The following is a 71,271-nucleotide window of genomic DNA, read 5'->3' as shown; positions in this document are numbered from 1 at the left end:
TTTCAGCTCAGGTCATGATCTCACGGTGTTGAGATCAAGCTCTGTGTTGGGCTCTGTGCTTAGCATACACTCTGCTTAAGACTCTCTCTCCCTCTGCACCTCTCCATCACGCGGTATCTCTCTCTGTCAAATAAAATAAATCAATGTGAAAAAAAAAAGATGTGGCAGGAGGGGGAGTTAGAGATACTTGTTATGCATGTGAAAGTGTTTGGTAAAACTGATATCTGAGATAATTTACTATTCTACTGAGACTGCACCTAGGATGGATGGGGAAAAGGCACTTAGAGTTTGTCGTTGGTTAGTACCTCACTTAACAGGTTGTCATCAGGAAAGCACTAGTCTGTTTGCAAGCAGGGATTAAGGGTTTAAGAAACAGTGTCTGGACCACACAGAGGAGATGATTAGACCAAATAAAGTCACAAGGCTGTGAAGTCGTCTCAGTTAAACAGAGGTAAGCTATTCCTGTGGCAAGATCAGGTTAAGGACACTGCCTCTTTAATAAGTCTCTTGCTACAGATGACTTCACAGTAGCTGATATTAATTTGACAGAGATTTGCATTGGGTCAAAGAAGTAAAAACCTAACAGAATTAAGAATCATGGCTAGGACACTTTGAATGTGGTTACTAGCACATGTAACCAATGGGAAATAAATAGATCAAAAATCTTTTTTTTTTTTAAAGATTTTATTTATTTATTTGACAGACAGAGATCACAAGTAGGCAGAGAGGCAGGCAGAGAGAGAGGAAGCAGGCTCCATGCTGAGCAGAGAGCCCGATGTGGGGCTCGATCCCAGGACCCTGAGATCCTGACCTGAGCCAAAGGCAGAGGCTTTAACCCATTGAGCCACCCAGGCGCCCCAGTCAAAAATCTTTTTGAAGGAAGAAATTAAATTCCAAAGGAAACCACCAATATGGCCTTAAAAAACCTTTAAAACAATACTTGGATTCCCAAGCTTCCATGAGCAATGAGTGGGCTGTGAAAGACTGGAACCCCCCAAATGGGGAATCCTCTCATCAACCACTTCAGGTGAGGCCACAGGAGATAATGGATGGGGGCAGAGCAGGGGGTGTGGAATATAATGGGTTGTTCCTTCCAAAAAGAAAATCCAGGGTCCCATGAAGTGACCTCCTTTGCCAAGTCTGGGGATCCCAGCAGCTTCCATCATTGTTATGCACCAGGAAATGCCAGTGTTTCCTAATCTTCATTACAATTACCCTATATATATTGGATGTGTGCAGGGTTGGAGGATGTAACCCAATTCCTGCCCAAGTCTTTGGACCAAGAGAAATTCCATCAGATTTGACAGAAATGACTGCATATCACCTAGAGCATGTGAATGTAGCAGAGTACAGAAGCTGGATAGGGCTTTGCTTTAACTCCTTAACTGCCAGCTCGGTACCCAGATCTGTTCTCTCTTCTTTATAAGCACAGAAAGAAGACTGTATTTTCTAGTCTTCCTTGTTGAAAGGTGCGACCACTAAATTCTCTCCAGTGTAATGTGAGTAGATATTATGTGCGCTAGTTTCTGGCCTGGCACGTAAAGACGTTCCCTGTATTGTCTTCTGTGTACTTTCCTTTTTAACTGGCTGACTGCAGATATGAATGAAGGCTCTAGAGAAAGTGTTCAAACCTGGGGTCCATGGACTTGAAGTTCAGGGGATTCTATAAACTTGAATGGGAAAAGTAAATCTTTAATTTTCCCTAATCTTGAATTGAGATTTAGCATTTCTTTCTGTTATGAATGAGCTTACAAAACACAGACATATCAGCGGTACCTGTGACTTTGTCACTAGTAGAAATCACAGATATTTTCATATCATATTACAGTTGTTGCAGATATCTCAAAATATCATTACATTCATCAGTACTCAGGAATAACAGCAGTTATTAGACCTGCCACTAGATTACACATAATTGCAGTCTTCCTGTTGACAGACAGTCAGGCAACACAACTGGCGGACACTGAGCAGGGGAGGTATTCAGCCACCAAATAGTGAAGTCACATGGTCTCATACTGGTGAGCCAGATGTCTATGCTTTCCAGTAATTCCTGCCTGTAGTTGTCGGTCAGTTAACATGTAGAGGTAAGTGAGTGGTTTTCATTGTCCAAGGTTGGCAATATGGGGTGATTAAAATAAAAATGTTTTGTTTGTTTTCTAAGTAGGCTCCATGCCCAGTGTGTAGTCCAGTGCAGGGGCTTGAACTCATGACTCTGATATCAAGACCTGAGCTGAGATCAAGAGTTGGATGCTTAACTGACTGAGCCACCAGATGCCCCTGAAATAAGAATTCTTAGCTCTCCTTGATGGTGAAGGTATGCAGGTCACAATTACAGTCAATCTTCACACTGATACGTCTTTAAAGGATAAATGTAACTTTAACTCACCTGTGCTTTAAATGTGCTGTCCTTTAATAAATAAATAAATAAATAGATAAATGAATATGTTGTCTTGTTAGCTATTGAATGAATACAGAAACATGTATATTAATTACTATACCAGGTTGTCTCTTTACATTTTGTTAGTTATACATCCACATAATTGGTTTGCTTCTTTACTAGTATGAATTTTGTTTTGTGGATTTGAAAATAGTCTAAGAAGGGGTCAACAAGTGTCACCAGATAGCCAAAAGGGTCTAGGGCACAAAAACGATTCAGAGGAAGCCTGGAGTATGGCTGAGCCACAGTGTGGAAGGGGTCTGGGTCCCAGGGAAGAGAGCCTGCCTATTACCTGAACTTTCATCCAGGACTATTATGTGAGCAAAAAGTAAACTTCTGTTCTTTTAATTTGGGGATTTATTGTTAGCAGAGCATAACCTACTTCATGCAAAGACATTAATCTGTTGATTTGTAGTGCTTTTGTTACCCATAGGAAGTTCAGAGCCATACTGATATTTGTTCTGTGTCATTGCTCTGCTTTATGTAATCCTCAGTCCCACCAAACAAGTTGTTGTTGTTTAACTGAATCCTTTTGTTCTGAAATTTCACATGCTGTGCCCTCCGGAGGCTCCATTAATTATGCCAGGCCCTCAGTGGGTTTTATAAAGTCTGTCAACTTGTATCTTTCAATCTGAAAAATTGTTGTCTCTTAGGCAAGGTTCTTATTTTTATTTAACAAATTATCCCCAAAACTTAATGACTTAAAAGCATAGCAATCATTTTATGACCTCTTATGGACCTGGGGAAAGCTCAGGTAGGTGGTTCTCTCTCATGAGGTTGTAGTCAGATGGCAGCTGGAGCTGGAACAATGAGGACTGGAGCACGTTGGGGGCTATGACACCCCCCCCCCCTTCTCAGGGTAGCCAGTGGGATCCTTCCACATAGCCTAGCTTGGGCTGCCTCACAGCATGGTAGACTTTGGGCAATCAGACTGCTGACAAGGCACCTCAGGGCCCCAGGGCAACTACTCCAGAGAGCAAAGCAGAGGGAACATTGCCTTTGATGACCTAGCTTTAGAAGTCACATATTGTATTAGTGAATACAGCCACAAAGACCTTTCAAAGTTCAAGGACAAGGGAGTCAGATAACATCTCTTGATGGGGTCATGGCAAGGTTTGAGAAAAGTGTGTGGGATATGAGGTGTTGCAGCCATCTTTGGGAAATGCAACCTGCTACAATTTCCCGTTTTCAGTTCTTTCATTATATTCTAATAGTCAGTTTTCATCCTCTGGGCTAATCCTTTAATTTTCTTATCTATTCTCTCTTATTATCCCTCACTTTATCTTTTTGTTCTGCTTTCTAGGACATTTCATTGACTTTATCATCAACCTTACTACTGACTTTTACATTTTGACTACTATTTTTAATTTGTTCTCTGTTCCTTTTAATTTTTTTTTAAATATTGTGTCCTGTTTTTGTGTCATAGATACAATATCTTTTGTTATCATTCTGAGGCTATGAATTAAAATTTATTTGAATTGTTCTGTTTCTTACAATTCTTCTTTTCTCTGTGAGTTTTCTTCCCCTTAATATTTTCCTGTAGTGTTTGAGTCTTTTCTTAAATATTTGATTATTTTTGGATGTTTCTGATTGGAAATGCATAGATGAACTTGTGGACTGGTGTGTCTCGATCAGGTGGCCAGCTGGCTGTTTTATTGGATTTCCAAATGCCAGAGTTTGCTAGCCTTTTCTCTGGGGTCATTTGGTTTCTCTGGAGAAGGCTTCTTCCATCTCCTGTGTGGGAGCCAAGCTGCTGGCGTCTGGAACTGAGAGGGGAAGGGCCTGGGAAGCTCATTACCATATAGACTCTGGTTTGATTTTCTTGGGCCTTTTGATTCCCCTTTTGGAATCTTCCTGGTTCACTTATCATACCATAACTCCAGAACAAATGTCAGGTCCCCAGCAGGTTTGGGGAGGTGTGATTGGCTGATTGTAGGCTATAGGTGGGTCTCTAGTAATGGTCTCATTACTCTTTTACGCAGCGTTTCAAATAATCCCTGTGTCTAGCCCTCTGCTTCACTTTGGTGTTCTTCAGTAGCTGGTGTTTCCTATTTTTTAAATCATTCCTAAATTTTCTGAGGCCATTAGGTTTTCCTCCCCATGATACCTCCTGCAGATATAGGGTTTGACTTTCCTTCTCTTTGCTAGGTCATATGCCATTTTGCCATCTGCTCCCTTTCTTATTGGCTTCAAGGATTTAAGTATCTGTTTATTCTATTGAAGATGGAGCTGTGTTCCTGTTTCTTGCTTTATTTTCTATTTTGGGTGGTATTCAAGAGGTGAAGGGATGAAGTCCGGAAACCTTTCATGCCTCCAGTGCACAGTGGGCTTTGTGGATGCGTGCCCGCAGGCCCCATATAAGAGGGTCCAGCACTGTTTTAACGCTGTACTGTTGTCTTCTTGAAATTTGTACTTGTTTTTGACAAATGTCCCTGTGTTTTCATTTTGCGCTGGGTCTTGCAAGTTATGTAGCCTGTCTTGTCCACTGTTGATCTCTTAATCCATCTTCCCCAACTGTCTGAGTGATTGTTTTGAAACAGAAACCCAGTCACGCCAAACCATTGCTCAAAAAGAATTCAGTGGTCCCAAAACCTTCAGGATGAAGTCCAAGCACCCTAGTGTTGTGTCCAGCCACTGTAAGTACCCAAATGGACCACCATGCGGCCTGATAACTGGTCTCTCAGTTTCCATCTTTAAAAGAGCCATCTTTAAAAGATAGGCTGGGCAGGCCACCCTTGTTCAAATCTCTTCACACTTAAAATACAGTGCAAGTCCTCACCCACACTCTCAAAGCCTCCTGTGGTGTGAGTTTTGCTGATCTTCTGACCTCACCACATCCATCACCCACTCCACACCCCCACTGGCTTCCTTGCTATTCCTTCCTGTTCTATCTGGAAATCATTCTCCCAGGAAACTGCACCATTTTACTTGATGCAGATGTCTACTGAAATGTTACCTTCTCAGAGGGGCCTCTTAGACAGCTGCATCTAAAACAGTGTCTCTTGGGGCATCTGGGTGGCTTAGTCAACTGTCTGCCTTTGGTGCAGGTCATGATCTCAGGGTCATGGGATTGAGCCCTCAAGTGGGCAGGCTCCTGCTCAGCAGGGAGTCTGCTTCTCCCTCCCTCCCCTTCTCCTTTTGCCCTTTTCCCACTCATGCTCACATACATGCTCTCTCTTCTCTCAAAAAAATAAAACCTCAAAAAAAAAAATCATCAAACAGTACCTCTCATCTTTCTCTATTCCCTTACCTGGCTTTATTTTTTTCATATCATTGCCACACTAAAATTATATTTGCTTATTTATTAATTATCTTTCCCAATAGAACCCAAATTTTATAAAGGCAGGAGTTTCGCCTCACTAAGTAAAAAAATATTTTTTGAATGGACACGTTTCAAGAAATATGAGGTAATCCTCACCACCGGGTAGGATATAGAAAGCAACATAATCTCAACAGAGGTGTGTTTGGATTGAAAGAAGCTCTGGGTGCCTATGGGATGGCAAGAGGAAAGAGGAGGGAACCTGGTGGTACCTTCCTGTGTGGGGCTGGAGCCATCTTCTCTGATATCCTAAGGAGCTGGTTTAGATGTCTCTTTCTCTAGGGCTCAAGAAGGTAGTCCCCTATGGGTAGATCATATGTCCCTTTTACTACAAGATTAAGAACACCTATAAGGGCGCCTGGGTGGCTCAGTGGGTTAAAGCCTCTGCCTTTGGCTCAGGTCATGATCCCAGGGTCCTGGGATCGAGCCCCACATCGGGCTCTCTGCTCCGCGGGGAGCCTGCTTCCTCCTCTCTCTCTGACTGCCTCTCTGCCTAGTTGTGATTTCTCTCTGTCAAATAAATAAAATATTAAAAAAAAGATTAAGAACACATATAGAATAGAGACTATTTCTTATTTATCTTTATTTTCCTTGAGCCTTGGGGGTATCTGGCACATAGGATGTACTCAATAAATGCAAATTGATAATGAATGAATAAAGCAATTCCAAAATTACAAGTGGCATCAAAAGCAGACGTGACCCTTGAGAGAGGTTAAAATTTTGTTTAGAATTCTACTAAGGTTAGGGCTGAGTGACATAACTCTTCGTGAGTTCCTTCAAAGTGACAGCAGAAGCAGTCCAGATCCTTGTGAGTATGAATTCAGATTGTCAGTTGGTGGTAGACAGTGCAACGAGGAAGGGATCAATAATGTGTAGATCATATTCAAAATCATGAGACCACATGAGACTTGTACTGGGTTGAATAATATCCCTTCAAAATTTATGTCCATTATGAGCTGTGGTTGTGATCTTATTTGGAAATAGGGTCTTTGCAGGTTTAATCAATTCAAGATGAGATCATTTTGTATGGGGATGGGCCCTAATCCAAGGACTGGTATCCTTTTAAGAAGAGGAAGATTTGGATACAGACACCCAAAGAGGAAGATGACCATGTGAACATGGAAGCAGAGAGAGGAGTTATGCTGCTCAAACCAAGGATTGCGAGCAATCACCAGAGGTTAGGAGAAGCAAGAAATGATTCTTTCCTCAAGCCTTTGGAGTGAGCATGTGCATTGATTTCAGGCTTCCGATCTCTGAACTGATAGAAAATACATTTCTATTGTTTGAAGCCACCCAATTTGTGGTCCTTTGTCATAGCCGTTCCAGAAAATTACTACAATCATCAAGGGTGGGAGTGTAGATAGTGGGCAGGGGGGTCCCAAAGGAGGAGCCCTGGGAAACTGATTCCGAAAGAGGTCAGGAAGAGGAAGATGATCCTGCAAGAGAGACTGAAAAGGCATGGACAAGGAAGTAGTAGGAAGACCAGGAGAGTGAGATGTCCCAGAGCCAATAAGAAGGGAATATTTCAAGAAGATAGGAAGACTGAGGTGTTCCAGATAAGGTGGCAACAATGAGGACTGAGAACTGGTCATTGGACTTGTCCATGTGGAGATCACTGGTGACCTTGACTGGTCTCGTTTTGGTGGAATGACTGATTTAAAATGAGAGAATGGGAGATGAGGAAGTGCAGATGGCAAGTAGACAATAACTTCCATTGTCCTTGATGGCATTTGGCAATGAGAATGATCTCATCTCATCCTTACAGCAACCCTATGAGATGGGCCATCATTATTTACAGAAAGGAAAACTGAGGCTCAGAGGTATTAGAGAATTTGTCTAGTCCCCTGACAGAAAAGAAGTGTCAGAAACCAAAGTTGAGGGCTTCCCAGAAAATATTTCCATTTAAAGAAGCCTTTTCACCAGCCTTTCACCTGGCCTATACCTTTGTCTGATCTTTCCTAATGTTCAGGGGCCCATCCCCCTCCTGCATCTCCTAGAGGATTCTGCCCGGTGAGGTGAAGGAATGCTCAGTGATGGGGAACTTCATCTTAAAGACGAATCTGTTTCCTCTCTGCACTTTATGTCTTCAAGTAGAGGTTGAACACTCAAATGCCTCCAGGGGGCTGGTCAGATAATGGACATGAGTTAAGTGTGTCCTGAGCGGGACAATGGGAAATTGGATGAGGCTGAGGACAAAGTTGAGCAGAAGTCCCCACCTTAAGGTGTTTCAAAAACAGTGAGTATGAAACAGTGAGTTTCAAAACAGTGAGTCTGCCAACAAATGTGACTATGATTAAATTTTGTCCCAGGCAAGCATGTGGACTCAGATATTTTCAGTCATCCCATCATGCTTCCTTTCCTAGGGGCTGGGGCCCTTACCCCTGAGACTCCCTGTCCTGACACAAATGGGTGCCTCGGGCTCAACTTATGTCTAAAGAAGACTGGATGTGAGGGCTGAGGAGACACTGTCACTCCACAGTCCCTGTCCAAAGCTTTACTGTTTCCTCGGTCTTCATCTGACTCTTCTCATTGTGTCTTGCTGACTGTCAACCCCTTGCCGGCATTATGTCACATACTGGCTATCTTCCACTTGCCTCTCCACAATCCCTTTTTGTCCACCTTGGGTGGATGATTTATACTGGCTACATCATGGCCTGCATGCCCTCTGGCTTCATGTTGGAATGGAAGCCTGACTAGAGGTCCAAGGGAGGGAACAGAGTGAGGGCAGATTACCTATTGCCCTGGTTCCCTCCCCACAGGGTTGCTTTGGGTTTCACCAAAGGTCATAGCTCCTCTCAATGTTGCCTTCTCTATCTCACTCTTCTCCTGGTTCTTCTAATTGTTCCTTTCCCTTGCCTTTTAGTAGTGGTTACATCTCTCTGCTTGTATAGCCCCAGACACTGCACTATCCCTTGGGGTTTCCCCCATCTGTCCATATATACCTTTGTAAATAATAGTCCCTTTGTGCTGTATCTTCCCCACAAATTCTTGTTTACCCAGAAATTCAGAACATGACCTTGCTTGAAAGGAGAGTTTTTGTAGATGTAATTAGCTAAGATGAGGTCATACTAATTTGGAGTGGCCCTAAATCCACTGGCTGGTGTCCTTATAAGAAGGCCATGTGAGGACACACAAGGAATAAGGCCACATGGTGATGCAGGTAGAGACTGGAATGATTCAGCTACAAGCCAGGGGAATAACAAGGATTGCAAGTGATCACCAGAAGCTAGGAGGGAGGCATGGGACAGTTTTCTTTCAGAGCCTCCAGAAGGAACTAACCTTGTTGACACCTTGATTTCAGACTTCTGGCTTCCAGAACTGGGAAAGAAGTAAATGTCTGCTGTTTTAGCCACCCATATTGTGGTTATTTGTTACAGAAGCCCTAGGAAACTTAATACGCCATCACACTTTCTTTCAATTCTAAACTAGACTGTGCCATCTGTTTCCCATGGGGATGCTGGCTGGTAGAATTCTCTAGTTCATCTCCAGGGACTTCCCATTACCCTCAGTAAACCCTAAGTCCTTACCTTGGAAACTGAGATCCTCCCACTAGGGTTCCATACTGCTTTTCCAGCCCTCTTTTTGCCTGGTTCCCCCAAAGTTTCCCTCTTCCCCTGGCCAAATTGGAGTCTTGGCTCCTGATCCTGCTCTGCTTTTGTTCTAGCTACTCTTCCCTGGTTCTTCCACCCAGACCTCATCCATTCTTAAACCCAACTCCATCCTTCCTCCCCCAGCAGAAAGCTTTCCAGACATCCCAGCCTGTGGAGATCAGCCTTATTAGCTCCTGGTGTCAACACACTCAATCCTAGGGCACCTGGGTGGCTCAGTCAGCTAAGCATCTGCCTTTGGCTCGGGAAGGTCATGATAGATTCCCTGTCCAGCTCCCCACTCAGCGGTGAGTCTACTTCTCCCTCTTCTACTGCTTGCCACTCCCCTTGCTTGTACTCTCAGCCAAATAAATAAAATCTTAAAAAAAACCCATACTCAGGGGCGCCTGGGTGGCTCAGTGGATTAAGCCGCTGCCTTCGGCTCAGGTCATGATCTCAGGGTCCTGGGATCGAGCCCCGCATCGGGCTCTCTGCTCCGCAGGGAGCCTGCTTCCTCCTCTCTCTCTGTCTGCCTCTCTGCCTACTTGTAATCTCTCTGTCAAATAAATAAATAAAATCTTTAAAAAAAAAAAAAACAAACAACCCATACTCAATCTAGCATATGGTGGGGGTGGGGTACACACCAGTGATATTTACACAGTGTCTTGTGTGTGCTTCTCTCCAACTAAACTGCAAGCTCCATGAGATCGGAAGAGTGCCATATTCTCCATGTCAGGTCCCACAGTGCTGGGCACACAGTAATGATAGTGAAGAAAAACCTGACATGTTTCTGGAACTGATACTATTAGTGTACTACCAGAGGAAGAGGCAGGACCTTTTAGGCTCCAACAAGAACCTAGGGTCTACAGCTCAGTGACTTAACATGGGCTTCTTTGGAACTGAGTAGCTGCAACCCATCAGTGACATCATAGTAGGGAAAAGGGCCTTCAGTCCCCTTGAATTCCATGGATTCAAAGAGACACTGCAAGAGGTGGAAAAGAAAATCCCCCCTTCTCTCCAATTACATCTTTCCTCTCATCTCTTCCCACATTTCAGTTTCTAGCCCAGACTGTATAAAAGAGTGAGTCTGACTGATTCTCCTACTTAGAAGTGTGTGTTGGGAGAGAGGGTGTGTGGGAGGTTCTAATCCTCCAGCCTGAAGAATCCGACTTCTTCTCCTTATCCTTCACCCTCTTCTCCCTTCCCTGAAAACTCCTCTGACTCACTGATTTTTCTAGTTACCAGCTCCCTCCTGCCCCAGCTTTCAATTTCTCCATTTCTTCTCTTTTTAGAGAAAATGAAGAGACACCCCGCTGTAGAATCCATCTCTAAGTCCTTACTCCTGGAGGAAGACAACTTCCTTTGGAAAGAGGCAGAGTGAGTATTGTATTTGGACAGGGGTGGGGTGGGGCTCTGTCTTTGAATTTTCTTTATTTCTTTTTCAACTGATTTGAATTTCCACCCCTTTTAGGAAAGCCAGGCACTCCAAGGGATCAAGATGGGAGGCAAAGGGAAGCCTAAGGGCTCTGCCCCCTCACTCACTGGGGAGTAAGTTCTGCTTCTCTGCACTCCCTGTCCCTGAGTCCTGCCTCTGTGGGTGTAGTCTAAGGACCAAAGCAGTGCTGCACCCCCGGCCCCCTCCAGTTTCCCGCCCAGCCTCTCAGGTGCTCCCTAGCTTGTCAGCAGGGAAGAAACAGCTGTCTCCTCCAGTGGTTATCTTCAGGGCTCAACTGTCTCAGAGTTCTCCAAAGCCCAAGCCCAAGGCCAAGGGCAAGTCACGGCTCCTATCTTGGGACCGGTCAAGAACTTCTTGCAATGCCACACCACTACGCAAGCTGGTACCCATGGGCGTGTGGCCCCAGGGACTTCTTGACCCACTCCCCCAGTCCTTGCCAGATAAATTACTGCATACTATATCCCATTGGGAGGGAGCCGTCCCCCCAGCCAAGGAGCCATCTCTCCAATGATATTACTTGTGGGGTATGACAAACACCAGTCCTCTCAACCATTCTTGTTTAAATAAAAACGTATTTAGTAAATTGTGGTCTTTCTTTCATATCTACTGAAACCACAGTAACTGCCTGAACTGAGAATATATTTTATCTTCTCGTTCTACTCCCACTTGGGTTTTCCAAGGTCCTGATCTTATAATTGAGTTTGTTAATGTATTTTTCAGGTATGGCTGCCTGTTACCTGGTATATCAGGGATATTGTGACCCTCCAACTTTTTTCTGTAGTGTCCAGTTCCAGTGGATCATGGAGTCAGAACTATCTGAGTTCAATTTCCATAAACCCATAAACCCTGGTGGAATTTTGGCTGGAATTATATTGAATCTATATATCAGTCTGATGAGAATTGGTATCATTAAAATATGAGTCTTCCTATTCCTGAACATGGTATATCACTCCATTTATTTATGTTCTTAAATTCTCTCTGTAATGGCTTGTAGTTTCAGTGTAGAGGTCTTGCCCATTTTTCATTACATTTGTTTCTGGGCATTGGATAAGTTTCGCTGCTGCTGTAAATTGTACTTTTTATAAGGAATTTTTCTAAGTGCTGGCGATGGGTAGTATGGGAAGGAGAGCCTGTGCAACACCAACCTTCATCTTTTTTTCTGTAAGAATGGCTTTATTGAGATATAATTCACATACTATACAATTCACCCATTAAAAGTGTACAATTCAAGGGTCGTTAATATATTCACAGAAATGTGTGATTATCATCACAATTTTAGAACATTTATCACTTTGCAAAGAAACCATAGACCTTTTAGTTGTTATCCATCTACTACTACATTGCTTTTCATAATCTTATTTTCTATTTTTTGTTGCTGGTATAAAGAAATATAATTCAACTGAGTTTTACACTTGGATTTAAAGACTTGGTTAGACATACCTATTCTAGTAGTTTGTAGATTCTTTTGGGTTTACTATGTACAACTTCATGTCATCTGTGATTAATAATATTTTGACTTTCCCCTTCCCAAACTTTAAGGCTTTTATTTTTTTTTTTTTTCTCATTGTCCTGGCTAGGACGTCTAATGCAATGTCGAGTTGAAATGTTGAAGTGGACAGCCATTATCTTGTCCTGATCTAAAGAGTGAAACTTATTATTTCATCATTAAACATAAGGATTGCTGTAGGGTTCTGTTTTACTTGTAAATAGTCTTTTTCAGGATGTTCCTTATAAGTTTACTAAGTGTTTTTATCATGAATTGGCCACTGGACTTTAAATCTTGAATCTTCCTCTTATTAGTCATTCTACTTTGGGGAAGTTGTTGACCTTCTTTGAGCCTGTTTCTCTATCTTAAATTGGGGGAAGGAATTTCTATCTTAAAGTTTCTTGCAAAATTGAGAATATTTATAAATAACACCCAATCTATAGCAGGCACTCAACTAAGTGCCTGGTGTTACACTCATTCTCCTCCCATTGTATATATGCCCCATGAAGGCTTGCTTTATCTCTGTTGTTCCCTGCTGTGCCCCTAGTTCCCTAGTGTTTAGAACTGTGTCTGAAATAGATAAATTGCTTCAGGCAAGAAATTTTTGATTAATCAATGTCATTTCCCTCTTTTCTAGAACCCTATGACTATGAATCATGGTTCTAGGGCCTGGAATTATACTTGCCCCTAGAGAATCACATAGTTCTCTTGGCCACTTCCAAAGTTCAGTGCCAACTATCCTTCTGACCTTTAAAAAATGTCATGTTTTCCCCTTCAAGGTTATTTAATCAATATCTGCAATCCCTTCCTCCCCAACTTGCTCTGCATCAATGATAGAAGCCTGGGATTGAGTCCCAGTCTTCCCAGGTGCATTGCACAGCAGTGGGTAAGCCCCTCCCCATTAGTCTTTTAGACCTTAGAGATTTCCTCCAGTTGTGGTTCCAGTGCAGATGTGATGCTTGTGACCTTGTAAATCTCTGAGGAATCTGCTTTGCTTTACCAAAATCTCTCCTGAGAGCAGTGAACAAACCAGGTCTGTGAAGAACCTTCTAGACCCCCCACAAGTTCTGAAATCAGGGAGATGAATGAGGAATTTGTAGACTGAGGGATGAAGACCAGAACAGGGACACCTCCGGGAATTCCTCAATGCCACCTCCCTTAAGTTCACATCAGGTCTTCCAGAACACACCCCTCTCTGTCCTAGGGTGCCTTTCCTTTGCCACCAAATCCTTTTTATCCTCTAGATCAAGAATTCCCAACCTTGGCACCACTGACTTTTTGTACCAGACAGTTCTTTGCTGTGGGGGCTGCCCTGTGCTTTGTAGGATGTTTAGCAGCATCCCTGACCTCTAGCTAGTAGGTGCTTGTAGTTATGATAGTGCATGTGGAGTTATGATAACCAAAAATGTCCTCAGACAATGCTAAGTGGTCCCTGGAAGGCAAAATTGTCCCTGGTTGAGAACCACTGCTCCAGATGATCTTTCTAAAGGCCCCTTTTCATCAATGTCTTCCCAGCTCAAGTTGTCTCTTCCTCGGCCAGTTTCCTTCCCAGCTTATACTCATCCCCTCTCCTCTGAAATCTGAGTCAGCCTGAGCCAGAGCTACCACCATGCAGGTGAGAATAGAGTCCAACATTTACAGGGCACCTACCCCCTGTTGTTGCACAAATTATCTGATGCAATCCTTGCAACAGCCTTGTGAGTAAGTAGACGTATGGTCTTCTCCATGTTTCAGATGGTACTCAGAGAGGTAAAGTCACTTGTCCAAGGTCACACAGTTGGTAAGTGGTGGACTGGGAATTCAAATCCAGGCTCTCGGCTCACAGGATCATAAACTATTCAGTCTATACCACTAGATATTTCCTCAACTGTTTCACTTATGTTTATCTATTTCCAGACTGGACCAAAAACCCCGACGGCATTTGTGGATGCCCCAAGTGCTGAGCACAGGGCAGGAGGGTCCAGTACGTTAATCCTTGACTTCCTGCTATTATGGGGTTTGAGGCATTCGAACAAGAGTGTGTGCTGGTGAAACTGAGGACTGAGCGGAAGAAAAATCTCAATTTGAGGCTTAAATGTATATTCACAAGATGCATTTAGCATAGGTGCACACCTCAATGAACTTTCACAAACGGAGCACACTTTTATGACCTGATCAAGAATCAGGTCGCTAAGGGCAATTAATTGGTGGCTTAGTTGGTTAAGCGTTAAGCATCTGCCTTCAGCTTGGGTCATGATTTCTGGGTCCTGGGAGCTAGCTCCATGTTGGAGTGGAGTTTTGCTTCTCCTCTCCTTCTGTGTGTACGTGCTTTCTCTCTCTTAAATAAATAAATAAATTTATTTAAATAAATTTATAAAATTAAAAAAAAATCAGATCACCATCAGCCCAGAAGTTTCCCTCATACTCCCTTCTCCTCATCATTTTTTGAAGTAACTACTATCTTGCCTTCTGATAGCATAGATTCCTTTTGCCTCTCTTTGAACTCTTAATAAATGGAAACATGGAATATGTACTCCTTTGTGTCTGGTTTCTTTTGCCCAGTATTGTCTGTGAGAATCATTCATGTTGCATATAGCAACAGTTTGTTCTTTTCCTTTTCTCTGTAGTATTCTGTCAGATGCCTCTACCAGTTGATTTATTCATTCTATTGATAGTGGACTTGGTTGTTTCCAGTTTGGGGCTGTTGTGAAGACTGCTGCTGTGAGCATTATTGTATATGTCCTTTGGTGAACACAGTATAGATTTCTGTTGGGGCAATGCCTACCTATGGGATTGCTGGCTCATGGGTATACATGCTTTAGCTTCAGTAGACACCGAAATTTTCCCAAAGTTTTTGCATTTGGAGACTTTTAGAGCCTACTTAACTCCCCCCACTCCCTTGCTTTTCTGAAGAGATTGGAGGAGAGGAGTGGTATGGCTTTTGTGGAATCTTCTAGATGACCACCATACTAAGAACCTCTTTATAGGAAAATAGTATCGAGATGAAAGGGACAGTACAGGTCCCAAGTCCAAGACTCTTTCTGCACAGGGAGAAACAGGCTCAGAGACAGGAGTTACCTGGTCCAAGGTAACTGGACCAGAAGTTACCTGGTCCAATGGTTCTAGAAGCCAAGTTTCTGGACTCTGGATGCCATTTTGTCTTTTGAGTAACTGACGTCCTGATGGTCATCTGGAAGGTGATGGAGTGGAACTAGATGCACCATTGGACCCACCAGGATTGTATGTGAAGCGTGTGGGGGCGGTGGGCCCTGGTGAGCTGTCTCGCTTCCTATACTTTCCTTGAGCCTGGGCTGAAGCCAAGGCAAATAGAAGCCCGGCTGCTCCTCCCACCAGGGGAAGTCAAAGTGAGGGGCTTTATAATTAGAGTCTGGAAAATCTTCCACCTCATGGCCTCCTCCCGGCCCCCGCCCCCCTATCCAGGGAGAGGATTGGGGGAAGGGTTCTGCTGGCAGTAGGGACAGGGGTTCCAGAGTCTGGAAACAAGATGGGCTTCTCCCTCAAGGGGCTCACAATCTTGGGTAAAACCAGACAGACCTTGGGCGCAGAGCAAAACCCATTTATTACACACTGAAATTCCATCCACTAGGAACCTGGCGGGAGCCCTGAGCCAACCTGAACGGAAACAGCTAAGCCCACACCACCGCCAGCTCTGGTCTCAATCCTTACCTGGTGCCCCAGACCCACCCCTATTCCCGCAGCCCTGAAACTTACTTAGCCTGGTCACCCGCCCCACCTTCCATCTTCAGAAAAGCGGTTTAAGCAGACAATCTGGAAGGGATAGGAGACGTCCCCCACCTTGCGCCAACTTCCCTTACCTCACACTCCCTCCCCAGACCCACAGGTCCCCACCGGGTCTTTGAGACGTCAGGGAAGGATGAAAGAACGGATGCTTCTCTTTGCAAACTCTTTTGGCAACCCCCCTTCCCTCCCCAACCGTCTGCCTTCCCGCCCCGGCTCCCGCGCCGGGCTGGGGCGCCAACTAAATCTGATCAAAATGCAATTGCCAAGTCGTTAAGGTATTTGAATTTAAAACACACACACACACACACACACAAACTCCCGAGAAAGAAAGTATTTGATGGCTAATAATCTCATTTCAATATAATGGGACCTTCTTCTGCAGAGAGCAAGACAGGTTAAGAGATATAATTATGACTTTGCAAACTCTCTCCCAAGCGCGGGAGACGCGCTGACAGGTCTGCGCGCTGCTGCGCCCGACTCCGCTCGCTCCGAGGGGAGACGCTTTGTCTGCACGGCCCGTTAAAGAGACACGGTCCCTTCCCCCCCCCCACGTCGGCCTACATTGCAATTTAACTGTCAGCCGCGTCTTCGCCCCTGGATCGGTGTCGGAGTCCCACGCGAGGGTCTGGGTGGAGTGGGAGAGGGGAACCGGACTGAGAGGAGGAAAGGAAGAGAGCTAGGGGCTGACATGTCAAACGCTGCCGGGGGAACCGGGAGCTGGGCTTTCAAACCCACTCCCTCAGGGGCTCTTTAAGGTCGCGTTTGCACCGCAGGGTCCAGGAGGAGCGATGATTGGGGTTGGGGAGAGATTCCATCAGTACAGATTGATCGTCCATCTCCAAAATGGGCCTTTTTGAAGGATCTCAAAGGAACGGAATCCTTCCTCGAAGAATTGCTCGGTTTCAGCTGATGGAAAGGGATCGAATTAGGGAAGTGATGGGGTGGCGCCCTTCATGGCCACTTTCAAATCCCCCTACACTCTAAGCAAACTTTCCCCCTCTCTCTACTTCAATGGGAGACAAATAACCATTTGGAGCCCAGATAGGAAATCCTCAAGGAAAGGGTACTTTCCTTGGTTTTATATCTCGCTCCTTCACGAAAGTTCGAGAAAGGAAATCTCCGATGCGGTGTATACGTGTGTGTTTGGGGAGGCGGGTGGAGGCAAGCGAAAGATCTCGCACTCTTTCAGAAAGGAGTATTGATGCCGTTCAGGTCGAGAGGCATCTTGGGGCAAATTAAGGCCAGGAGCTCCAGAGGAGTTTGAGCCCCGGCAGCCAGGGAGCTGCGGGCGCAGCGGCGCCAACGAACCCAGGGCGCCGACTTGCAAGTGTGGCAAGCGTGTGCGCGCCAGAGTGCGCCCGTGTGTGAGTACCGCTCCCAGGAGAGCGCTTGTCTCCCGACGCAAAGAGCTGAAAAGCCGAGGCAGCACGCACTAAAGACAGACCGACAGACCAACACGCATGTCCCGAGAAAAGGAGCTGAGGTTAAACGGAGCCGGAGGTGATTGGGGTCCCCCGTCTTCGCTTAGCAGCTCCCTGATTCTCGAGAACCTGATGGGAGCTTTGCTCTAGGCACTCCCAACCGCTCTCTGCACAGCCCACCTTTGCAGTGAAGGAATTCGGAGGAAGCGGGTGTGCCACGACCCCTCCCCAACACTCCAACCCCCAAGCTCCGGGCCCCTCCAACGGTGGCCCGCCAGCGGGGTGGCCCAGGTGAATCTCTGGGCCGCTCTGATCTGCGGGGCAGCCAGGGCACCCGACGCAGCCACCGCTTCTCAAGTTGATGAGGCCACAGATCCCGGGTCCCGGGATTCCCTCCGACCCTTGTGCCCGGGGCAAGGACTGTTTGCACGCAGATGCAGCCACGGAGACTCCCCAGAGTCATTCGCGCAGCAATAAAAACGAGGTTGGCGCTGTCGCGTCCTGAGTGCACAGTGCTCCCAGCATCGTATCCTCGAAGTGGGGTTTGGATGCGAGCGGGGTCATCTTCCGTCGCCCGTCGGCTCCCCCTGGCGGCCCCGGACGCAGGTCTTCCCGGCCGCCAAAGACCTGGGGAGGACGAGGCCTCGGGAGAGAGGCGATGCTCACCTGGTTGGGCCGGGCAGAGCACCCTGCCCTCCCGCACACTACCCCTTCGGCTTCGTCGGGCCCGCGCTAACCTTACTGTGCTGTGGCGCCCCTAGCTTCCCCGACCCCGCGCACCGCAGGATGGGAAGGGGACACATCTGGAAGCAGCATCCCCCGCCCCCCCCCCCCCCACCTCCATCCCAGATCCACTCACTGGGCAGTATTTGCCAGGCGGGTTTCTGACACCCCTTGCCATTTTGGCTTGATGTTTAATGATCCCAGGACTAAAGCCAGGCGCGCGGCCGCTGCAGGGGAGCGATATGGACTGGAACCATGTGGCCGCGAGGGCGCGGGACTCGGCTGGGGCTCCCGGGGTGGCGCTCCGGGGCGGGGGCCTGGCCCGGTGGGGGGCGCCGGGGACGGCGGGCGCAGGCCGGGCGCGCCGCCGGCGGGGTCAGGGGCGAAGGGGCAGGCGGAGGGCAGCGCGCGGGGAGCCGGCGCGGCGGCTCGGGTTACCGCGGCCCGGCCCTCCCACCCGCAGCTCGGGCGCGGGGGCCGGGGTGGACTCGGGCAGTCTCCCGCTGTTTGCATTTCTCTGGCAGGCGGCGGGGCTTGGGTTGAAAGGAATAGCCTCCATTTGGAACGTTGTTTATTTTTCTTAACTAGCCAGAGCCGACAGACGACCTCGAGAGCACGGCGACCGGACTCTCCCGAGCCCTCGCTGGGAAAGGGGTCAGGACAAGGGGCGGCCCGACGAAAGGGCGCTGCAAGCCCCCGCCACGGGAATGCGCTCGGGTCCCCCCCCCCCCCCCCACCGCGGCCGGGTGGGGGAAGGGTCGCGGTGGGGCGGAGAATGACTTTCTAAAAAATACTTCCCTCTGTTGCGGTTACCTTAGCTTTGACCTTGCGCAAGGCTGGGCGGCGAAGTGGTTAAGCTTTCCGGCTTCGGCGTCCGGGCGCCTTGGATTTCAGTTCCATTTCCTCCAATTTTAGCTCCGTGACCTTGAGCAAGGCGTCTTTGTGCCTCAGTTTCCTCGATTCTCAAATGGGTATAACGTAGTGCTTAGCTCATTGGGTTGTTGGAAGGACTGAATGAGATCATTCACCTAAACCCTTAGCGCAGGGCCTGGAACTTGCTAAGAGCTCAGGAGAGGCTAGCCCCTCTGGTGGGGGCTGTGGGCGTTTGTGGTGCTCTGGCCACGGAGGGTGGGTAGGGTGGGGGCAGCCAGCAAGTGCGCGGCCCACAGGGAAGGGGCTAGAGCTGGAGGCCCACGACTTTCAAGCTCTGGGGAAAGGTGCGGGCTGGGGAGAGTTCTGAGCGTTTTGACATGAAATGAATAAAATGCAAATGATATTCAAAGCAAGATGCTAATGAGGATCTATTCTTTGAGCGTCCACAGCCCCGGCAGTGCCCAGAACAGTGGCGGAGCTGGTGTGAACTCAAGCATGGGCAGGGTCCAGCAGCCTAGGTCTCGGGTGTGTGTGTGTGTGTGTGTGTGCCAGTGTGAGTGTGTGACTGTCGGCGCGCGCCTGCTCCGGAATGTGTGTAGCCGGCTCCGGGTGTGCTCGCGCCGTCATGAAAATGAGGTCAGGGAAGGTCGTTCCACTCTGCAGCATAAATCAGGGAGGAAAGGAGAATGGATGTGAGAGACAGTCCCTGGAGACCGCCCCGAGAGAGGCAGCGCGAGGGAAGAGGGAGGGGGAAAAAGTTCTGCGGCGAATAGGCGAGAAGCTGGCCCAGGCAATCTCCCACCCCGCGCTTGTCTCCCGGTGGCGGTCCCGTCGCGGAGCACCCCCGCCTAGAACCCAGAGGAGATCGTGCCTTTCATCCCCCATCCTCCTCCCCAGGCTCCATGGGAACTTTTCCTCTTCCCCGCCCCGATTTAAACGTTCCTCGTCTACGCGCTCTTTGTGTGAACACTGAAGCTCCGTGCACCCAGCCTGCTCAGGAGCTTGTAGGTGCCAACGTGCACACGCCAGTGGCACACAAAATTGCACACTTGTTACTCGCGCGGACAACCTCCAGGGCTCACCGTCAGACATTCCGGAACAGGCTGCTCTCCGCTGTCCTCCCGCTGCGCCCTCTCTCCATGCGGTTTGCCTCCCGGGTCTCGCCAACACCCACTACCGCCGCGCGCGGGCCCTTCTCGCTCTTCGCCTTCGGCCGGTTGAGCGAAGAGCGCGGTTCTCCGGACCGGTGTTTCCCTGCGCCTATCCTGTGACCCTAGCCGGAAATTCAGAAGGCTCGAGCAGCCCTGGGCCGGAACTGAGACGCACATCCCCGGGTCCTGGCTCTCAGGCGAAGAGGGAAGAGCATGCAGCAATCTGGGGTGGAGGAGAGAGAGGGAGAGGGACATCTCTTACCTCTTCCTGGCTTCTTTGAGACTTAAAGGCCAGAGGGCTGAATGGGGGTAGGGGACAGTGCAGAGACCACCCACCTCCCCTTGGAACCTCTGTAGCTCCCAGAGCGCTTTGCTCTCTGCTGGCACGATGACTGCCTCCAAAAATGGGAAGTGAGAAGAGGATGGACCGACCCTAGGGTCTGCGCTTTGGCCCCAGATCAGATTTACTTCCCATCCCACTCTCTTTGTGGCAATGAGTAAGAACAATGATGATGCCTAAGGACCTGTACAGTAGGCACAAAATAGGTGCACACTAATATAGTGAATGAAATGTACAAAAAGCTGTCACACCATGACTCTTTCTGAGCCTCCACATTTTGTAGATTAATTCATTAAGTCATGAATTTATTCAACAAATATTGATTGAGCTCCGACTCACAGAGAAACAGGATGCTAAGAGCCTGGCCCTCCAGGCACTTCCATTCTCCTGGGACAGAAAGACAGGACACAGAAAGACTCGGACCCATCATATGTTAAGCAGGGGAGCCCTCCTCGGAGAATGAAAGATTATACTGGGTTGGAGAGAGCCTCTCTGGGGAGGAGGCAGAGGCCTGAATGAAATAAGGGAATGAGCCATGCACACCTCTGGGGACAGAGTCTCAGGCAAAGGGAGCTGGCCGTGCAGTGGTGGAAGGTGTGGGAAGCCTGGGGTGCAGCCTGGCAGAGAGGAGAGGGGAAGGAGGTGAAATGGAAAGTCAGGCCCCACTTTGTAGGTCATGGTGTGGAGTTTGGAATTATAGACCAGGCGTGATTTCGGAGCCATGGAGAATTTTTAAACAGGGACTGAAACAACTTGATTTGTGGTTTAAAAAAAATGATAAAGAGAATTTAACTAACTCGTCCAGGGTTTCCAGGTCTGTGAGTATCTTAACCCAGATCTCTAAATGCGTCTCTGTCCAAAATACCAAGGAGACAAGCTTCGGCAAGGTCGCTCCAGAAGGGGCCCAGGAGATGTCGGGAAGGGTACTCTGTCCCTCCCACCCCTACTTTTAGGAAGGTGCCGGAATGGGGCAATGGATAAGGTTGCTAAATCTGCCAGTCTGAGAGTGTGGGCTATGGGTGAGGATCCCCAGACGGATGATCTCTAGCGTTTTCACTTTCTGATTCCCCACCCCATTTGCTGCCTTTGCTCTGCCTACCTGGGCCTTTACCGGCTGCGGAGACTCTGGAGAGTCGGATCGAGGGCAACTCTGGCACAGGAGGCTAAGACCTAATCTCTCCGACGCTCCAATTCCGGGGCTCTTCAGGCGGCGGATTTCTTTCCCCCTCCCAATGAGTCTGGTTGTGCGCGGGCGGGCACTGTGGTCCCGCACCGCCGCGCGGTGGCCAAGGACGATATTGCAGCCGGAGTCGGTACAGGGTGCAGAACGTACCAGAGACCGCAGGGGGCGCAGGAACAGGTTTAGTGATCGCGTGCCAGGTGCCAGGTGCCTCGAGAGGCGCTTCAGTTACTTTATTTAACAATCCGAGTAACTCCTGGAGGGAGAACTACGATTTCCCTCACTATACAGACAAGGAAATTTGGGCCAAGAGAGGCAAAGTACTTTGTTTAAAAACATACAGCTAGTAAGCGGCAGAGTGATTTACCCATTTTCATACTCTCTTGCCCGCTTTGAGTGTGTTGAGTGAAATATTGACCTCCATCCTAGAAAGCTCTCCCTCCCTTTGGCCCTGAAGAATCATCTAGAAAATGTCTTTAGCAGGTGCCCAAAGCTTCCAAGTCCGTCTCTGGAAGTGTTTCAAGGTCCTTTCCCCTATACCTATACCCTAAGCGGGTGTCAGAGGTCTGTCTCCTCTCTGAAATTCAGGCTGGTTGAGCAACTTCTCCCTGACGGTGAAGAGAAAGCTGCTCTGTGTGGGAAGCTGCTGAACCTCAAATGGCATGAAAGAAGGGGAGGCAGGGGATGAGCTCACTGAGCCCACTCTGTGCTCCTTCCCCATCGTTAATAGCAAGGTCAGGAGACCCCTCCTTTGGCTTGGCATTGGGGCTCCCTCCTTATCAGGCCCTGGGACTGTCCAAGCTGTTTTTGCATCTGCAGCTGTCTGGGTGGGCAGAGGACTACTGGGCGGGTCTTGCGTCCTTCCCGGGAGATGCTGTCCATCTCAGCGCGGAGCTGGGAACCGTTCGCCATCCTCTGCTGCCCTCTAGTGGGCTAGGTAGGATATGGCTGTCGCCGGCAGCGTCGTCCTACCTTCTTGCCTTCCTTAAGAAAGTTTCCTTCCCAGAGGCCAAACAGACCTAGAAAGGTCTGGCTGCGAACATCCCAGAGCTGTGTCCCCATAACACCAGGATTATTACCCTCAACAAACATGTAGTAAGGGCCTGCCATGCACTTGGCTGTGTGGGAAGTCAAGAGGGAAGCCGTCCCCCAGCCCGCCCCTCCCCTTCTTTAAACCTTGGGCTAGAAGGGCTCACAGCTCAATGGAGAAGACAGACAGGAAATGACTCCTACACTCATTTTTAAGACGCTTTTTAACTTTTTAAATAATTATAGATTAATACAAAATTCGAAGATAGTAGAGGGAGGTCCTGGGTACCTATGCCTTGCACGTGTGGATTCTTGAAACCAGCACTGTAATCAAGATACCAAGATAGAGAATTATTCCAGCACCACGAAGACCTCCCTGGTCCTACCCCTCTATATTTACACCCATTCCTCCCTCAACCAGTATTCTTAACCATTGACAGCTCTTAATGTTTTCCATCTCTACAATGGTGTCATTTCTAGAGTTTTTTATACAATGGACTCAAACAGTATGTGGCCTTTTGAAACTGTTTTAAATTCACTCAGAAAAAAAAACTGAGATCCATCCAAGTTGTTGCATGTATCAGAATCAGTTTGATTCCCTGTGATTCCTTTTATTGGTGAATATTCCATGGAAGTATCACTGCTTATCTGCTGGGGAACATCTGGGTTGTTTTCAGTTTTTGGCTATCAAAATGAAGATGCTATGAAGTCATATATAGGTTTTTACATAGACATAAATTTTTATTTCTCTAGGATAAATTCCCGAGAGTGCAATTGCCCTTTCCTTCTTCCTTTCTTCCTCTTTCCTTTCCTCTTTATCCCTGTCCATCCTTCCTTCCTTCCTTTCTTCCTTCCTTCCTTTTTAGATTTATTTATTTACTTTACAGAGAGAGGGAGCACGAGCAGGGGGAGGGGCCAAGGGTGAGGGACAGAGAAGCCCAAGCAGGCTCCCTGCTGAGCACAGAGCCTGATGCTGGGCTCCATCCCAGGACCCTGAGATCATGATCTGAGCTGAAATTAAGAGTTGGCTGCTCAATTGACTGAGCCATCCAGAGGCCCGCAATTGCTGTTTCTTACGTTAAGTGTATGTGTAGTTTTTAGAAGAAACTGCCAAATTATTTTCTAGAGTAGCTTACCATTTACCTTTCCACTAGCAATCTAGGAGAGATCCAGTTTCTCTGCATCCTTGTCAACATTTGGTAATGTCACTATTTTTAATTTTAGCTATTCTAAGATGAGTTTCCAGGATGAGATTCTCTTTAGCTATTCTAAGATGAGATTCCAGGATGAGTAATATCTCATCCTGGTCTCAATTTGCATTTGCCTAATGGCTAATGATGTTGAACATTTTTTCGTGTGCTTATTTGCCATTGGTGAAATGTCTGCTCATGTCTTTGCCCATTTTCTAATTAGATTTTTTTTTAACTGTTGAGTTTCAAGAATTCTTGATAAATTGAAGTAGGAGTCCTTTGTCATATGTGTGATTGGCAAATATTTTCTCCTAGCCTGTAGATTGTCTTAACATCCTCATAACAGGGTCTTTTGTGGAGCAAAAGTTTTTAATGTTGATGAAGACCATTTATGGATTTTTTTTTTCTTTTACGGATTGAATCATACTTTTGGTGTTACATCTAAGAACTCTTCACTAAGTCCTAAGTCTCCAAAATTTACTTCTATGTCATCTTCTAAATTTTTATAGTTTTATGTCTTACATTTAAGCCTGTGTTCCATTCTGAGTGAATTTTTGTATAAGGTGTGAGGTTTAGGTCAAATATCTTGTTTGTTTTTTGCTTATAGATATCCAGTTGCTCCCACAACTCTCATTGAAAAGACCATTCTTCTTCCATTGAATTGCTTTTGTATATTTGTAAAAGAGCATTTGACTATTTATGACATGGATGGATCTTACAGACACTAATACTAAGTGAGATAAGTCAGATGGAGAAAGATAAATACTGTATATCACTGATATGTGGAATCTAAAAAAGCCAAACTCATAAAAGAGTGAAGTGGTGGTTACAGAGGCTGAGGGAATAGGAGAGATGTTGTTTGGGTGCATACCTCACAGATAAGCAAGTCCTGGAGATCTGATGTCTATGGACAACAATATATTACAATCATCCAACTTGTGAAGAGACTAGATCTTTGTTATTCCCGCCATAAAAAAGAAATGATAATTATGTGATGTGTTGGAGGTGCTATCAGTATAATGGGAATCTTATTACAGTATCAAATCAAAATGTATCAAATCAGCTGTCCATCTTAAATTTATACAATGTTATATGTCAAGTGTATTTCAATTAATAATATTTCAAATAAAAAATCAGCTGATAATCATATGTAGGTCTATTTCTGGGTTCTCTGTTCTCTTCTACTGATCCCTCTGCCAATACCCCCCAGTTTTATTACTGCAGCACTGTAATTTAAGTCTTGAAACTGAGTAGATTGATTCCTCCCACTCTATTCTACTTCTTCAGAGTTGTTTTGGCTCTTTAGTTCCTTTGCCCTCCCACATAAGCTTTAGAAGAATCTTGTCTGTCTTTCTGGGATTTTAATGGAAATTGCATTGAATCTCTATTGATTTTGGAGGAACTGACATTCTTACTATATCAAGTCTTGCAATCCAAGAACACTCCATCTATTTAGAACTTCTTTGACTTCTTTCACTTGAGCTATCAGCATGTAATCCCTGCACATATTTTGTTAGGTTTGTATTTGAGTATTTTACCTTTTGTGAATGATTGTAAATGGTGTTGGATTGTTACTTACGATGTTTGCATGTTTATTGCTAGTAGACGGAAATAAAATTAATTCTTGTATCCTGTGACTTGCTGAATTGGCTTATAGTTCTAGAATTTTTCTGTTGTAAATTTCTTGGGACTTTTTTTTTTTTTTTACATAGATCATTATGTCATCTGCAAATGGAACATTTTATTTCTTCCTTTCTGATATGTATGCCTTTGTTCCCTTTTCTTGTCTTATTGCATTGTCTAGAACTTCCAGCAGTATATGAATAGCAGTGGTGAGAATGGACATTCTTGTCTTGTTCCTGATCTTAGGGAGAAACACTCAGTCTTTCACCATTTAGTATGTCAGTTGTAGGACTTTTTAAAAAATAGGTGTTCTTTAGCATCTTGAGGAAGTTCTTCTTTATTTCTAGTTTTCTAAGGGTGTCATGAATGGATGGTAAATTTCAAGTGTTTTTTGGTACCTCGATTGATAAAATCGTGTGATTTTTTTCTGGTTAGCCTGTTCATATGGTGAATTACGCTGATTGATTTTTAAATATTGGATCATGTTTGCATCTCTGGAATAAACTCCACTTGGTCATGATATATAAATATTTTTATACATTGGTGAATTCTATCTGCTAATATTTTTAAAAGTTTTTTACACCTATATTTTGAAGGACATCAATCTGTAGGTTTTTTTCTTTATACTGTCTTTGGTTTTTGGTATCAAGGATAGTTCTAGCTTCATTCTTCTATTTTCCAGAAGAAATTATGTAGAATTGACATTAATTCTTCAAAAGTTTGGTACAGTTTTCAAGTAGAAATATGCGAGCCTGGAGAGTTCTTTTTCAGGAGGTTTTAAGTTACATATTACATTAATAATTATAGGCTTATTAATAGGTTACATTAATAATTATAGGTTTATTCACAAGATAATAATGGGTCAGTGGTAATTTGTATTTTTTTTTAGGAATTGGCTTGTTTCATCTACCTTGTCAAATTTGTGTGTGGAGTTGTACATAGTGTTCCCTTGTTGTCTCTTTGATGTCTGCAGGAAATGTAGTAATATCTTTGTTTTGTTCCTCATGTTAGGAACTTGTGTCTTTTCTCTTTTTTTGTGTCAGTCCTGCTAGAGGTTTGTCAATTTTATTGATCTTTTCAGAGAACCAGCTTCTTGTTTCATTGATTTCATTTTATTTATTTCCCTATTATTTTTCTGTTTTCAATTCATTGATTTCTGCCATCTTATTTATTATTATCATTGCTATATTATAAATGGGAAAGGGTAAGGTTTCTACATATAATGCAAACTGGTAAAATGTCAATACAGGTTACACATATATAATGTAATATCTTGGTAAGTAATATACATGTAATGTGATACATAGGGTAGCCAATAAAACAAAATGCAAAAATATACTCAAAAACTCTATAGATAAATTAAGATGATATTCTAAAACATCTGGGAACCTATAGGAAAGCAGAAAAAAATATGGAAGAAACAAAGAGAAAACAAAAAAATAGAATAGTCAACTTAAGTCTAATTTATCAATAATTACCTAATTGCTAATAGAGACATCTTAACATCTATGGATCTCAGTGTTAATGTCTTTCGATTATCTTTTCTCATTCAGTTTGAGATCATTTTGGTGTTTGGTGTGATAAATAACTTTTGATGGAAACATGGGCATTTTGGGTGTTACATTATAAGACACCAGATCTGGGATCATGACCTGAGCCTAAGGCAGACGTCTAACAACGGGGCCACCCAGACGCCCTGAAATCTTGTGTTTTAACAGGCCTTTGCCAACAGTGGGTGAAGGTGGGTGCCCCCTTATTACTGCCATGTGGGGGTGGAAGTCTAGGTTCTCCTCTTGGCCTCCTGGGCTCCGTTAGTCCTTGGACATCACCCCACGGGGAGGGGGAGGAAAGCCTCATCACTACAAGACTTTGTCTGATGAATGGTGGTGGTGGTGGGGAAGTCCAGTTCTCCACACGGTCTCCACCGATTTTTACCCCCTGGAGTGGAATGTCCTGGCTTCCTACTTGGCCTTCCCTGGCTTTGCTGCTGGGTAGTGGGGTTGCCTTCCTACAGCCTGGCCATGGGGGTGGGGTGGGGTCTAGGCTCCCTTCTAAGGATTTGATGGGACAGGGTTTGGCCGGAATAGAACAGTTGGTGCCTCAGAGTAGATTGTCTTTTCCTGGTCCTCTGGCCAGAGCAAGCTGGCATTTTTTTAAGGGGCATTTTTTGCCCCCCTGTGCCTCCTGGCCCGTCCTGGTTGCTGCTTCTCCAGGACCCAGTGTGGGATGTGAGAGGTAAAAAGGAACCCAGAGAACTGGCCGTAGTGCTGCCCCTCAGGTTCTGATGCTTCTCTTCCTCCACCTTGCAGTCATGTGTTTGTTTTACATATAACAATGTCCACGAGTTTGCGCTCTACTTAGAGGGTAGAAGAGAGAAAATTACATTCACTCCATCTCCCCAGACATGGAAGTTTTGCATAATCATTTTTCAAAATTTAAGTTTGAAAAACTTCAATGGTTCAAAAAACAGATAAAAATGTATCTAAAAAGTGAAACATCTCTATTCCACACTGTCCCCCATCACTTACTTCTATCCTACCCCGAAAACCATTATTATTATTATTATTATTTAAAGATTTTATTTATTTATTTGACAGAGATCACAAGTAGGCAGAGAGGCAGGCAGAGAGACAGGAGGAAGCAGGCTCCCCACTGAGCAGAGAGCCCGATGCGGGGCTTGATCCCAGGACCCTGAGATCATGACCTGAACCGAAGGCAGAGGCTTAACCCACTGAGCCACCCAGGTGCCCTGGAAAACCATTATTATTGGTTTATTGTTTTGCTCAAGAGTTTTTTTTTAAACAAATGTAAGTATAAATCCTTAATTTCCTCATTTTTAAAAACATAAAAGCTAGCATATTGTAGTTAGAATTTTGAACCTAACCAAATGCAAAGTATCTTGTGCTCACTTTTTATCGGTACACAGGGAGCTTCCTCATCCTACAAAAGTGCAGAGAATGTCATTGAACAGATGTATAAAAGCTTGGACATGTAGGTGGTTGTCCGTCTTTTGGAACTACACATGGTGCTGTGATAAACAGGAATCTGCACATGTCATTTCACATATGTGTATCTGTGGGATACATTCCAGAAGGGGGATTTCTGAATCCCTGAAGTCCTGAGAGGCACATTCTCGCTGAGATAGCTGCTCAAGAGGCTGACTGATGAAGCTCATTCAGATTGTGTCTATAATTATGGCAAAGCTTGGGGTTCAATCTGAAAAACCAGTCTCTCTTCCCAGACACAGGGCCCCATGGGCCTCTTCTGATGAGAAGTTTGGGACAGGGCATAGTGGAGAGGTTGTTGGAAAGGACATGTTTTCCCCATAATCTCTTTCTGTTTTGTTATCTCCTGGCCAGACTGCAGTTAGAATCCTCCAGAATGGTTAAGGTAAGATGTTCACCATACAGCCCCTCTCAGTGTCCCCTTGGAATGGTCTCTGAAGGTCACATGGTAGGTAGGAAGGTTGGGAGCACAGAACATCGACGCAATAGGGGAGCTCTCTTTCATCTTGGGCCTCAGTTTCTCCATCTGCAGAAGGAAGACATAGAGACAAAATTCTGTTGAGAGAAGGCACTTACCGTTCTTCACTAAGAACCTCATCACTCCAACAGATGTCTGCACAGGGGTGCATGTGGGGTCCCATTTGATGGGAGCTTTCTGCTGGGTAAGAACAAGGAGAGGAAGAAGAAGAAAAAAGAGGAATAAAGATGGGAATGGAAGGAAGGAAAGCCCCGGCTTAGATGTGCTCCATGTGCATAGAGCAGGCAGAGGAGGCTGCAGTGAGCAGACTCTCTGGCATGAGACAAGTGTCTCTGTTTTGTTACTTGCATTGGGTATGTGGTTTGCATGCATAGTGTACAGTTCTAGGAGTTTGACAAATCACAGTCATGGAACCATCAATACAACCCAGGTATAGATAGACTATCTCCCCACCCACCCAAATTCTCCCAATCAGTGATTTCTGTCCCAATAGTTTTGCCATTCCAGGATGTCAGATATATGGAATCATGTACTATGTTGTCCTTTTTTTTTAATAGAGGCATAATTAACCTTTTGAACCTGACCTTTTTCAAAATGCACTGGGGATTTATCAATTTTGTGTGTGTGTGCAATTGTAGTTTGTTCCGTTGTACTGCTGAATAGTATTCCATTGCATGAAAATACTACAGAGGCGCATGGGTGGCTCAGTCGGTTAAGCGTTGACTCTTGATTTTTGGGACATCTTAAGTCCCATCTAAATCATGGGACTGGGCCCTGTGTCAGGATCCACGTTCAGCATTGAGTTTGCTTCTCTCCCTCTGCTCAGCTCCTCCCCACGGATAATGCTCTCTCTTTCTCAAATAAATAAATACAATCTTAAGAAAAAGAGAAAGTACTACAATTTGCTAGTGGAAGGACCTTTGGGTTGTTTCCAGTTTTGGGCAATTACGAATTAGGGCATTATGAGCATTTTTGTCTAAAGTACATAAAGAATGCCTGCTGCTTGTAGAGTCAGAAGTCGTGGGTGGGACATGCAGTAGGGCTTCAGCTGGTGGTGTTAAGCTCACTGGATGGTTCAGGGGATGGAACAAATGTGCAGTTAAACTGTTGGGCAACTCCTGAGAGCACACACCATGTGGAAGATGGGCCTCCAGAGAGGACACTGAGACTATCCTGTCACCGTGGGACATGGCCAACAGGACGCACACATCCCTCCGCTGCCCTCCTGGGGGCAAGGGCTGGTGGCACAAATCTGCTGTGACCTCTAACTTCCTCATTTGCTTCCATTTGCTTCAACAGCCATGAACAAATTTCCATCTTACCTAACCCAAGTACACGCTATTGTAAAAACATTCAAATACAGAATACTCAGTAAAATGTGAAAGTGAAAGTCCCCCTTCACACCCCTGTCACACCCCCTACCCAGACTTGGCTCCTATTAGCATGTGATCCTTACACACATTCTTCCCTGTTTTTACACACACCACACACACACACACCCATATCTGATCCATGCATTTCGGTACACACTGATCTGTTTCATTCTTCATAACTTGCCACATGGTACGCTATACTGGAGACGATACATCATTCATTGTCTTCCTTTCCTATTCATGGCCAATTTAATTTATTTTGAAATTTCACTATTACATAAAACATTGCGGCAAACAACCTTTTGTATACCGCTTTGTACATGCACAAGTCTCTTCTCTCATACAAGCCCCAGAAATGATGAACTTGTTTGCAGGAAAGAGATGGACATTTAATATTTTGGTATATCTGGACAAATTGATTTCCTAAAAGGATGCACTCATTTATATTCCTATCAATGTTCTCATAACCTTATCACCATTGGAAAGGACCAATCTTTGAAATTTTTTTTAACTTAATGGGTGAAAAATGATCCTCCCTCCATTGTTTTAATTTGCATTTTCCCATTTACTGATAAAATGGATCCTGTCTCCTACATATGAATTTTCTCTGGGTGTTTCATTGGATTATAGTTTCTACCTTTTCTGTTTCTCCCATTGAGCATTGTCCTTTTCTTATCGATTTTGTGTTCTTTATACATCCTGGATATTCTTTGTATAACATGTATTATTTTCTCTATCTGTCACTTAAAAAATATTGCTTGTGGTATTCTTTATCATACACATTGCTAAAAAAAATGAAATTGAATTCAGTGTATTTAAAGACATTGGCTTTATTCAGTGAGTCGTGAATTGGGCAGCATCCCGTCTAGCAGCTGGGAAGGTGTTCTGAGGAGCCGCAAAAAATGTACAAAATACTTTTATAGGCAGAAGGGGGCAGAAATAGGAAGTGCCTAGTGAGGAGTGTTTCAGGCAAGGTCACCGTTTGCTGTGAAGGCAGGGCTCTATTAAGCAGTGTTCACCAGCACAGCTGCTTCATACTGACTGGTTCCTGGGAGGGGCGGAAGCTGCTGTAGGTCAGGTAGTAAGTCTTGGTTTGCTGATGGGGCTTAGCATAAGGGACTCTATTTTGGATCTATTGTTTCTATTTTAACAACAAAAATGGTTTGTTAAATAGGAAATCTGTCAATGTTTTTCTTTCTGGCTTCTGTGGGGGGGCATTTTGAGGGAAGCAGTCCTCTGGGAAAGGGTGGGTGAGCAGGAGATTGAAGCTTATGGACATCCATTTCCTCAGGGAAGGTTTCATCTGTGAAAATACCCACAGCTGTGGGGAGCACTGTGTTTCCCATCAATGGGCCTGAGCTTGCCTGTTGGAGCCCAGCTAGGGGCCGAAAAGTCCCCAGAGGAAATTGTGGTCAACTAAGCACTGTCCCACTCTTTCTTCTCTCTTTCTCTGCACACCATCTTTCTGCAAACTTTCATTTCCTGGGTGTTGGCTTCACTGCTCTTCCCCAGAAAGATGGGCTAAAGACATATGATAGAGCCAGAGGGTCCTTTGGGTCCTGACCACAGTCCTAAGTCCCATTCGGCTCTGTAGGCTTTGTTTCCAAGTTTAAGTGGTGGGACAATGATGTGTTTCCATCCTGGGAGGCTTTGTGGGCACTGAGGGGAGGAAGATGGGAGATGCAAAGAGGGACTCAGGCAAAGGTGGAGAGAGGAGAGCTGAGAGCAGAGGGAGCAGAGCGTGCCAGACCGGGTCCTAGGAGGGGCTGGTGGGAGAGGATGGGGCTGGCTCAGGTTGGGAGAAGCAGCCTCAGTGCTGGGAGGTTCCATTCCTCCCTTAGTTCCCTCTGCAGCCCGACCTCCTGAGGCTTGCAACATGTCACTTGAAAAAATAAGTAGATGAAAGAATCTAACAGACTTTCCTTTCATGAATTTCAGGGTTTTTAGAATCAGGAAAATGTTGATGATTCTACCTAATTTGCAAGGGAAAGAGAAAAAAGCCCCAAGAAGCCTAATGTGGTATGTGTGAGTCTAGACATAGTCCTTGCAGAGATTCCCCCGACCTGTGTCAAGTTCAGGGCTTCACAGAGACCTGAGCATGTTGCCGGGATGGTGGGTTCGGTGGTGGCTGTCGTTGCTGTCCCCGGATGATACCCAGGTAGAAGAACCCTAGGGTGCCTCAGTCACTGGGGCTGCTCGGTGGGGGGTGGATTCCATGGTGGGGCTGAGTCAGCCCCCGGAAGGGTTGCATTTTTCTCATCAGTGGGCCTCGAAGAGAGCTTTTTTGTAATTTCTCTGTGGGAATGGGATCTGGTGGAGGAGGGGGCGCAGGGAGGAGGCATTTGTCTAATTTCCAGAGAGGAGCAGGACGTGCCTGTAGCGGACACGGTCTCTGGAGTGTGGAGTTCAGGTACCCCACTTCAGTTCTTTATTTTTAACTCACTGTATTTTTTATGAGGAAGTATTTTAAAATAAATTGCAGATAGCCTGACATTTCACCCTTAAATAATTCAGTATGCAGCTCTGAAAGAAAAAAAAAAAGAGCTTCTTGCTACATAGCAAATTAATATTATCAAAACCAATGCAATTAAAAACCATTTCTTAATAGACTGTTCTACCCAGTCCATATTCAGATTTCTCCAGTATATTCGGCACTTCCCCAGGGGAGAGAAATTCTGGTCTTCGTAAGCAAGACCGCCGATTTCCCCAGAATTCCCCTCCTTGGGGCTGGTGTGTAGTCTGGTCCTCAGAGGAGCCCAGAAGGGAGGCTGAGGACTGCAAAAGAAGGAGGTGGATTTCTGAGGAAAAGACCCCAAGCCTGGGAACCTGAATTGTCCCTGGATGCCAGCATGTTGCCAGACTTGTAGGGGTGGATGGAGATGGGTCAGGGGCTTCAGTCCCTTCTGGGACGTTGCGCCCTTGCTAGAAGCACATGAGGTCACGGCCACTCCAAAGACTAATACGACTCCACAGCAAACTCCTCATTAAGATGTGTGCTTTTTCCATACCACCAAGCAACTAACTCAGTTCTTCACAGTCACTGACTGGGTGTCCCGTAAGTGGAACTCCGTTCTGATACTACTGACCTGGAGTCAGGGTCAGATCCTGCAGGTTAAGGACATGGTCCCCCACTACAGATGCCAGTCACAAGTCCCAGATTATCCCCTGCGCTTCTAACTGGTTATGAATTGGGGGTTCCCACGACCCCCTCCTTGGGCTCCACTAATTTGTAGAGTGACTCACAGAACTCAGAAAACTTGTTGACTCACTAGATGACTGGTTTATTAAAAGAATATTAAAGGGTCTGTGGCAACAATCAGAGGAAGCAATGAGTAAGGTGAGTTTGCGAGCACAGGAACTTCTGTCCCAGGGTCGCTTGGGGCCCTGGGTGGAAACATTCTGGTTCCCCAATGTGGAAACACCACAAATCCCTTTCTTCCTTGGATTTTTTTGGAGGCTCCCTTACATAGGCACCATTGATTAAATCACTGGCCAATGGAGACTGTTTCAACTTTCAGCCCCTCTCCCCTCCCGGAAAATTGGAGGAAGGGATTAAAATTTCAAACCCTTCAAAAGTCCCAGCCAGGGTTGGTTCCCCTGGCAACCAGCCCCCATCCTTAGGGGGTATCCAAATGTCAGCACATTAACATGAACTCGGAGGTGGTGGCAAGGGGTTTGTTATGAATGACAAGTCACCCATGTCACCTTTATGGCTCTGACATTTTGGGAACTGAAGACAGAGACCAAATATGACAAAAGACACGTCCATCTCAGGAGCAAAAGAGATTTTGATTGGGGCACCCAGGTGGCTCATTCGGTAAAGTGTCTGGCTCCTGATCTCAGCCCAGGTCTTGATCTTGGGGTCCTGAGTTCAGGCCCCATGTTGGGCTCCATGCTGGGTGTGGAGCCTACTTTTTTTTTTTAAAGAGGCTTTGATCGCTCGGGAAATTCCAATGATTTTGGCAGCTGTGAGCAGGAACCGTGGATGAAGACCACAATATACATTTATTATAAATTGCAATATCATACTCCTCCTTGCTGGGTTCTTTCTGCCACTCTGTACTGTCCACCAGTGTCCTGCTTCGCCCATCCCCTCCGCAGCCACCTGCCATCAAGCTTTGTTCCCACGCCATTGCTCCTTCCCTCTGTCCACACTGGAATCTTCCACAAGGGCCCCTCCACCTATAGATGCTGTGTTCAAGGGCTGCTGGCTCTTTTGTCTGTCTGCATCTCATGGTGCTCTGTCCCTGGAGACTTAGCCAGGCACAGGGAAGTTCATTTCATGCCCATCGGCTTAGCCACCTGTGGAAGAGGCTTTAGAACTCACCTCCATCCCCTTTGTTTTTCAGTGAAAGAAGCAGAAGTTCAGAGAGGGACATGATCTGCCCAAGCTCACACAGGGCTGAGCTGGGGCAATAATCGGGATCTCATTTCCAAGCCCTGCTCACCCCGTGCCCCTCTGCCCACTGGGCTTATGTGTAGTGCCCTTCCTGGCTTATTTTTTTTTAAAGATTTTATTTATTTATTTGACAGAGACACAGCGAGAGAGGGAACACAAACAGGGGGAGTGGGAGAGGGAGAAGCAGGCTTCCCGCTGAACAGGGAGCCCAATATGGGGCTCGATCCCAGGACCCTGGGATCATGACCTGAGCCGAAGGCAGACACTTCACGACTGAGCCACCCAGGAGCCCCCCTTTCCCTGCTTAGAACAGCACTGATGGGGCTCCTGAGTATCCAGGGGTCAATGGGAGAAATGAGGATAAGAAGGGGGATGATGGAGAAAATAGTAAAAAGTGGAGAAGTTGGTCCCTTGGAGATCAGATATGGGAATGAAGGACAATTTTAGAATTTGAAGAAAACTTAGGGTTTCCTGGCTGGCTCCATTGGAGAAGTGTGTGACTCCTGGTCTCAGGGTCATGAGTTTGAACCCCAGGTTGGGTGTAAAGATTACTTAAGATTACTTAAGATTACTTACTTAAATAAAACTTTAAGAGACAAAATAAAACAAAAAAAGAATTTGAAGAAAACTTCAGAAACAATATGTAGTCACATAATTTTATAATGTGCAAGGCTTGTCCAATTGTTTTGTTTATCTAAGCCCTCCCAACAGTGTGGTTGCAATATTTATCTCCCTACAGGTGAGGAGATGTGTCTGGAGAAGGTCAATGACCTACTGAAAGTGGCAGGTGACTTTACTGGCATCTGGGCTCCTGGGTTCCATCAGGGTTGTCCACTGCATGTCCCACCTGCAATCAGAGCAGGAATCCAGGAGAAGGAGGCCAGGAACTGTGGCAGAATGGCACCCAGATGCAAAGGCTACCCCTTTCCCGTCCTGTTACATTGAGTTGGTCACCACAGCCTCCTGGTAAGGAGGAAGGCTGTCCCTGGCCACTACTGGCCTGCACAGGGATGTCAGTGAATATGCATGTGTTTTGGGCCTAGGTTTATCAGTTTCTTCAATCTGATTCTCTCCTGTGTTCCCCTCTGCTGTCTACCAAGAAGAGGAGCCGACTCCCTGTAGGCTCTCTTTCCCTCCAGCTGAGATCAGCTCTGAGTTGCCTCTGCTCTGTAATAGGTGAATCCTTTTCTCACTATACCTCACTCCCTCTAAAGCTCAACATTTGTTCCTTGTGTCCTCCATATGTCTGATGCATTATGAATATACCATCCCACTTAGTAATCCAAATACTGTGTGGATACCATCAGTTCTCCTTTTCCTGCCAAGGAGATTGGGCATAGAGACATAAAGAACATTGTCCCAAATTCACTGAGTCTCCTTGGGTGAAGTTCCTTACATACAACTCCTTGGGTGCAGTTAGTTCTCCACATGAAGACCCGTGAGTGGAAGAGACAAGTTATCTACTATACACAAACCCAACATACAATGGTGACACAGGCCTAGGATAGCACAAGAGTCATCCCTGGTCAAAAGAAGGGGAGATGGGAGGCAAATAGTGCAGTGATCTGTGGAAAAACTGGAGCTCCACTGGGAAGACATTGGAAATTCCTTGATTTGGCTCTGCCCTACTTTGACCTGGGAATGAGTCATCATGGCTCTTGACCCCTCATGCTGGGCTCCTGGGTCTGCCCTCTGAGGCATCCTACTGATGCCTACTGATGCCTTCTCCCCTACTGAGTCAGTAGGGGAGAAGAAGAAAGGATCCTTGCTGTGTGGTGGCAGAAGGTTAGCAACACAGCCACCAGCAGTAATGTGGAAAGTAGAAGAAATATGTGATGAACTGGGTGGTGTCACTAAGACCTCTGGGCCAAGTTTTGAGGAGGCTGCCTGGTTTCTTCCCCGGCTTACTGGAAACTGTGAGAGCAGGGAGGTAAACTATAGGCAGCGCTATTCAACATGAAAGAGCTGGATTCTGATGGCTTTGAAAATTCTCAGGATCTCCACATAGTGAATGATGCTAAAGCTTTCAGGAAAATATGGTCTAAAGATGAAACCAAGCTTGGCTGTGGAATCCCTTGTTAGGACCTGAGAAAGATCAAGGTAATGCTTTAGACACAGGCCCCCTAAGGATCTTGAGTGTACGTACCTCATGGACTCCTTCAGTGAAACTCAAGGGCTTCCATGATGCTAAAAGAGATTACCTCTCAGCTTCTCAGCAGAAGCCCAATGTATGGAAGAGACTTTATCTTGAAGAGATTTGTGAGTATGGTTTTTGTCTAATTGAGTGGATTTCAATAAGATTCACAGGAGACCCACACATTTTTTAGAGAGTGATATTCACAAAGTACCACCAGCTTGGACTGAAAGGAACAGAGTATAAAATTTTAAAAAGGACTTTGTATCCTCCCAATTCTTCTGGAAGGAAGCAGGTTGAGAAGACTACAAAGCTATAAGTACAGGCAGCCTTTCATGGAAAGTGAAGGATGCCTCAGAGGGCAGACCCAGGAGCCCAGCATGAGGGGCCAAGAGCCATGATGACTCATTCCCAGGTCAAAGTAGGGCAGAGCCAAATCAAGGAATTTCCAATGTCTTCCCAGTGGAGCTCCAGTTTTTCCACAGATCACTGCACTATTTGCCTCCCATCTCCCCTTCTTTTGACCAGGGATGACTCTTGTGCTATCCTAGGCCTGTGTCACCATTGTATGTTGGGTTTGTGTATAGTAGATAACTTGTCTCTTCCACTCACGGGTCTTCATGTGGAGAACTAACTGCACCCAAGGAGTTGTATGTAAGGAACTTCACCCAAGGAGACTCATCCACATCTAGGCCTGATTTAAGTGACAATCTTCTGGCCCTAATGCTGATGCCATATTCCAGTGATATTTGTGGAAGCTTTTGGAGGGGATGTGTGTATCTTTTTTCTCTCCATTTTTTAATCTTGCATTTTTACCTTTTGACTCCTTTCACCTGTGAGTGCATTTTAGATGAGTGTATTTTGAATGAGGGAGAAATGTCAATAATTTCTGCCTGGGGAGGAACTGTGGTGGTTCCGTAACTCTTCCTTCAAGATATGGAGACCCATCCCACTCCCTCTGAGTGTGGGCTGGCCCTAGCGACCACCTTCTATTGAAGTGTGTGTGACTTCACAGACTAGATCATGAAAGGCACTGTGACTTCCTCCTCAGTCTCTCTTGGATCGGTCTCTCTGGGGAAGTTAGCTCCCACATCATGAAGTAAGCCCCACATAGAGAGGAACTGAGGCCTCATCTCAGCAACTGTGTGGGTGAGCCATCTTGGAACTGGACCACAGTTGTCAATCTTTCCATGACTCCATTTCTTGCTGACCTCCTGACTGCAGTGCATGAGAGATTCTGAATCACGAACACTAGTTAAGATGTTGCCAAATTTCTGACTCCCCACTCCAGACTTTTTTTTGAGATAATAAATACATCATTTGTTGTTTTACTCTACTGACTTTTTGGGTAACTTATTGCACAGCATCAAATGAGTTGGGAGGAAAACGACAAGATTTTGTTGTTGTTGTTGTAAGCTAAGGGAAAAAAGCATTTCAGGAAGTGAGGAGTGGTGAGTCGTATCCAAAGCTACTCAACTTTCCAATATGATGAGTTTTGAGGCTTAACCTTTGGAGTTAGCAATGTGGAATTAACTGGGGACAGGGGCAAGATGTTTCAGGGAGTGGGTCAAAAAAAGTCCTGATTGGAGTTTAAGAGACGAGAGAGAGAGAGAGAGAGATTGGGGACTGAGCATATATCTACTCCTTTTATGGGTTTTGTCATAAAGGGCAATAGGACGTGGGGCAGTAGGTGGAGGTGCTGTGGGGTCAAGAGAGACATCATAGCCCATTTACATTCTGATTGTCATGACGCATGAGAGGGGGTGAACCTCTGGGATTTTCTTAGGTAGACAAGAGAAGATGGGATGGGTTCCTATGTGAAGAGTTCAGCCTGCGATGGGAGCAGGGAAAGGAGGGTGCACTTGGGGCACAGAAGGGGGGTAATTGATGGGTGCAACTGGACCAAATAGGCTTCATTGTTTTCAGTGAGTTAAGGTGCAAGGACACCAGCTAAGGGTGAGGAGAGGGCACTGGAATTTGGGGGGCCAGAGGGCAGTGTGAACAAGAGGTCTAGAATGGAGACCACTTGTGTAAGGGAGAGACTTTTCAAGGTGGGTTGCTTTTCTCCAGCTGTGTTCAGCTTTAGGACAAGATGCAGGATGGAGAAGTGGAAAGCCGGAAACAACCAGGGCTGAGTTGTGCCAGGAGAGTTCAATGAAAGCAGAGGGGGAAAAGGAATTGAAACTGTATGCCACAGAGCAGTTGTAAGGGTGGGCCATGGAAGCCAAGGAAAAGGAAAGCATGAGTGCAGTGAGGGAGAGGGACAAGATGGCAAGACTAAGGGACTAGGGATCCCAGTGGGGTTGAAGGGGCACTGTGATCAGGTGAGTAGGCTTGAGCTAGAGAGACAGGTGGTGGTGGGAAGGTGGGTGCTCTGAGTTAAGACCAAGGAGGGGAGCCACTATTCCTGTTGGCCATCTGAATGGGTGGCCGAGGCAGGAAGGTGATGAAATCATTGTGGCAGAGGAGGTCAGGAACTGGGAGGCCAGGGATTTGGGAGGATGGTCCATGAGTCCAAGTGGGTTCCAGCTCACCAAGGATGATGACAGAAACCATGGGAGTAACCATAAGACAGCAGTTAAGGACAATGAGAAGAAGGAGGGCGACTCCAGATAGTATAGGAGATGTCACAATAATGCGGTCTATGGTATAGTCTGATGGCAGGAAATAAATTGTGGGGCTGCTTTCCGTAGGCTAAGCAGATAGGAAGTGGCAGTGAGGGGTGAAGAGGACACCCTGCCCACGTCAGGCTTAGTGGTGAAGGAGAGTGAAGTGTCACCCAACTACAGAGAGAGCAGTGTTCTCAGAGGAAAGGCAAATTTCTGTGAAGACAGGAAGGTGACCTACAGAGAAGTTGAGCTCACGAGTGCTCATGTTTCAGAGGGAAGAGCAAAAAGATGGATGGATTTGGGAAAAAGTGGAAAATGGGCTCATTTGATGAATTCACAAGGTCGTATTACAACACGATCCTGGGTGATGAGGGAGGACCAGGGAGCCCTGGGCTCTTGTGGCTGGGATGGGCAGGGAGAAAGGAATGAAGCCACAGGTCTGGGGGTCCCAGCACTGGCTGTGGGGGGCATGGTGGAGAAGGGGCTGGGAATCTTCACAGGAGCAAGTGGAGATTGGGGGTCTTGCTCAGTCCTGCCCATGGTAGTGGGAGTGGGGACAGACAGTTTGATGGAAAATCTGAGTCCTTTCTGTTCCCACCAAGGAGGTGTGGAATTTGTGTGAGAGAAGTGGTGGTAAATGGGTAAAAATTATATAAATTCATCTTTGGGGATATATAGAGAGAGAGCTCCAGGGGCATCTTAAACCTGGGTAAAAATGGGATGACTTTAATGACCAGAGAAAGGGGGGTAGGAGAAAAAAGAAGTGAATCCTTTTTACCTTAGAATCTCAGAAACCCCCAGAAATTGGAGGCATGGGTAGTTCAGGACACAGACTACAAGTGGGGGGCTCGGTTGAGAAGTGGTCAGACTTGTCTCTTTTCTGCCTCCCCTGAGACAGAATGAGTAGGTCAACTGCCCACATCCTTTCTCCTTCCGCTCTTCACACCCTGCAGACAACCTGCAGGTTAGTCTCTGATGAGATGTGAGTCAGAGACTCCTGCTCAGGGAACCTGGCACCGCAGAGAGGGAAAGTGTCTTCCACCTGGGGTCCAAGTGAGTGAAAACAGATGCTGGGCAGAGATGCCCCTTTGCTTTGCTACAGTTGGTGCCTAGAACCAAGCTTTCATCCCCAGGAGAACAGTTCAAAGAGGCTTTTTGGAGAAACTGAGGTGTCAAAGAGAAAAAAATGCAGCCATGCTTGTCTTAGTCCACTTGGGTTGCTGTAACAAAAATACCATAGACTCGGCGGCTTATGCAACATTTATTTCTCACAGTTCCGGAGACTGGGAAGTCCGAGACCAAGTTGCCAGTGGAATCCGTGTTTGGCGAGACCTCCCTGATTCATACAGGTCTGTCTACTAGCTGCGTCCTCACAGGGTGGAAGGAGCCAGAGAACACTGTGGGGTCTTTTTTGATAAGGGCACCATCCTCCCCAGTCACCTCCAAGGCCCCCCCTACAAATACCATTATGGGGGGTGGTGGTTAGGATTTCAACATATGAATGGAGACAGGGTGGGGGGGGGAGACATAACAGTCTGTAACAATGCCCTTGCCAAATCAATGTAGTGTCCACAAATCTCTGTAACACACAGGGAGCCTCCAAGCTTTTAACTCCTGAAGGGCTGCCAAGAAGCAGGAGAGGTTTCCAGAAAGTTCTGAGGAAAGACAGAGGTCAATGAAAGGAGAACACAGAAGATACAAAAAGGTATTTGGAAGGAATAGAAGATACACAAAGCTTAAAAACAAACAAACAAACCCTCAAAAGTGAAAACTTTTATATTGCCTGAGGAAAAAATGACATCCCCAAAGAAAACATGCAGGTTGTAAAGAACATTCAGAGAACAATCAGACCATTTAGAAATGTTAAGCTGTGGTAGCATAAATAGTAAATTTTGAATAGAAGAACTGGAATGTAACCTTGAGGAGCTTTCCCAGAAAGTAGGAATAAAGAAAAATAGATGAAGAACAGGAGGGAAAAGAAAGTTTCAGTATGGAAAATCTGACATGGAGAGAGAAGAGTCAGAGAGACAGTAGCTCTAGGAGGGCAGGGCCTGGGGTCAGCCCAGGCTGGTTTTGGGTGTGGAGCCTCCTGCTTAGTTTGTGCAGGAAAAGGGAGGGTCACTGTTCTCCGGAGCCTGCAGCCCTCTTGGTGGCAGTGAGGGCCGCATGAAGTGGGGGGTGGTGCACGGTTACATGGTGACAAGGGGAGGCTGAACCTGGAAGAACTTGAGACCCCAGTCATGACCCTGGACTCGATCTCCCATGCAGTAAAAATGCACGGGGTGTTTGAAAAGGGATGGATAAGGGGGAGCAATCCAGCAGGAGGTGGAGACCAAAGGCAGGACACCAGTTAGGTGATTGACAGACTGGCCAGGTAAGAGTGCCTGGGGGTGGGGATTTGCAAAGAGGGAGGAAGAGGATGGAGAGGCAGCAACAACAGAGAGAAGCAGAACAGAGCAGCAGGGCAGAGTGTGGCTGAGCAAATGGAGATGGGGAGAGAAATGCTGGGGGTGACCTGGGATCTTGGCTGAGCTGTAGGGCTACAGATAGGAAAGGAGGGGGGAGGGGAAGAAGGGGAGGGGAGGAGGAGGAGGAAGGGGGATGAGGAGGAGGACTAGGGGAGGAGGCAGCGGGGAGAGAAGTCAGAGTCGCCCACAGTGCTGGCTCAGGTTTGGGGGACAGCTGCTGCACTGGCCTTCAGCTCCCATACCTGGATGGTGCTGGCCCAGAAGCCAGTTGCGTGTGAGCAACTGGTGGGCCTGGATCTTGGGAGGAGGCGAGGCTGGGAAATCCTCAGCACTGGAGTAAGGGATGTAGCCAAGGGTCTTGGAGCAAGTTCTGTCGGATTTCTGCCTTTTCTTTGCAGTGAACAAAGGGTTCAGAGTCCAGGGAGGAGCTCCCTGGGAGCCTGGGGAAGACTGGCCATCCATGGATCCCGAAGCCTGGGGCCTGGGCGGAACTGGACGCATCAGAGACTTCCCTCCATGTTGCATGTGTGGACTCCTTAAGGCTCTGAGATGGGATGGGGGGATGGGGAGAAATATAGGAAGTGACTCAAATCCACTCTTTGACCCAGTCACCCTGTCCCCCACAGCTGGTCCCTCCTTCAGCAAGCCTGACCCCAGGAACTCCTGGTCTTGCGTTCTTTCCCCCAACCCCCCTACCTTCGCTCTCCTGTGTTCCCTTCTCCCCAGGGCATGACTCTCCCTCCTGCACACAGCCTTTCTCCCTCACCACTTGGGAAGGGGCTGGGCCCTGGGAGGGTGCCCTGGCCTTGTGGCTGCAGGTAGGCCTTCCTGGAAGGACAGGGAGTGGGAGGTTGAAATCAGGTCAATGGTCCAGGAGCAGGAGGAGGGATGAATCAGAGCAGGAGAGGAGCAGGGGAAGGAAAGGGGGAAAAGGAGAAGAGGCAAGGGAAAAACAGACTGAGAGATGTGGACGAGGCACCTGAGTTTGAGAAGGACATAGGGGAGGGTCACTACTGAGCACACGCAATGGATGGAGCCCAGGAGGGACTCATTTGGACAGCCCTGTTGGGTATAGTTTTTCCTGCTTCTGTGTTCACTGGCTGATTCCCTGTCTGACCATGGGTCTGGAACAGAAGCCGTTCTGTGCTCCATTTTCCTCCCAAACCCAACCAAACCTACTCACCGGACAGTCAGGACTGATAGCGCCAGACCCTTGGCCACAAGCAGCACACAGAGCACGGGGACCAGAGCGCTGGGGGATGCAGGGTGAGAGCAGAGGGTGGAGTTTTGTTGCCTGGAGGACAGGGGACAAGAAGGGGAGAGGAGTGGGTTGGGGTGGTGGGCCCCTGAGCCAGGGCCGTCGGGGTGAGGATCCCACACTGAACTCACGGTGAAAGGGTGGTGAGGGCAGAGGAGGCCCTGGGGGCCTCCTTGGCTCTTCCAGTTGGGGGCACAGAGCTCTGGGTCGTTGATGAGACCAGCTCAGCAGAAGCCCGGATGGCCTGTGTGGAGGCAGGAGCTGTCCGCGAGAAAGAACCCTCGTTAGCTGGTGGGACAGCACACCTGTTCTGGCCCACAGGAAAGTCGGCTGGATTGGGAACAGAAGCCTGTCAACCCTGATAAAAAACAAGTCGTGGGGGTGCGTCCAGGCTGTGAAGTCCTCTGGCTCAAGACTAGACAGAGCTGTGGCTCAGGATCTACACAGGGCCTGTGGTGGTGTTCCTTGGTCTGGAAAGAGCACTGGAAGATGATTCAGAAATTCTGGAATTCCCTCCAAGTGTTTCTACATGGCTGGAAGGGCACTCTCTAGCTTTCAGCCTCCCCAAGTGTGGAAATAGTCACTGTCTTTAAGCAGCCCTCACCTCTGGCATCTGTTCCCTTGCTCATTCTTCTGGGACTGTTAGGGGATGGGGTCCCTCATGGGGAATTTTAAGGTTGCTTTCCCACCCCTGTCCTTCCCAGTTTGGCAGCAGAACCCTAGGCCCCTCTGCAGGCCCCACTGCCCCAATGGCCTGGATAAATACCTTTTATGGAGCCCTCTCTTAATTCTGAAACTTTGTGAGCTATCTGTCCCCCCATCCCCACTTGCCTTGCCTTCCCAGAAAGACCCCAGACCTACCAGTGCTAAGAACTCTTGATGGAGGCTGGTGAAAGGTCACCTCTGGAAAGGTGATGAGGGCTATTAAGGAGACAAGAGGACAATGACCATTGGGGGTGGCTGAAGCCCTGAAGAGAAACAGGTGGTGTCTGACCCGATGCTGTGACAGGAACTGGAGACTGTCAGGGTTTAGGTCTGCACACCCACCCAGTGCCTATGAGGGGAGCAGTCTCCCCCAAGCTGAGGAAAAGAGAGAGGCAGGGGCTGAGGGGACAGGGAGGAGAGGGTGCCTGGTGTTGGGACACCCCATGACCGGGGACTTCCCTGGAGAGAGTCCTAGGCCAATGGACAAGTGGACATGACTGTGAGGCTGCCCGGAGCGATGACCTGGAGCAACCCCTATGCCCAACCAGAGAAGGTCCTCAGGACCCTCAGGGAAACGTTTAGTCCTGAGCTACAGTGTGTGGTCTATGGGCTGGTGCTGGTCCACAGATTGTTTATAACCTGCCCGTACAGGATGAATACAGAAATTGGGAGTCAGGATCTCGAAATTCTACAATTTGACATTGTCCCAAGGTCCACGCACATGACTGATAAACAGGTCTGGTGGAAGAGGATATGGACCAGTTTGGTCATTGTCACCCGGTCATGGAAGTCTCCATGGGGGCAAGCTACAGAGCAGGACCATGACACTTGAACAGTAGTTGGTTGACTCTAACCCAAAATTGTGTAAACACCTGAAAAATTATTAAAGTTTGTTATTTTTATAATCATTGAAAATTTCAATCTATCCTTGCTAAAAAAAATTTAGAGTTTATCATGATTCACTAAGGTGGAGGAGTGATTAGCTCATTCAAGGACTCACAAACAGCAAAACAAAAGTCCCTGAGCTTTTTGTCAAGAAAAGCCATCTCTTCTCTGAATGTCGCAGTAATAATAAACCAAATGACGATAGTGGAATTAATTCCAAAGATGCTTCCCCGTCTGCAGTTATTCCAAAGGGTTTGAACTGAGTTTATTTGAAAAGGTTATCTGTCACCGGGGTAGGCAGAACAATGTGCGTGTCCTAATATTGGGAACCTGTGAATGTCAACCTCTGTGGCCAAAGGACTTTAAAGATGCCATTAAGGTCAAAGATCTTGGGGTGGGTTACCTGGGTGGCTCAGTCGTTAAGTGCCTGCCTTTGGCTCAGGTCATGATCCCAGAGTCCTGGGATCAAGCCGTGCATTGGGCTACCTTCTCAGTGGGAAGCCTCCTTCTCCCTCTCCCACTCCCCCTGCTTGTGTTCCCTCTCTCGCTGTCTCCTTCTGTCAAATAAATGAATAAAATAAAAATTTTAAAAAGTACAGGAAAATTTTTAAAAAAAGATCTTGGGGGTGGAGAGAGATTCTGGGTGGACCCCATCTAATGATTAGTATTTAAAAACAAGGAGTGGGGGCACCTGGGTGGCTCAGTTGGTTAAGCCTCTGCCTTCATCTTGGGTGGTGATCCCAGGGCCCTGGAGTCGAACCCTGAGTCTGGCTCCCTGCTCGGTGGGAAGCCTGATTTTCTCTCTCCCTCTTCTGCTTCCCTGCTTATGCTCTCTCTCTCTCTGTCAAATAAATGGATGAAATTTTAAAACAAAACAAAACAAAATAAGAAACAAGAGAGTGTTTCCCAGTTGTAGTCAGAGAGAAATGCAGCTGGGAAATGATGGCCTCTGTCTTTGAGGACGGAGGAAGGGGGCCACAAGTCAAAGAATGTGGCAGCCTTTAGAAGCTGCAAAAGCTGGAAAGTACCTAGTCTGCAAGAAAACAGGACTTCTGTCCTATCGCTACAAGGAACAGAATTCTGCCCAAGACCTGAATGAGCAAGATGTGGATTCTATCCAAATAGCCTTCGGGAAAGAGCACAGCCTCTGACGCCTTGATTTTAGCTCAGTGAGATCCAGACTTCTGATCCGTAGAACTGTGAAATTACAAGTTTGTGCGGTTTTAAGCCACTGCCTTTGTGGAGATTTGTGCCGACAGCCATGGGAAGCGATGCCACTGTCCTATAGCACGAGTTTTGTAGCTATAATGAATGGTGGAATACCAAACCCAGTGAGTTAGCTGTTGAGATGTGCTGGCTGATGGACAAATACATCATGAAAACGAGTGACATTTACACGGAAAACATAAAACCACAAATTCAAAATAAACTTTTTTTTTTAAAGAGGATTGAATTATAAATTTCTTAAAAGCTCTTCTTTTCACTGTACATGCAATTTTGAACAGGATGAGAGGAAGTCATTCCTCTGTCTCGTTTTGCTTCATTGTCAGAAACACAACTATCCCTGAACTGAATAGAGCTATGAAGGGTTGTATTATTGACCAGGGGTCTGGGGCTCCAGGTTCACGCAGGAATATGTTCTGGTGGCTGTAGCTGCTTGGGCGGGAGGACATTCTGGAATGGTCGTTCAGATTAAGAAGGCGTGCTATGAGAAAGTACCGGCTGACCCACACTGTGCGCTTCCCAAAGTGGTAAAACTTGTGAATTACATAAAGATGAACGCATTAAACTACGGGGTATTTACCGTAAAGATACAAATCTAGTGATCCGTAGGGCCAGGTGCACCCGAATGTTTACAGCAGCAACTATGGAAAGAACCTAGATGTCCATCAACAGATGAATGGATAAAGAAGATGTGGTGTACACACACACACACAAACACACACACACACACACACACACACACACACTGAAATACTACGCAGCCATCAAAAGAAATGAAATCTTGCCATTTGCAACAACATGGATCGAACTAGAGGTTATTATGCTGAGTGAAATAAGTCAATCAGAGAAAGACAATTATCATATAATCTCCCTGATATGAGGAATTCGAGAGGCAGGGCGGGAGGTTTGGGGGGTCAAGAAGGTAAAAATGAAACAAGTAGGGATTGGGAGGAGACAAACCATAACAGACTCTTAATTTCACAAAACAAACTGAGAGCTGCTGGGGCTTGCGGGGGGGGAGGGGGTAGAGATAGAGTGACTGGGTGATGGACATTGGGGAGGGTATGTGCTATGGTGAGTGCTGTGAAATGTGTAAACCTGGCGATTCACAGACTTGTACCCCTGGGGCTTATAATACATTATATGTTAGTAAAGATAAATAAAGATGAGTGTATTGAATTTGAAATCGTTCTCTTTATTCTGTGATAATATGCAAACCCTGCCCAGTTGGTATTGTGTGCCAAGTTAACAGAGATCACCTAGAGGGAGAGTTCTGTTGAGAATGTCTGATCTACGGAAAGGACTGCTAATGTTTTGGCAAGATCGAAACCGAGTTATGATTAACTTTTTAAACATGTGAATCATACCGTCAGCCTTGGTTATATTATGGCTTTGAGGTTATTCCACGCAAGGGAAGAAAGCAACATATTGTTCAATGGCAAACAAAATCTCAGGGCAAAAACAGAAGTTAGAGAGGTTCAGAAGAAGTTTCTATGAGTTGCTATGGCATGTTCTTAATTTGGTAACAATCATCAAAACAGGTGATGATCTTGAATTTGGATATCTGCAAAGGTACTCATGGAAAAACCTTAATAGTGTGATAGAATGTTTTGAATTTTATTTTCTGCTGAAAGAAGATACGTGATAGGAAATTCCTAGATCCAGAATCCATTTTTTCATCAAAAGATGTTTTAAATATAAACATAACTTTATAAGATAGATTTTGGAACCAGCTACTGACGAAGGATTGAGGATGCATTTTGAAAATAGAACATCACTAGCTCCCTTTTGTAAAAATTAAAAATAAAAATATTGAGCTTGTGGAAATTGATTTGAAATTCCTTCCTGAATTTCTGTCGACATAACTCTATGAGACCGGTTTTCTATTAAGTTGTTATTAAAGCACAAGAACAATTTTGAATATATTATCTCTGAAGAGTTATGGTGTCTTGGTGTAATTCAGATTAAGGAAGTTAACAAGCAGGAATGTTTCTTTGTCACATTAAAGTCCTTCAGTGTGGCTATACAGGTTGTTTGTCCAAAGTGTGGATGGCATTTAATATGGGAAATTGCTATTTCACTTCTAAGTTCTTGCTCAGTTACGACTGAGGCACAACAACATTAAGGCTAGAATGTTGAACACCTACACCCACCACCTACATGCACACTTGCAGCGAACGGCTTTGGGCCATTTTTACAACTGAACTTTTAGGCTTGTGGGCTCTACGGTCTCTGTTGGAACTATTCAACTTTGCTCCTATAGCATGAAAATGGCCTTAGATCAGAGATAAACAAAGAGGCATGACTGTGCTCCCAACAAACCTTTATTTCTGGACAATTTGAATTTCCTTTACTTGTCATGTGTCATAGAATCTTATCTTTTTTTTTTTTTTACTTGTTTCCCAACCATCTAAAAACCATCCTTGGCTTTCAGACCAGTATGCTGACTGCTGATCTGGGCCAGGAGGAATGGACAGCCCAACATGCTACCCACATGGTTGGGGGGTTGGTTTGTGGCCAGTGGCCAGACATTTACTGAGTACCTATGATGTGCCAGATTCAGGCACCTTCTCTAAAAATGCCGGACAGTCTTGGGCTCCCCTGTGGTCAGGTCATAGGAGCTCAGGCTCGTCAGCATGCACAAATGATCTGTTTGAGCATCTTTTAGGAGACTTGTAAATCATCAAGGTGGGCAGCGAATGAGGTGGGAGTGTGTGTGCACCTGTTCCCAGCAGCCTTCCCAGAAGAATTGGATGGAGGGGGGTTAGGAAACCAGGCGGCACTAGAAGGGAGCGAGGGGATCCCCAGGAAGGGGCTTACCTGGTGACACTGCCAGATAGAATCTTATGGACTTAGAGACAGAGTTGCTGGAAGCGTGGTAGATTCTACACCAGTAGTATCCTGAGTCTTCCTCCTTCAGACCAGTCGTGACGATGAAGAGACCGGTGCTAGGGTTGTCCCAGATTGAGAATCGAGAGGACTGAACCAGCCTGCCGGGACCAGAGCTGGTGACGAGCCTGGTGCACTTGAACGCTGACAGCTCCTTACACCAGCCCTTCCTCTCATAGGGCCAGCCTTTGGGAGGGTACTGGCATGTCACAGAAAGCGTCTGCCCTGCCACTCGGTGAAGATGCTGAGCCTCTGGTAGTGCCCATGAACCTGGAGAGTGGGCTGCAGGTCAGGGCCACACCAGCACCATAAGCTGTCCCATGGCCCAGAGCACTTGCTCCATGTCACAATATCCCAGATGTCCCCATAGCACCCTCCTCTCCTCCCCGCACTTTTCCCTTCCTCCTCACCTGCAATCAGCAGTGGCAGCAACAACGGCAGGAGCAAGGCTTTCAGAACCTCCCGCCCTTTCCCTGTGGGCTGGTGGGAGAAGACATGGGGGCCCCAGGGGAGAGGAAACCGGGAACTGGTTTGACTCTGCTCAGATCTTCCAGTGCTTCTGAGAGAGACAAAATGAGAAAGGCCAAGGCCAGGCTGGGGAGTAGGAGAGCTGGGGAGGGCTGACACTGCAGGCAGAGGGAAGCCGGGACCCCCAGGGGCAGTTGCGAATCTGGAGGCAATAGCCCAGCATGGTGCACGACTCCTGGGTCTCCATAGCGGCTGCTCCTCTCCTCCGTGCCCAGCTACCCCTTCCCCATCAGGGCTGCCCTTGGCGGAGGAGCTGGGATGGCCAGGAGGAAGCTGTGGTCAAGCAACAGGCTTCCCACCTGCCTCTCTCTGTTCACTGCCTCTTCTTTGCAGGACCCTGGCTTTGCCCTCCTCTCCAGGGCAAGCCACACTGAGGGTGGGTGACAATCTCAGGGGAACTCAGAGGTCTGAGCAAGAACCCTAAACCCCACTGGCCCTGAGAGTGGTCAGAAACCTCACACGCAGTCCTGTCTGGTGAGTCAGTGACGTATTTCCACCCTGGGAGGTTTTATGGGTGCTGGAGGGGAGAGGAGAGCAGGTGGAGTTTCAGTGCCAGTAAGAAAGTGCAGGGAGGGTCCCTGGCAAAGGAGGGCAGAGTGAGACTGGGAGCAAAGAGAGCCTGGTTGGTGGCAGGGACAGGTCAACGGGAGGAGGGTGGAGCACAGGAGCCTGGACCACCAATCATATCTAAATCCTCAACTCCTGCCCCCTGTGGGCACTAAAGTGCTTGTTGTGTAATAGCTAGCTACACAGAAGCAGGACTCCGCATCTTTCTTTAGTGAATATTGGCACTTTAAAAAATGATGCAATTTACAAAGAGATTTTCTATAAAACAACAAAAGGTAGGAGTTGGGGAGTCAGGGCATCTCGCCCTGTGCTAACATGTAAGTCCTTCTGTGGCCACCTGGGGCTCTGCTGGTCTAGCACCTGCTGCCTGGAGCCCCCCAAGAGCTCCTGACTGAAGAGGGTATTGGTTGCAAGTCCCCTGTTGCCACCCCCACCACCCCTCCCAAGCTCCTGACTCCTGTTCCCCACTCTGTCTGGGTGCAGAGCCCTGCTCCTTGTAGTGGGAGTGAGCAGAGACTGAGGATAAGGGCAAAAGGACAGACAAGAAGAGGAGGGACACAGGAGGACATGGGCTCTCTTGCCTAGAGACCCCGGGGGAGAAGCAGGATGGACTTGTGGAGTCAGAAGGGAATCTCGGGCCGATGCCTGCTACGCAGCTGCACAGAGTTGTTTAACCAGTGTGTTTGTGTGTGCTCTCTCCTAACGCCACAGTGGGGTTTGGGAGGGAACTGTTTTTGTTTTGTTTTGTTTTTCCTCCCACACAGGGGAACTGAGGCCCAGATCTGTCTGTGACCACCTCAAAGTCATGTGGTGATGTGAAGATATAACCAGACCGCTTCCTGACTTCTGATGGGGCCTTTCTGCTGAAGCCTGGCCCACTATCAGGACAGGAAACCAAACCACACGTGCTTGCAGAGGTACTCCTGGCAGTTTGTTTCCTGGCCTCGGGCTGGGCTCTGTGTTTCCTCTCTGAACCTAACTATAGACAAAATGCTGAGTGGGGGGCACCCTTCTGAGGGGGAGGGCTCTGGCCCCGACTAGCATAGCTGTGTATCCCTTGTGTGAGGGTGTGCAATGACTGTTTCCCATAGCGATATCCCCTTTGTCTGGTTGCTGCTGACCGCTGAGAAAGGACGCCTCCTCCCTGCAGCCCGCCAAGATCACTCTTTGTCCACATTCCACTATCTCTATGTCCCTCCGGCTTGGGGTTGGCTGAGTTGTTCTCTGCTGAGTCAGCATGGGTCCACGGTGCCCAGGGGACAGGAAGTTTTGAAGCAAACCCTTATACCTTTAAAAGTCTGAGTTTCCCCTTTTCTTAAATAGATAATGATGGCTCACTAATACGATTATTCTGGGAATAACTGAGTAAATACTTCCAAACATTTATAGAAGTGCCAGTTACATGGTGACTCTTCAATGAGTTTGTCATCAAGAACCAACATATGTGCTTGACTTTTAATTATACATGTAGACATGGAATAGCAGTGCAGCAAACTTCTAAAAGTAAATAAAAATAAAAGTTTTGTCCTTTAGAGCAGAACTTTCTAATCATGGTCTTGGTGCCAGGGACTCTAATGGGAAAAAATGATCGGTCATTCTATATACAGATTACTACTTGGACATGATAAAAAGATATGACAAACAGCATTTCAAAGCAAATCGCAGCTGTGAATTAGATTTCCTTCCTATTTGGCAGATAAAAGATTATTCGATTTCACATAAAAAGACAAGTCATATAAAAAAGACAGAAAATGAGTATTTCAATAGGAAAAGAGAGTGAAGTTATGAGTAGGTACTTTTCTGCAGAAGAAATACAGATGAATAATGTTCAGGAAAACATATCCAAACTGGGTTATTTAAGAGAAATGGAGACAGGAAGTCTAACATCAAGGTGTTGTTAGGGCCACACTCCCTCCAGAGGTTCTAGGGAGGGATCCTTCCTTGTTTCTTTCAGCTGCCGCTGTCTGTGGCCCCATCATTCCCATCTCTGCCTCTGCAGTCAAGTTGCATGCTCTGTGCAAGAGTCTGTCTAATTGCCTCAGCCTCACTCTCCTATAAGGAGGCAGGTGACTGCACTCAGGACCCACAAGAGAATCCCGGATAAAGACCATCTCTCAAGACCCTTAATTTAATCACACCTTTTGCCATATAGAAGAACAATAATCACAGGTTCTGGGGACTAAGAAGTAACTATCTTTGGGGGGTCATCTCTTCTGCCTTCCAGAAATGAAATTTTCTCTCTCTCTCTCTATCTTTTTTGGAGTGAGTTAGAATTAGGTCAAGATTTAAAATCATCAGCAGACAACTAACCATGGACGATACCTGTATGGGTGTTAGAAAACCCACCTACAAATCAACCGAGGTGCTGATTTAGGCAGATGACACTCAGCAAATCTGAGCTCTTACAGAGAAGCAAAAAGATGAAATGCTTCCTGGCAAATTATAACAAGATTAAGTTTAGATTCTTGTAAAAGCTTGATCAAAAAAAAAAAAAAAGCCAAAATTGAAAAAAAAAAGGTGTATATAGCAAATTAAAGACAGGAGCATATACAAAGAATAATATATCATGACTAAATCACTTGTATTATGTGACTACAAATGTGTTTGACTGTCAAAGTTAGGTCAATGCTGGGTTCTATTTCAGTAAGTCAAAGGAGAAAATTATATGAAGATATTGATCGATTGCAGAAAGGCATTGGTAAAATTCAACATCTATCCTAGATAAATCTTTTACTATTCTATAGATAGGAAATTGCTTTCCTAATAAAGAAACGGTTTAGTAAATTAATCAGCTAACATCGCACTAGTGAGGAGTCATGTTAAAGGCTGGGATCAAGAAAAAAACGCTCAATGTCTAAAGTATTGTTGAACGTGTTTCTGGAAGTACCAGCGAATGCAATTACACGGGAGAATAAAATTGGACACATAAACTTAAAATAACAGGCCAAATTACCATGATTTGCTGGTTGTGTAGTTGTCCACTTGAAGAACTCAAGGATATTAGCTGAAACCCCATACAAACAAAAGGAGAGTCGTCAAAGGTAAAACAGAGCCAGGCAGCAGTTAAAATGGCAAAAAGAGATTTTATTGAGGAACTACTGCAGTTGGGAAAGGGAGATATTAGTACAGAACTGGGCTCAATTTGGAGTACAGCACAGGCCAGTGGGGATATACAGCCTGGGAGCAGGCGGGGGTCAAGGGGTGGAAAATTACTGAGAGGAAACATCAGGAGTGAGGGGGAAGCGTTCTGGCTAAACCGACTCCACAATAGGATTCTTCACTTAAGGACAGGCTGGGGTGACCAGACATCCCCGGCCGGGGCGTAGGATGAGGAACTCCATGGGACATTGATACTGAGAATATCCATGTCTTCACTTGCAAGGTGAGCTGCACTTCCTATCCCTGGGCCCTGGAGGACCCAGAATTCATGCTCAGCTCTAGAAGGAGCACAGAGCTGTGGAGAGAGCAGGGTTCTCCCTAAAACTGGTCTTTATGAGGGAGTGCACTGATGGGCTTAAGAGAAGGTTCAGGAGCCTGACCAACATTTGGTCAAGCAAGGACTCCTTTCTCAGAGTTTGTTCATTCATTCACACTACGTTCAACAAATATTTACTAAGAGCCTACTGTTCCAGACACAAGGAATAGATGGAGACAGTATGTGGTCCTGCGGCTTACATTCAGAGAAGGGTTTTTGGCAGCCTGAGGGGGAAAAGAAGGAAGACAGGAGGTAGGAAGCTAAACACAACAGAACGATGGCCGCTCATTCTGCCAGCACCAGAGTAGTCTTTTTTTTTTTTTTTAAAGATTTTATTTATTTGACAGACAGAGATCACAAATAGGCAGAGAGGCAGGCAGAGAGAGAGAGGGGAGGAAGGAGGCTCCCCACGGAGCAGAGAGCCCAACGTGGGGCTCGATCCCAGGACCCTGGGACTATGACCTGAGCCGAAGGCAGAGGCTTTAACCCACTGAGCCACCCAGGCGCCCCAGGTCCCTGTCTTTAAATGATGGTTCAGAGTGCCCCCCGACATGTGTTTAAACCATTATCATGGTCAAGATGGGGAAAAAAATAGAAAAATTCTATAATTGCGGGAATAAAAACCTCAAAGTACTTATATTTTCCTCTATTGTAGAATATTGTAAAACTTTGAGAAACATGACCTTTGAATCAATGGTACTAGATTTTCGTGTCCATTCCAAATTTGTGCCAGAGTGGAAAGTTATAAAAGGCTTTCAAATACATGGTTTCCTTTGTCACCAAACCCTCCAGGCCTTTTCCAGTTTCTGGAATCCTCGCCTCTTCCTTCCACCTAGAAGATAAGAATGCACCAGACTCCCCCACTGCAGGGTGGGCTGCATGCCTTGTACCTGGCCCCTGGAGGAAACAGAATTAAAGCCAACCTTCTGAAAGCGTGGAGGAGTGATCAGCCTGATCCTGTGTGTGTGTGTGTGTGTGTGTGCGTGTGTGTGTGCGTGTGCGCGCGCGTGTGTGTGTGTTTGGGGACCAGAAGTGGTCAGAGGGATTGGGAAAGAAATAGCTCAGATCCACTCAACACAGAGACACCTGGCCCTGAGTATTCTCCTGGGCTGCTGGAAACCTCTGCAGGGGACCCAGACCAGAGAGTCCCAGGCAGAAAAACCCAGAGAAAAAGCAACTAAGAGAAGGCCATTAGAAATTTACCAGAACTTTTGACCTCATGGGCTCAATGGGAGAAAAGGTATAGTATTCCTATTCTACAGTCAGAGAAACTGAGTCCCCCTCTGCCCTGCAGCCATGCTGAGAGCAAGGAGGAGGCAGGTAGAGCTGCCCTTCTTTACCTTTCCTGGGACTACTGTGGTCTGAGCTTCTCCCAAGTTTTCTTCTCCCAAATCCTGGGTTTGCAGGAAGAAGGCAGGTCTAGATGATCAACAGAATGGGATTCCAGAGGTAACAGGGGACACTCAGGGCTATTTTCTTTATGAGAACCACCGATGGTGCCATTCTCTGACAGTGAACCCTAGTCCCACACTTCCTGGCCATCTCCCAGAGCCTGGTTCCCACAGAGTCCTGTGACCTAGGCTCCTCCTAGGAGAGCCGAACCTCTGAAGAGGAAACCCTTCTCAACATTGGGGACCAGAGACATTTGGGGGTCCTGTCTCTGCAGTTTCCACCCCCGAGGTTGCCACTGAGCTCTGACAGGTCTGAAGGCCTAGATGATGTGCATTGTCTGCACCCTTGGGGAGTCTAGAACCCCTGGCTCTGCTTGAGGTTGTTCACCCCACAGACTTTGGAGGGGACCCCACAGTGCAGAGAAATGGTGACTCCACTCGCTAAGTGCTCTGCTTAGAGAGTCTGTCTGCTGCAAAGGGAGGATCTCCTTGTCCCATAGCATAGAGCAGGTTAGAAAGACTGAGGACCACAGCGAGGGCAGTGTAGAAAGGAAGAAGACCTTGGGAAAGGGAAGACTCCAGGAGAAAGTCTCACCCGGTAATGGCGCTCTCCGGCCAGCAGGGGGCAGGGAAGCCGGTCCGTCCCCGAAGCGCTCCTCTACCGACCACAGGGTCGCCCCCAACAGGTCCCCAAGCCCAGTCCTACGACAACAGTCCACCTCCTGCTGCGCTCCCTGGCCAGCCTGAGGGCGGCGCCGCCTACAGAAGGAGCTCTGCGATGCCACCAATTCACCAGGGAAGCTTAAAGGAATCTCGCACTCCTTGTGCCCCAGTTTCCTTATAGTGAGTGGGGGTAGTGACCACTGCTTCACAAGGATTTTGAGGAAATTAAATTAAACTAGTGGTTCCCAGACTCGTTTGCACACTCAGATCACATGGGGAGCGTCACCAACACGGACGCCCCGCCACACCACATTGCATAGGATGTCTGGTCTGGGTGGTGGCTTAGCCCACACATTTTTTCCCACAAGTTCGAGGTGATTCAAAGGTGCAGACAAGTTTGGGACGCTCAGAATTAGATACTCTTGTGATCAGGCTTTGTAAACTTGAAGTTGCAAATCTGCTTTTGCTTTTTTTCCTAAAGTCCCTTTTGCCCCTACTGTTTTCATAAAATTGAATTTCTATCCCCTCTCTTCTCATACCTCCTGTGTAACTTCTCAAAGCAGAAAACACAGATTTCCCTCACCATCTGAACCCAAACTACTCAAAAATTCCCTCCTAATACCTGAACGAAGTTTGTCCAAGGCGCTCGGAGGGAAAACCTCCTGTGCTAAGGGAGACAGGCAGAGTGCCATGAGTCCAGGGCAGAGTTGGGGGTCGGGGGTCGGCGGTTCTAGGACCTCCACTGTTGCCCCTAGTGGGATCACCATCAGAGGGGGACAGCTCAGGCGCCTACGGGGCTCAACTTAGATTAAAATCCTTAGTAGCTCTTAGCCCATTGGTTCATGTTTATTTGCACTACCCTAGTCAATGTTCAGGACAGAGCAGAAGGGAAATGGACTTTGTCTCCGATATCCTGTGGAGTCCTTAGGATCCTTATACAAACCTACTCAGGAAAGAGACCACCACACATGAAATACTGTGGGATTTGGCATTCGGGTGTTGAGTACTGAGCCATACTTGGAGCTAATGATTGGGGTGCGTGAGGGGGTGCAGTGCGAGTTGGGGAGTTTGCCTTGGGGTTGGACGGCCTGGGGGTGTTTTACTTTGTTCCTATTTGTTGCAGTGGGGTCCAGGCTCATAGTGTACATCTCGGGGGGCTATACGAGTCTACGAGTAAGTGTGTCTGTGTCATTCCAACCATGTACGCTCCAGGCCAGGGGCTCTCAGCTCTCTCTGGGGACCACTTATGTACTTAAGAGCAGCTTGGGTCTCAAAGGGTCCCTACCTGCCTTGGGCCAGTTCTCTCCTGGCTTTTGGAGGTGGGCAGAAAAAGCCAGGCCTCTGAAGGGATGAAGTGAAAGGAACCGAGATTGGAAGAAGTAGAGTGGTCCCTTATTTCCACCTAGCTTTCCCCTATAAGTGCTGGGTGGGGTGTGGGGTGGGTGGGGGAACCAAGAAGCAACCACAGGGCCTGGACCATCCTGCTGAGCCAAGCTGATGCTGGAGATGTCCCCAGCGGCTGGAGGTTCCCCCAGGGGGCCCCCACCTTCCCACTGCCCACAGAACCCACCCTGCAGACTTCACTCTTACTCAATCAAGACCTCTCCTTTCTCAGTCTTGCCCTCTGTGTGCTGGGGCATCTGGACAGAGTTGGGCCCAGCTCCTGGGTCTCTCTGTCCTGTAGCTGCCCCATACCCCTCACTCCAGGCACCCTGGCACAGGGACATGACAGTATGACCTGGGAAGCCCTCCACCTGCCGCTGGTCCTGCTGCTGCTGCTGGCCTCAGGTAAGGGGCCCTCCGGAGGAGGGTGGCTTCAGGGGGACAGGGCAAAGGAGCGAGGGAGGTCGGAGGTGAGAGGACAGGGCACAGTGCACTAATGGGAGGGTGGGACCGAGAGGGCTGAAGAGCTGTCTGGGGTCATGCTTTGAGGGTGGCCGTGTCCCTTACTAAGCCTGACCCAAGGACTTGTTTTCTAAGCTCCTGGGGAGAATTCCAGGAGGGTGAGCTGGTGTGGGCGGTGCAGCAGCAGGTGGTCTCTGTGAAGTGCCCGTCCAAGCCCCTGGAAGGCAAGTATGAGAATAAGACCTAGTGTAAGGAAATCAGCCCAGGTCGTTGTTCGAAGCTGGTCACCAGCACTAGACCCCAGGTGATGGCTCAAAGCCCTCCACATTTTATCTGGGACAACCCTTCTGCTGGCTTCTTCATTGTCATCATGACCGAAATCACGAAGAAGAGTTCAGGAAATTACTGGTGTGGAATAGACAGAGGTCCTGAGGGGAACATCCATATTCTCAGGAACATCAGCCTGGTGGTGACTTCAAGTGAGCTCCTTGCAGAGGGAAGGGGCCTTCCTGGGGTGTCCGGGGCAGTGAAACCACTCACCTCCTTCCCCTATCTCCTTCACTCAACCCTCCCATTTCCCTGCTCGCTCCCACACTGACTGTGTGGTCATCAGTTCCCATATTTGGGTCATCACCTCCATCCTTGGGTGTCCTGTCCCCTAATTTGGGGCCAGTCCACACAATGGCTCAGATCCAACCTCACCCACCTGTCTCTAGAACTGGCCATTCCATGGAGGTACAGGGTGTCTGTGTGACCTGTGACCCTGTGGCCTAGGTCACCCCCAGACTGCACATGCTGGTTGTTTAGGACCTGGATCTGGGGAAGACCAGAAGGGTCTCGAGTGAAGGGGCCAGGCCTTTGGGACAAGTGGTCTCTGCCCTCTCCACAGGAGTGATCCTGACTCTCCCTGCCCTTTGGGGGTTTGGGGACCCAGTATGAGGTTTCTCTCTTGGCTCAGGCTTCCCCCAGCCCCTGTTTCTCTCTTTCCACGAGCTCCAAGAAGTTCCGTGTCCTTGGACCCCAGTCAGCCCTTGCCTGGGGGGCTCTGGGGGCTGGCTCTGGCCACTCCCCCTCTTCCTCTCAGGCTTTGGAGGCTGACTTCTTCTCTGGGAACTCTAGGTGGCTACTGTCTTCTCTGTTGTCATCAATCACACTTGCTTTTCTAGTGACAACCAGGTCAACCTTCATCAGTGACTCTGATTACTGGTAGGTCTGGGGTCTCACCGAAAGGGAGGGGGCTGGGAAGCTGATGACTTGTGTGGACTCTGATTCAGGAGATCGGGATACATAGGGGTCTGAAAGGGGCCCCAAGGTCTCAGCTCAGAGCTGGGCTAGAGTGGCAAGGGTGAAGGAGTGGCTCTAAACTTCCCCCATAATGGAGCAGAAATAGCTGCGTATCAGGAATGCAAGAACTTCTTTTAGTGCTGAGTCACAGGCAAGAGAAATGAGGCCTGTCCGGGGTCACTCAACCACTTCAGGGCGGTGGCAGGACCAGGATCCTGGACTTCTGTCTCCTGGTCCAGGGCTCCTGTGGGGCTCAGACAGTCTCCAGGGGCAGCTCTGGGTAGTCCCCACCCAGTTGACCTATTCCAGATCTGGGGGCTCTCTCCCTCTGCTTTTCTTCCACTCCCTATCCATTGGAGTTGTGGCACACCCTGATAGTGTCACCCAGAGAAAGGACAACTCTGATCATTTCTTTTTTTCCTGGCCAACTGCTCCCTCCACCCGAGGTTCCTGGATTCTCATGATTTTGTTCCACGTGGTCCCCATGGCTGACCCCAGTGAGTTCAGGGTGGGGCTTGCCCATAAACAGGCTCCAGCCCCATGCTGAGTTCAGGGGCTGCTCTCTGCAGCCTGCATCCTCCCCTCCTTCTTCCCCTTTCCTTCTCCCACAGTCTGTCAGGTGGCACTTTCATGATGCTGTTCTGTGCATTCCTCATGACCAAGATCCTGGCTTTGACAGCCCTTCTCCTGTTTTTGGCCTACAGAACCCAGGTGAGTATGGCCTGGGGCTGGCTTGGGGGCCAATGGAGAAGAGAGGCACCACAGGACAGAAGTAGCCAGGAGTCATACAGGTAGCATTCTATCAATTGTAACTTAGACCAACTTAACTGTTCTTTTACCTTGTCTGTCTCTGCACACGACTTTGGTTGTTATAAGACACCATTTCCTTTGACATTCAAACTCATGCCTTAGGTCATGTCCACCCACAGCAGGTGGGTTGTCCAGTTTTGAGGCCAGCCTCAGGTGTCCTCCCTAACTGACCCTCAGGTGTGCAAACAGAGGTACCAGACACCTGGGAACACATGCACAGGTGTTCGTTCCCTCCATCAGAGACCAGACCTACCCACCCCGAAGTCCTTTCTAAGGGTCTCCCCAACCCTTGAGCCCTTAGCTTACACTCTAGAGCTCCCACCCCAGGACTTTGTCTCATTCTGTCCTGAACAGGAAAGCATGGGCAGGGAGAAGAAGATGAGGACCTGTGGAGAAGGAGAGACTTCAGGAGTGGAAAGGGGATGGGGCTGGAAGGGGGACAGATGAAAGAGGTGTGCTTCTGAATCCTCTTCCCCGCTTCTCAGGTCTCCACCAGTACAATAGGAGTAGTAGCAATGGCTGCCCCCACCCTCACGAAGACCTGAGAGCCTGTGGGTACTCCCTGCTGAGCCTGGAGTCCCCCCACCTGCTCCTGCTCCATCAGGACCACTGAGGTCTGGAGCCTCCGAGGAAAGGCCATTCCTGTGTCTCTGCAAGACAGCTCCCAACACCTGAATCTATCATCTACCCTATGGAGGTGCCTCCCGTCCGAGAGCTGAGGACCCCCATGTTGCCTTCTCCAACGCCATGTCCACAAAGCGGGGACCCACCACCTGGGAGACTCTTCCTGTGCATCCAGGCCACCCCTCCCCTACCCAGTGGACCAAATCCAACTGGTAGGCATCCTCCCCCTAACCTGTGCCCCTCCCTCCACTCCAGGGTTTCCTGTTTTTCTGTCATTCACAGATCCCCTGGTCTTCTGGTCTCAGTGCCCACTGTAGTCAATTTTGGTTCTTCTTCCTCCCGATAAGGGAAATATCCTTCGTTCATACCATACACAAATGTAATATTTGATATTTCAAAAAATGACACAAATTTTAAAAATATATGACCATGAAGGAACAATATTTCCATCCTATATGCCAGATAAAAGGGTTAACAGCTTCAGGACTTAAACATCTTTTTCTTTTAAATAAATAAGAATCAGGCAGACATTTTCATTTTAAAGAGGGCTAAGGATAGGAACAGTTAACTGTTATAGAATAAAGAACAAATAATATGTATGAACATGTGTCCAAAATGGCTGATAATCAGAGAGATGAGAAATGAAGCGAGACCCCACGCTTTGCCCATCAGTTCAAAGAAGATTAAAATAAATGGTAATCATATTCCATGCTGGAGAGGTGTAAGGAAAAGGGAATTCTCATAAATTGTTGGAAGGACATAATTGATAGCCTCTTCCTGGAGGGGCAACATGGTGATGAATTAAAAGGCAACGTAATTTATTCATCCATTCCACTGCTCATGGACATTTGGGTTCTTTCTCCTTTTTGGCTGTTGTGAATAAAGCTGCTATGGACATTAAAAAAACAAGGCAGAAAAAGGAAAATGAACAAAAGAAACCTCTGGAGTGTGAAGTGGCAGTTCTAAACAATTTTCTAAGTACTTTGACATGTGTGGTGATTGCTGTTGTTTAAAAAGGCAAATAATGGAATGCCCACTATATGTCAGTTTTAGAAAGTGTGCCCACTATACTTGAGTAAAAAATAAATAAAAAGGCAAATAATTGTACAAGACTTTAAAATTCAAAATAGTCTTGTGTTCTCCCATTGTGTGCCCCAGCTCCCATTCCCCTGAAGGGATCCATATCTTTTATCTATGTATTCTGATATTTACCTCCAATTTGTGGAAGAGAAGAAACAAAACTTATACTGCTCTTTGTTTGTTTTCTTGTTTTTGGTGTTATCCATGAATCTCCCATTAATGAGGATGAGAATTGGGTCATTTCACACATCACTTCTCTACCCACCCCTGAATGCTCTCTCCCCAAACCACAATACAGTCAAATCACAACTGCTTATATGAAGGATATACAGATTTTACATTGTGGGACCTGTAAATACTTGTTTTTCAGCCTAACCATGGAATGAATGTATTATGATTACATTTTCTTTTCAGTATAAATTTTTGATTACCCCCCAACCTGCCTTATTTCCATTTGTTTTATTTTCTACGCATTCCCCAGTAATTCATTTGTAAACTCTCTACCAGAAGTGTAAATTTCATTGGGAAGTTCAAACACATGAAGTCAGGCATAGAATCTCTTCCCTTGAGACACCTGGGACGTCCTGGTTGAACTTCCCGCTGCACTGCTTTCCTTCTAAACCTGACCTACAACCTCCTGGGATTTCTACTCACCATCTTGGGCACTCTCTTGGCTTCCATTGGGTATGGGATGCACTGTCTCATGAATTTCATATCTTTCTCTTTCTGAGTTTATCCTTCTTCTTCTTTTTTAAAAAAGATTTTATTTATTTATTTGACAGATTTAGAGAGAAAAGAGACAGGGCGAGCAGCAGGCAGAGGAAGAAGCAGGCTCCCTGCTGAGCAAGGAGCCTGGTGCGGAGCTCATCCCAGGATCCTGGGATCATGACCTGAGCCCAAGGCAGACGCTTAACCAACTGAGCCACCCAGGCGCCCCTTTATCCTTTTTTTTTTTTTTTAGTTGGAACATGCCTTCCAACATCTTCCCTTACTTTTGAGATGCTTGATGCCATTTATATTTCCAATCCATTGACAATGAGTTTTTGGTTTTTTTCCCTCTTGCTCTTGGTGCTTTTAGGATCATCTCTTCCCCCTCCACCCACATCTCACCATGTTCTGAAATTCCATGTGGATGTGTTTTGATGCGGATCTTCTGCTATTTATTGTGCTGAACAGCCAGTGGGTCTCTTCAGCCTGGAAAATCATATCCCTAATTCTGAGGTGTATTTTCTTTATTTCTTTTATAATCTTCTTCCATTGTCTGTTGTTTTCTTTTCCCTCTCTCTATGAAATTTCTATTATACAAATGTTAGGCTTTATAGACATATCTTCCAAGTTTCTCATTATTTCTCCATTTTACTTTTCATCTTTCTTGTTTACATTTTTTTATTGAGGTTGGTTTTTTTTATTACAATTTTACATACAGTGAAATGCACAGATCTGAAATATGTAATTTGGTGAGTTTTGACAATTGCACGGAACCCACTCCCATATTAATATGTAGAACATAGTCATCATCATTTCACTGTCAGAGGCAACCAATATTCTGATTTTTTTCACATAGATTACCTTGGTCTCTTCTAGAACTTCTTATAAGCAAAATAATAGAATAATAGAGTACGTATTCTTTAGTGTCTTACATTTTCACTCACATTACATTTTCACCACAGTATACCTGAGGTTCATCCATGTTGCTGCACACATTAATTCCTTTCTGTTTCTAAGTCATAGTCCACGGTATGAATATACTGGCTTTTTAATCCATTTGTCTGTTGACATTTGAGTTAACTTGGCTATGATGACTCATGCTGCTGTGATCATTCTTGAACAGATTTTTTTCATGGACGTTCATTGTAATAGTTTGCTAATTGTCTTTTAACTAATATGGTACTCTTTTAATTACTGTTGCTTTATAGTAAGCCTTAGAATCAGGTAATGCAAGTCCTACAAGTTTTTTTTCTCCACTATTTTTCCTGGTTTTTCTAAGTCCTTTACTTTTCCATTAAATTTTAGAATCAGCTTCTCAATTTCTACAGGAAAATTCTTTTGCGGGGATTGTGTTGAACTTACAGATTGATGTTAGGAGAATGCGCATTTTAACATTATTGAGTCTTCCAATCCATGAATATAGTATGTCTCTTCATTTATTTGTTTTTTTTTTTTTTTTTTTGGGTTAGTGCTTCATATTTCTCCCATTTTCTCTGTTAATTGTCATCTCTTTTTGTCCTTTGATTGCCCCCAAATATTTTGTCAGTGTTATCTTCCAATTATTCTATTGACTTATTCTTATTTCTATTATATGTTTAATTGCAAAAGGTACTATTTTTTGTTCTCAGAAGACCCTCTTTGTCAAGTATTCTGTTCAAGTTTCATGGATGTATTTTCTATTATTTCTAAGGATTTGATGTATAAGTCTTTTAAATTTTTTAATTTAGGTCTCTGTGTTATCTATTTCCCTCATGTTCCTTTGTACATGTTTAAATGTTTGTGTTATATGTTAGAAGCCTTTTAAATATGTATCATTACACATATTTCTTACTATTTATATTTTTCTGTGTATTTGCAAATTTTTAAGAATGAAAAGTTAAGAGAAGAAAGACTGCCGCATAAAAGTGATAGGGAATTCTGTGTGTCGGGGGGGGGGTTGCTGAATGTTGGAGAATACTCTAGAATAGAGTTTCTCAGCTTTGGCATGATTGAGATTTTGGGCCAGATAATTCTTTTTTCAGGAGACTGTCCTATGCATTACCGGATGTTTAGCAGCACCCCTGGCTTCTACCCACTAGATGTAAGTAGCACCTTCTCCTCAGTTATAACAACCAAACACTTCTCTAAACATAGACAAATTTCTCCTGGCGGTGCAAAATCACCTGCACTACACAAAATCACTGATCTAGATTAATCAGTCAAGAGCCTCTGTTCTTTTTGAAGGACACCCCACTCTCAGTATTTCTAGCACTTTTCTCATAAACTGGTCATTTCCCTTTAAAAATGAATCCCTCTAATATTCCTATGTGGGATGAGGAGAGTGTGTAAGCCCAGCTGCCAATATTCTTGAATCGTGTTTGCTGCTATGGTTAAGTAATCATGATGTAAAATACAGATATTCCTTCACCTACGATGGGATTACCCTACAATAAACACATTGTAAGTAAAAAATGAATTTAATATAGCTAACATACAGAACATCATCACTTAGCACTATCTCAAAAGCGCTCAGAACACTAACATTAGTCTACCTTTGGGCAAAATCATCTAAGATGTAGAAGAAATTTTAAGTGAAACAAACAAACAGTATTTGCTGATCAAAAGGAAAAAATATCAATGAAAAGAGATCAGCATCTTATGTTAGGATGGACTCCTTCATGCTGGAGTAATAAACAACCCCTAACCTACAATGGCTTCCCACAGCCAAAGATTACTTCTCTCCTGTGCAATAGGAGAGGGTCCAGGCACACTTTCAGGATGCTATCCTCCAAGGTTAGCTCTCTGTTCTAGGCTGCTTCAATCTTTCAATCCCTCCAAACCGACAAGTGCTTCTACAGCAGGAGAAAAACTGCCAGAAAGATAAGCAACTCAGGGCTCCCATCTAGAAATGACATTTCATTTACCTTTCTTTGGGAAAAACAAATAGTATTTCTTTGTCCAGTTCCAAGGAGGCTGAGAAATATGATTCTCCCAAGTGTCTAGAAATACAAGTAAACTGAATACTGCTAAACAGTAGTGGTGCCAAGTATATATCTCAAGGCATATCTAGCAAAAACTCTTTTTCTATGATAACTAAGAAAAATCCACAAACATTGGGGTGCCTGGGTGGCTCAGATGGTTAAGTGTCTGCCTTTGGCTCAGATCATGATCCCAAGGTCCTGGGATCGAGTCCTGCACCGGGCTCCCAGCTCAGCAGGGACCCTGCTTCTCCCTCTGCATCTCCCCCTTCTTGTGCCTTCTCTGTCTCTCTCTCTCTTAACTGAATAAATATTATCTTTAAAAAAAGCTACAAGCATTAACATTGGAAGGAAAAAAGTGTTAGTGCTAAAGGATTTAACAGCAATCTGGCTTCAGGGTTTTCTGCCACTGCACTAAATGCTAGAAGAAAACAATTTATTCTTTCTTGAGAATAGGGGGAAATATTATGAGCCAGTAATTTTCTGCCTCATTAAATTGTCCTAATTTTGTAAAGACAACCAAAAGAGTTTTCATGTGAAAGAACCTACGGTACCTTTCTGTGAAAACATAGATTGAAGATTTGGGTCCATTTACTGAGGTAAGAAGTAAAAAATGAAATGAAAAATGAGGCTGCGGTGGTTAAAAATCTGAATGAATCAGAAAGTAGTCAGACTATAAAGATGAGCTCAAATTGTTGCTGTAATTCTGTGTTAAAAATAAACACAGCTTATGTTTGTAATTGTTGCTAGTGTACAGAAATGTAATGGAGTTTTGTATTTTAATCTTATGTTTTGTGACTTGATAATTTCTCTTATTTCTAATGATTTATTGTATATATTTTTGGAACTTCTACATAGATAATCATATCACCTGAGAACAATGTGAGTTTGGCACCTGCTTCAGATCCCTATAACTTCTGTTTTTCTTTTCTTTTCTTTCTTTCTTTCTTTTTTTTATAAGAGAGAGAGTGCAGGTACATGGGTACATGGGTGAGCAGGGAAGGGAGGGTAGGAGGGGCAGAGGGAGAGGAGGGAGGAAATCTTAAGCAGGATCTCTGCCCAGCACAGAGCCTGACTTGGGGTTCAGTGACTCTGAGATCATGACCCAAGCTGAAACCAAGAGTAGGACACCCAACCAACTGAGCCACCCAGGCCCCCCACTTATTCTTTCTGTTTTTCTGGTGTTAAGGCATTGCCTTGGCTTTTCAGTACAAAGGCGGCTAGAGGAAAGGAAAATGATGCTTGTCTAGCTCCTGAATTTGAAGGGAATAATGGGAGCAGTCCAGCTGTCTACACCTCTGTGAATTTCAACCACAAGTTATTTTGCAATATGGTTTTAGTTTTTCAAATATCTACTTTTAGTTAGATTTTTGTCACTTGTTTTTAATCTAATTTCATCATGGTTGCTAAATGTGGACTATATTCTGGGATGTCATGTGCCCAGTGTGGTATCCAGATTCCCTAGTAGGTAGAGGTGGTTATTTTATCAAAGCTCTGCTGGGAAGATAGAGGTCCCGGCATTTAGTGTGAATTCCAGGCAATCCCCGGAAAGATCTTGGCTTGCTCTTCATGCGGTTGCCTCTCACGCAGTAAACCATTCCTAGTTCCTTTTCTGTGTGATCATTTGTCTTAACTGGAATTTAAATAATTGTCTTTTAAAATTTTTATTTCTTGTCTTATGATGTAATACAACTCCCAATTCTTAGTCACATGTCAGAATTTCCTCTCAAGACATTCTGACTTATCAGGTATTACACTGATTGTCCTCTATAAACCCACTCCTGGAGCCTTCTGTTGCCTCAGTGTGGATGCACTATCCTCCGTACCTGGTACACAGCTGACATTTGGGGTCTCTGTTCCTCAGGACTTGGGGGTTTCTCTTTGTCTCCTCCTACACCACCCCTGATGCCATATTGTTTATTTCTAGTACCGTTGTTTATTTCTTCATGCAGGTGGAGCATAGCCTTCAGCAACTACCAGAGAACGAGGGAAATGGAAAATATATTTTAAGATCATTTATATCTAAAATGTCATTTTTGGGGGGGCACCTGGATGGCTCAGTTGGTTAAGCATCCCATGCTTAATGTCTGCTTGATCAAGCTTGCTTAATATTCTCTTTCTTGGGGTGCCTGGGTCACTCAGTCATTGGGCATCTGCCTTTGGATAGGTTCGTGATCTTGGGGTCCTGGGATGGAGCCACCCAATCGGGCTCACTGCTTGATAGGAAGCCAGCTTGCCTGCTTCTCCCTCTCCTGCTCCCCCTACTTGGGTTCCCTCTCTTGCTGTGCCTCTCTGTCAAATAAATAAATTTTTAAAAAATCTTTGAAAAGGGGGAGGAGTCAAGATCATGGAGAAGTAGCAAGCTGAGACTACATCAGGTAGCAGGAGATAAGCTAGATAACTTATCTAAACATTGCAAACACCTAAAAGTCCAATGGGAGATTGAAGAGAAGAACAGCAATTCTAGAAACAGAAAATCAACCACTTTCTGAAAGGTAGGACTGGTGGAGAAGCGAATCCAAAACAACGGGAAGATAGACGGCGGGGGGGGGGGGGAGGGGTAGGGGGGGTCGGCTCCCGGCAAGTGGTGGAGCAACGGAGCACAAAATCAGGACTTTTAAAAGTCTGTTCCACTGAGGGACATCGCTCCAGAGGCTAAACCGGGGTAAAGCGCACGCGGGGTCGGCGTGGCCCCAGGTCCCGCAGGGTCATAGAAGGATCGGGGGTGTTGGAGTGTCACAGAGCTTGCAGGTATTAGAATGGGGAAGCCGGCTACAGAGACAGAGCCGAGGACTGAGCTCTCAGCTTGAGGTTACCTTGAACCGGTCGCAGGCTGGGTGAGCTCAGAGCGCGGCCAGAGGCCGAGGATACAGGAGTGATTGGGCACTGTTCTCTGGGGGTGCACTGAGGAGTGGGGCCCCGGGCTCTCGGCTCCTCCAGGCCAGAGACTGGGAGGCCACCATTTTTATTCCCGTCCTCCAGAACTCTACGGAAAGGCGTTCAGGGAACAAAAGCTCCCGAAAGCGAACCCGAGCAGATTACTTAGTCTGTTCCCCTGTAAGGGTGGTGCAATTCTGCCTTGGGCAAAGACACTTGGGAATCACTATAACAGGCCCCTCCCCCAGAAGATCAACAAAAAATCCAGCCAGGACGAAGTTCACCTACCAAGGAAAGCAGGTTCAATATCAAGGACAGTAGCGGAATTCCAGAGGAGGAGAAAGCAAAGCACGGAATTCATGGCTTTTTCCCCATGATTCTTTAGTCTTGCAGTTAATTCAATTTTTTTTTCTTCTTCTGCTAATTTTTTTAAACTTTTACTTTTTTCTTTTTTAACGTTTTTTAACGAGTTTATCTAATATATTTATTTTTCTTTCTTTTTTATATTTATTCTTTATTTGTTTTCTTTTTAAAATTTTTTCTTTTTTTTCTGAACCTCTTTTAATCCCCTTTCTCCCCCCCCCCCCCATGATTTGGGGTCTCTTCTGATTTGGTTAAAGCACATTTTTCTGGGGGTTTTGCCACCCTTTTAGTATTTTACTTGCTCCTTCATATACTCTTATCTGAACAAAATGACAAGGCGGAAAAATTCACCACAAAAAAAAGAACAAGAGGCAGTACCGAAGGCTAGGGACCTAATCAATACAGTCATTGGTAATATGTCAGATCTAGAGTTCAGAATGACGATTCTGAAGGTTCTAACCGGACTCGAAAAAGGCATGGAAGATATTAGAGAAACCCTCTCTGGAGATATAAAAGCTCTTTCTGGAGAAATAAAAGAACTAAAATCTAACCAAGTTGAAATAAAAAAAAGCTATTAATGAGGTGCAATCAAAAATGGAGGCTCTCCATCAGGGAGATTCAAATTAAAACAACATTGAGATACCACCTGACACCAGTTAGAATGGCCAAAATTAGCAAGACAGGAAACAACGTGTGTTGGAGAGGATGTGGAGAAAGGGGAACCCTCTTACACTGTTGGTGGGAATGCAAGTTAGTGCAGCCACTTCAGAGAACAGTGTGGAGATTCCTGAAGAAGTTAAGAATAGAGCTTCCCTATGACCCTGCAATTGCACTGCTGGGTATTTACCCCAAAGATACAGATGTAGTGAAAAGAAGGGCCATCTGTACCCCAATGTTTATTGCAGCAATGGTTACGGTCGCCAAACTGTGGAAAGAACCAAGATGCCCTTCAACGGATGAATGGATAAGGAAGATGTGGTACATATACACAATGGAGTATTATGCCTCCATCAGAAAGGATGAATACCCAACTTTTGTAGCAACATGGACGGGACTGGAAGAGATTATGCTGAGCGAAATAAGTCAAGCAGAGAGAGTCAAGTATCATATGGTCTCACTTATTTGTGGAGCATAACAAATAACAGGAGGACATGGGGAGATGGAGAGGAGAGGGAGTTGAGGGAAACTGGAAGGGGAGATGAACCATGAGAGACTATGGACTCTGAAAAACAACCAGAGGGTTTTGAAGGGGCGGGGGGGGGGGAGGTGGGAGGTTGAGGAACCAGGTGGTGGGTAATAGGGAGGGCACGTACTGCATGGAGCACTGGGTGTGATGCCAAACAATGAACGCTGTTATGCTGTAAATAAACAAATAAAAAAAATAAACAAATAAAAAAATGGAGGCTCTCACTGCTAGGATAAATGAGGCAGAAGAAAGAATTAGTGATATAGAAGACCAAATGACAGAGAATAAAGAAGCTGAGCAAAAGAGGGACAAACAGCTACTGGACCACAAGGGGAGAATTTGAGAGATAAGTGACACCATAAGACAAAACAACATTAGAATAATTGGGATTCCAGAAGAAGAAGAAAGAGCGAGGGGAGCAGAAGGTATATTGGAGAGAATTACTAGAAAGAATTTCCCTAATATGGTAAAGGGAACAAGCATCAAAATCCAGAGGTGCAGAGAACCTCCCTCAAAATCAACAAGAATAGGTCCACACCCTGTCACCTAATAGTAAAATTTACAAGTCTTAGTGACAAAGAGAAAATCCTGAAAGCAGCCCGGGAAAAGAAGTCTGTAACATACAATGGTAAAAATATTAGATTGGCAGCAGACTTATCCACAGAGACCTGGCAGGCCAGAAAGAGCTGGCATGATATATTCAGAGCACTAAACGAGAAAAACATGCAGCCAAGAATACTATATCCAGCTAGGCTATCAGTGAAAATAGAAGGAGAGATAAAAAGCTTCCAGGACAAACAAAAACTGAAAGAATTTGCAAACACCAAACCAGCTCTACAGGAAATATTGGAAGGGGTCCTCTAAGCAAAGAGAGAGCCTAAAAGTAGTAGATCAGAAAGGAACAGAGACAATGTACAATAACAGTCCCCTTACAGGCAATACAATGGCACTAAATTCATATCTCTCAATAGTTACCCTGAATGTTAATAGATTAAATACCCCAATCAAAAGACACAGGGTATCAGAATGGATAAAAAAACAAAACCCATCTATATGTTGCCTACAAGAAACTCATTTTAGACGCGAAGACATCTCCAGATTTAAAGTGAGGGGGTGGAAAACAATTTACCATGCTAATGGGCATCAGAATAAAGCTGGGGTGGCAATCCTTATATCAGATCAATTAGATTTTAAGCCAAAGACTATAATAAGAGATGAGGAAGGACACTATATCATACTCAAAGGGTCTGTCCAACAAGAAGATCTAACCATTTTAAATATCTATGCCCCTAACGTGGGAGCAGCCAACCATATCAACCAATTAATAACAAAATCAAAGAAACACATCAATAATAATACAATAATAGTAGGGGAATTTAACACTCCCCTCACTGAAATGGACAGATCATCCAAGCAAAAGATCAACAAGGAAATAAAGGCCTTATATGATACATTGGACCAGATGGACATCACAGATATATTCAGAACATTTCATCCCAAAGCAACAGAATACACATTCTTCTCTAGTGCACATGGAACATTCTCCAGAATAGATCACATCCTGGGTCCTAAATCAGGTCTCAACCGATATCAAAAGATTAGGATCATTCCCTGCATATTTTCAGACCACAATGCTCTGAAGCTAGAACTCAATCACAAGAGGAAATTTGGAAAGAACCCAAATACATGGAGACTAAACAGCATCCTTCTAAAGAATGAATGGGTCAACCAGGAAATTAAAGAAGAATTGAAAAAAATCATGGAAACAAATGATAATGAAAACACAATGGTTCAAAATCTGTGGGACACAGCAAAGGCAGTCCTGAGAGGAAAATATATAGCGGTACAAGCCTTTCTCAAGAAACAAGAAAGGTCTTAAGTACACAACCTAACCCTACACCTAAAGGAGCTGGAGAAAGAACAAGAAAGA

At 46.1% G+C, this 71,271-nt stretch overlaps 1 protein-coding gene and 1 long non-coding RNA gene across 2 annotated transcripts; both read right to left on the bottom strand.

Annotated features, from left to right (window-relative positions):
• Positions 1–18,755: 18,755 nt before the first annotated feature.
• On the bottom strand, positions 18,756–21,741 carry LOC123942444. Its single transcript, XR_006818423.1, has 3 exons — positions 21,634–21,741; positions 20,126–20,417; positions 18,756–19,700 (listed from the first exon to the last, which is right to left on the bottom strand). It is a non-coding gene; the product is annotated as an uncharacterized LOC123942444 (long non-coding RNA).
• Positions 21,742–40,807: 19,066 nt separating this feature from the next.
• Positions 40,808–51,317, bottom strand: NCR2 (natural cytotoxicity triggering receptor 2). The gene is made up of 6 exons (XM_046006069.1): positions 51,117–51,317; positions 49,394–49,784; positions 48,915–49,253; positions 43,412–43,541; positions 43,206–43,316; positions 40,808–42,566 (listed from the first exon to the last, which is right to left on the bottom strand). Exons 1-6 carry the CDS (start codon positions 51,315–51,317, stop codon positions 42,197–42,199), a joined length of 1,542 nt encoding a protein of 513 aa, XP_045862025.1. The 3' UTR covers positions 40,808–42,196.
• Positions 51,318–71,271: the final 19,954 nt, after the last annotated feature.

Source organism: Meles meles, chromosome 5, assembly GCF_922984935.1.
Source record: "Meles meles chromosome 5, mMelMel3.1 paternal haplotype, whole genome shotgun sequence".
Classification (NCBI taxonomy): Eukaryota; Metazoa; Chordata; class Mammalia; order Carnivora; family Mustelidae; genus Meles; species Meles meles.
Note: the sequence above shows the minus strand (reverse complement) of the source record. Positions and strands in the feature narration are given on the sequence as shown.

Excerpts from the sequence above, each read along its gene's own strand:
- NCR2 (XM_046006069.1), bottom strand. The coding sequence starts at position 51,317 with ATGCTGACTCAGCAGAGAACAACTCAGCCAACCCCAAGCCGGAGGGAC. Across the intron at positions 43,317-43,411 it reads GCCCTCACCACCCTTTCACC|GCAACAAAACTCCACCCTCT; the intron begins GTGAGTTCAGTG and ends CCTGTCCTCCAG. Across the intron at positions 42,567-43,205 it reads CTATCAGTCCTGACTGTCCG|AGCCTTAAGGAGTCCACACA; the intron begins GTGAGTAGGTTT and ends ATCCCATCTCAG.